At 43.7% G+C, this 72089-nt stretch overlaps 1 long non-coding RNA gene across 2 annotated transcripts; it reads left to right on the top strand.

Annotated features, from left to right (window-relative positions):
* The first annotated feature begins 17092 nt into the window (after positions 1-17092).
* Positions 17093-53655, top strand: LOC143442886 (uncharacterized). 2 transcript variants are annotated; one of them, XR_013111470.1, is made up of 2 exons: positions 17093-17289; positions 43041-53655. It is a non-coding gene; the product is annotated as an uncharacterized LOC143442886 (long non-coding RNA). The 2 variants fall into 2 exon arrangements; XR_013111469.1 differs by lacking the exon at positions 17093-17289 and adding an exon at positions 18089-18206.
* The last annotated feature ends 18434 nt before the right edge of the window (positions 53656-72089 follow it).

Genomic DNA, 72089 nt, shown 5'->3' with positions numbered 1-72089 from the left:
ACTAATTGAGAAAATGCCTTACAGTTGGATTTCATGAAGGCCTTTCCTCATCTGAGGCTCCTTCCTCGCTGATTATTCTAACTTGTGTCAGGTTGACACAGAAAACCAGCCAGTACAACTGACTCTTTGTCACCTTGACACACAAACACATCACTATTAAGCCACAACCCTTCCTTTCTTATGCATTCCCAAGATCTTACATTAAAAACATAACTTTAAAAGTCCCACAGTCTTTACAAATTAAAACACATTACAATTTCAATCTCTTTAAAATAACCAATCTCTCTAAAAAACGTAAAATTTCTTTTAAAAGTCAGCTGTGGTCACCTATAAAAATCAAAATTATATTAAATACCTTCTTCAAGAGGAAAGAACCTGGACACAGTCACAATCTGAACCAAGCAAAACAAAACTCCAACAGTATAAATAACCCATGTCTGTTAGCATTCTGTCTAAGCTCTGCCCCACAGTTACCTGGCAACAACCAGATGTGCCTGACTTACTATAAAAGGGGCTGCTTTCCCCCTTCTCCATCTCTTGCTCTTTTGCTTTTTCTTTCCCTCCCCCCCACTCACCATGTGCTCATGGCTGGCCTCTACTTCTCTGTCTCTGTCTCTGTCTCTGTCTCTCTCTCTCTCTCTCTCTCTCTCTCTCTCTCTCTCTCGGCTGGCCTCTACTTCTCTGCCCCCCCCCCCCCCGCTTCTCTCTGCCTCTACTACCCTCTTGACTCCCCTCCCCATGCCTTGAATAAACTCTATTCTATATTATACTGTGGCTGGTCCCTCAGTGTTGAAGAGATGCCTCAGGATGGGTTCGCCAAGGCACCCCCTTCCCCCACACCTCCATAGAACATATTCCCCTTCTTTTTATCTTTTTTATAAACACATCAATGTCCAATGCTTGGGATTCACTCATGATCTCCTGGGCTCCTCCAAAGGGCTTGGGTCATTTTTCCAGCTCTGCCCCCTGTAGCACTCTAGATTTTGTCTGACTCCCTTCCACTGTTGGTGCTGTTCTTGGTGGTCATTCCATGGTACTGGCATCTCCAAAACAATGGGGTCTTCTGCAACTGGGATGCACTTCCATCACTAGCTTCTCATAGGCTTTCCTCATGGTGCCAAGCCTCAACTTCTCTGCATGACCCCTTCAGTCCTGAGGCTGCACCTTCACCAATGGCCTCTCCTGGCCTCTCAGGACCTCTCATAGTGCCAAGTCTCAGTTGCTCTCCATGACCCCTTTATGCCTTCAAATGTAGTACTACCTGGGTGACTCTTACACGTTACCAAGTCTGACTGCAGCACAAGGTATAACTTTGGCTACTTCTGGAACACAGTTTCTCCATGCTGTCAGAAAACACTTCCCAAAAGATTTCGCCTCAATGATGTCGGTCTCTGCTTGATTATTGCTAATTTCTTAGCTATAGCTAACTGACATCAATCATCCCAGTGATGTAAAAGTTTCACTTTAGTATTTTTGGTATCCGGTTAATCACAGCTGATTCTTAAGCCCAAGCTAATCAAAACCACAGAATCTTAAATCAAAATAGCAAAGTCCCTGATAGAGTCTTTAATCTTCCCTCTGAAGTTTCACAAGCCATTGTTTTAACTGTTTTCAACATTCTTATCTTCCAAGCTCCTACAAATCTCCCACTGAGGTTTCAATATTCAATGGCCTTTCTATCCTAAAGTTCTAAAGTCCTTCCATAATCCTTCCCAAAATATGGTTAGGTCTATCACAGTGATACCCTACTATAGTGGTACTAACTATCTTAGTTAGGGTTTCTATTGCTGTGACAAAACCACATGACCTAAAAGTAAGTTGGGGAGGAAAAAGTTTATTTGGCTTACATTTTCAGATCATAGTCCATCATTGGAGGAAGTCAGGACAGGAACTGAAACAGGGCTGGAACCTGAAGGCAGGAGCTAATGCAGAAGCATGGAGAGGCCCTGCTTATTGACTTGCTTCCCTTGGTTTGCTCAGCCTGTTTTCTAACAATACCCAGGATAACTAGCCCAGGAATGCACCCACTGTGATGGTTTGTATATGCTTGGCCCAGAGGGTGGCACTATTAGAAGGTGTGGCCCTGCTTGAGTAGGTGTGTCACTGTGGGTCTGGGCTATAAGACCCTCATCCTAGCTGCCTAGAAGTCAGTCTTCCACTAGCAGCCTTCAGATGAAGATGTAGAACCCTCGGCTCCTCCTGCACCATGCCTGCCTGGATGCTGCCATACTCCTGCCTTGACAATAATGGACTGAACTTCTGAACCTGTAAGCCAGCCCCAATTAAATGTTGTCCTTATAAGAGCTGCCTTGGTCATGGTGTCTGTTCACAGCAGTAAAACCCTGAGACACCTACCCTGGGGTGGGCTCCCACATTGATCACTAATTGAGATCCTTTTTCTGTCTTACAGCTGGAGCTCATGGAAGCATTTCTTCAACTGAAGCTCCTTCCTCTTCGATGACTCTAACGTGTGCCCTTCCTGCGTGTTTCCCAGTAAGTCTCTTGTATGAGGTCTGTTGTGCTCTGTGACTTTGTGGTATTTCTTGGCTCCCAACTTCCAGGAATGTTAGTATTCTGTCTAAACTCCACCTCCCCAGTTACCTGGCAACCGCCAGGTAGGCCTGATCCTCTATAAAAGGGGCTGCTTGCTCCCTCCTCACTCTCTTACTCTCTTCCTCTTACTCTCTTACTCTCTCACTCTCTCTCTTACCCTCTTGCCTCTCTGTCCCCTCCCCCACCTTCCTCTCTCCCCACGTGGTCATGGCCGGCCTCTACTTCACTTCTCTCTTATCTCTTCCACCTCCCTCTCCCCACCTTTGCCCTATCCCCTGAATAAACCTCCTCCCCCTTGGAACCGCGTGGTCTGGAGTGGTCTGTTCTGAGCTGCGGTTGGACTTCTTAAAACAACTAGCAAGGATACCTTTCCCTTCAGAGCTGTAACACACCTTTCACCTAGCTAGTACTGACATTTACATCACTAACAATGCAGAAGAAATTGACATGGAGGTGAAAATTTGGTCGTGAGAGAGAAGTCAGTGTCTCAGAAACTGTCTGTGTGTGACCTTGATTGGAAGCAGGCACCACTCACAAAGCTCCAATGCAGGCATAGATGGATGGATGCACTCAGAACACTGGGAAAAGAATTGTGTGAAAGGGAATCATAAGTAGGGGTAGATAGGTTGCACCTGACAAGGTTATGATAGTCACACATTTCATTTTAAAACATTAGGTAAGCAAGACTGCCTCTGTCAACTCTGCGGACTGTGGAGAGTTGATAAAAACAGGAGATGAAACAGTAAGAAAAGAGAGTCTTGGTCTTTGTGCAGTCATCCAGCTCCCTGCCCGTACTCAACCAGTCCAGCCTGCCTCACTTTTGTACTTCCTCTATAGAACTGCCTGCTTTGTGCATTATGGTTTCTGTGTAGCTGTTCAGTGTAGTGGGTTGAAGATTGTTGATCTAAGTACAGTACATATTTATGTGTTATTCCTCTTACATATATGTGTGCTTAAATAAAAACTAATATTTAGGGGCTGGAGAGAGGCCATGAAGAGTAATTGTTGCTCTTGCAGAGGACCCAGAATTGATTCCCAGCACCCACATGGCTGCTACCCACCATTTATAACTCCAGTTCAAGGGCGAATCTTATGTTCCTTATTGACCTGCTGTAAAACCCAAATGAAAAGGACCTCACCGATCCGTGGAGAACTGCAGACGCACCCCAAATCACTCACAAGAAACACAACTTGATGCAAATTGCAAGAGGTTTACTGGCTAGCCAGGGCTGTCTTTCCTTCAAGCCTGCGCAGGGGCAGCGGAATTCAGCCAAGAACAAAAGAAGTTTACAGCTTTTAAGGGGGAATCTACAAACCAGGTGGGGGTGGAGTTAGGGAAGGGGGAAGGCTGAGAGTGGAGTTAGGGAAGGGGGAAGGAGGGGGAACAGGTCACTAGGTCATCGATACATTTGATCTCAAATTTCTAAGATGGATGGTGTGTCACTTTATAATTGGCTATTTCGAACTAGTTTCACACTATATATCATGAGCTCCAGTTCAAGGGGGTCAGGCTTATCTCAAACTTTTAGCATCCTGGCACCAACTGTCTCAGGGCTGTTAGTTCAAAGCCCGGCCAGGCTAATCTCGGGCCCATAGCATCCTGACATCATGAATCTTAAGGTTTGTTTAGTTAGGGCCATCTGTTCAAATGGTCAGCTAATTTCCAGGGACTGAGGCAACACAGTGTTTGACTTACAGGTTTTTATGTCTTTGCTTTTAAGAGTAGGGTTCAGGGGATCAACTTATGATTTTTCTATCTTTCACTGCTAGGCCACTACATGCACATGGTGTACATACATGCAGACAAAATACTCACACACATAAAATACAAACAAACAAAATCTTGGGCTGGGTAGGGTCGTACACTTGGGAGGCAGAAATAGCTTGAGTTCAAGACCAAACTATGTAGGGAATTACAGGCCTGCCAGGGTTACACAATGAGACCTTGCCAATAAAATAAAATAAAATAAAGTAAAATAAAATCTTTTCATCTCAGCACCTGGGAGACAGAAGCAGTTGGATTTCTGAATTCGAGGCCAGCCTGGTCTACAGAGTGAGTTCCAGGACAGCCAGGGCTACACAGAGAAACCCTGTCTCAAAAAAACCGGAAAAAAAAAAAAAAAAACCAAAAAAGAAAATAAAATGAAAAGAACAGGTTCAGAGAGATGGCTCAGCAGCTAAAGTTACTTTCTGCCAAGCCTAATGACCTGATTGTTCTCTTACCTGAGTTCAATTCCCCAGACCTGCAAAGTAGGAGGAGAGAATTGACTCCAGGAAGTTGTCCTTTGACACTCATACAGAGTCCATGGCGAGTGTGACCACATGCACATATGCACATAAGCACATATGCTCATACAATAAATGAATGTTTAAAAAAATAGAGTTAAAGAAAGAGCATGTATCTCAGAGCTGAGTGCTTTAAACACAGGACACCTGTGGTGGTTTGAATGCTAATGGCCTCTATAGGTGCCTTGAATGCTTGGTCCCCAGTTGGTGGAATTGTTTGTTAAGGATTAGGAGGAGTGGCCTTGTTGAAATATGTCACTAGGGTGAGCTTTAAGATCACAACGAACTCAGCATTCCCAGTGTGCTCTCTGCCTTCTGCTTGAGGATCCTAATATGAGCTCTCAGCTGTTCCTGTCACCATTCTTTTGTTCCACCACCAAGGACTCTAACCCTCTGACACAGTAAGTCCAAATTAAACACTTTATTTTAGAAGTTGCCTTAGACAGGGTGTCTTATAATAGCAATGAAAAAGGTAATGAAGACAATACAATGAAGTTCAGTGCCCAGAAAGGTAAAAGGATTAAAAAGAAAAGACAGACTATTTAGGTGGGCATGGTGGTACACACCTATTATCCCAGCACTTGGGAGGTGGAGGCAGGAGGATCCAGAGTTCAAGGCCAGCCTTGGCTGCATAGCCAGCTGGAGGACTGCCTGGGTTGCATGAGATTTTGTTTAAAAAAAAAAAAAAAATCAAAGAATGGAGACAAAAGGCCAGAGTAAAGGCAAAATTCCTCACAATTTAACCTGCAGCCCTGCTGCTTATAGCTCTTCTCAGTGACTCGTGTAGACTTCAGTGACCCAAATGATCCAATGACCCACGGAGCCTCACCCCAAATGACCAGGCTCAAGAGAGACAACTGCTGCTGGCTGATTAGCAATTAACTTTTAATTTTTTTTTTGCAAAGTCTTTTTTATTATGTGATGCTGGTTCTCCTGGAACTCCCTATGTAGTGTCAGAGAGAGGTGGGTCACATAACAAAGAGATACACAGCTGCTCTGATTGAAGGTCTTAGGAAGACCTGATCAGACGTGTAAGAGGGTGAGCATGCTTGGTCAAGGAAGCAGTCACCTCTTATTTCTGTACCAGGTTGGGCTGAGGCCAGGCGGAGACTTAGCTATTCCTCCTGGCTGAAGCTCAGCCTCAAAATCTGCAGCCAGTCAGCTGGTTTAAAATATTAAGAGTCAGGAAAGCAGAAAGGGGGCAAGTTAAGACTAGCAGTTAATCTTTGTAGGATGGTTACATAGCAGTTCATTACTCTAGGATGTTTACATCTGGCTGAATATACATTCTGTTTCTAACAAAGGAAACAGAAGCAAGAGGAAGAAAGACTGGAGAAGGCACATCTTTATTCTACAGAGAAGATTACAGCTTCTTTAAAGAAGGATCTGGGAAGCCGGGCGGTGGTGGCGCACACCTTTAATCCCAGCACTTGGGAGGCAGAGGCAGGCGGATTTCTGAGTTCGAGGCCAGCCTGGTCTACCGAGTGAGTTCCAGGACAGCCAAGGCTATACAGAAAAACCCTGTCTCGAAAAACCAAAAAAAAAAAAAAAAAAGGATCTGGGAGTTGAATAAACAGGCCTGGGGAAGTAGAAGTGCTCAGCAGAGAGGAAGGGTGAGTGGGCACAAAGTTCACTTTATCCAGTTTGATAGGAGAAATGATTATTTAACGTTTTACAGTCATCATAAATTTGAGGCCAGGCTTGTATATGTAGGGACCTCCAGACCAGTCTAGACTAAAACCGGAAGCCCATCTCAAAAGCCAAAATAAATAAACAAAATCCTAGGGCACAAGTGTTACATTTCTGGCTATAGAGAGACAAAGGGCAGGAAAAAGATCAGCGTCTGACAGTTTATTACCACACACAGCAAAAGGCAGCACTTTCCCCTCAGGATCTGATGGTTCTGCAGGGGAAAAACTGGTAGGGACTTGGGGCAGGTGAGGAGCTGGGACAGGAGGAAGTAGGTGCTATGGTGGAAGTCTTGGAACTACTTGGTCTAGCAAGGCAGCCTGTCTTGGGAAGCAGGCTGTCTCAGTGCACAGTCTTCTCTGGGTTGTAGCTGAACAATAACGGATGAGCAAGACCCACTGTAATCTTGTAGGACTCCTTTTATTTTTTGTTTTGTTTTTTTTTGGTTCTTTGGGTTTTTTTCCCCCCAATGGAAGTATTCTATCAATAAGAAAGGTCTTTCTCCCTCTCTCCCTTCTTCTCCTTGCTGAGGATCCTGGGCCTTCTGCATGTGAGACAGTCTCTTCTATGTGAGCAACACTGCCTTAGTTGCATGCATGTTGAAGCCAGCCCATTCTGGTTTTTTTTTTTTTTTTTTTTTTTTTTTGGTTTTTCGAGACAGGGTTTCTCTGTGTAGTCCTGGCTGTCTGGCTGTCCTGGAACTCACTCTGTAGACCAGGCTGGCCTCGAACTCAGAAATCCTCCAGCCTCTGCCTCCCAAGTGCTGGGATTAAAGGTTTGTGCCACCATTGCCAGCAGAAGCCAGCCCATTCTGGATTTCAACCCTGATTCTCCCATAGAACAGCTGAATGACTGTAGGACACAGGAACCTTGTCCTATGGCATTAACCACATCATTCTTGCAGATGCCTTGATGGTGATAAGAAGATGTGCTTCACAGAGATGTGGTGACTCATATGTGCAGAAGCAGGTTGATCTCTGAGCTCAAGGCCAGCCTGGTATATAGAGGGAGTTCCAGGACAGCCAGGGCTAGACAGAAAAACCCTATCTTGGGGGAAAATGGCAGAGGGTGGACTACAAAATCCAGAGTTATTATTTGTCCTCAGGCTTGGAGATGATGATGATGATGATTTTGGGGGTGTGTATGCATGTGTGTGCACACATTCGGACCAGAGGTCAATCTTGCTTGTTGTTTCTTAGGCACCATTGTCTTAGTTACTTCCTATTGCTGTGAGGAGACACCATGACCAATACAACTTCTAAATGAAAGCATTTAATTAGGTGTTTGCTTACAATTTAAAGGGTCCATGACTATCATTGCTAGGAGCAGAGAGCAGGAAGGCAGGCATGGCATTGGAGCAAAAGCTAAGAGTTTATATCCTGATCTGTAAGTTAGAGGTGTGTGTGTGTGTGTGGGGGGAGATGGGGGAGGGCCGGTATAAGCTTTTAAAACCTCAAAGCCCACCCCCAGTGACACACCTCCTTCAACAAGACCACACCTCCTAATTCTTCCCAAAGCAGTTCCACCAACTTGGGACCAAGCATTCAAATATGTGAGCCTGTGGGGGACATTCTCATTCAAACCACCTCAGCCATCTGCCCTTTTTCAGGAGATGTGTTTAGATTATTTTATGTGTATGTATGCTTTGCCTGCATGTATGTCTGTACACCGCACACACGTGCAGTGCTGTTAGAGGGTGTTAGATGCCTTTGAAGATGAGTGATTTTTGTCTGGACATTGAAAGGAAGACTAGTAAGGAAAAATGCAGGATTTATTTAACCCAAGATTCTAGGAGGTTAGGTTCCATTACTCCTAAAACTAGGACAGAAACTCCAGAAACCTGGTTAGCAATACAAAGTCTGGGCTTTGGGTGTTAGATCCTTTGTAATGAATTATAGATGTTATGAGCCTTCATGTTGGTGCCAAGAATCTAATGGTGGCTCTCTGGAAAAACAAACAGTGCTCCTAACCACTGAGCTATCTCTCTAGTCCCCATCTACCTTGTTTTCTTGAGACAGGGTCTCTCAATGACCTGGAGTGTCTAATTTGCATAGGCTGGCAGGCCAGTGAGTCCCAGGGGTCTGTGTCTGCCTGCCTAGCCCTGGGAAGACAAGTGAACACTACTCAGTTTTTCCATGGGGTTCAGGGGAATTCTGGTCCTCATGTGTACTTAGCAGCCACTTTCCTGACTGAGCCATCTCCCAGTCTCAGGGTTGACAATTCTTTTGTCTTAAATATAAAAGGTCTTTTTGGTATTTTTGAAGATGAAATGGAGATTTCCAGTACCAGGAAGTTTGGATTCCCTTCCTTCCTTCCTCCTTTCCTTCTTTTCTCCTTCCCTCCTTCCCTCCCTCTGTTCCTTCTATGAGTTAAGATCTCACATGCCTCAGATTGGCCACAAACTGACTAATGTTGAAATTAGTTTGTTATCTACTGTAGGTAACTCTACATTGTGTTAAACAGTGACTTTTCAGCCATGTCTTTCCCTAAGAGACTCCATTTTACAAGCAGCTTTGACTCTATTTGCAGATGGAGCACAGGGCTCTCTACACCCTTCACTGACCTGCAGGGAGATGATCCATGTGAGGTAAAAACAGAGTTTGGTCCAACATAGCTCAGCTAGGTAGCCTATCTTGGTTCAAAGTTTGAGAGTCTTACTCTGGGTGGTTTATTTTAGGTGTATGTAAGCACAGCACAATTTTGCAAAAATTATTCTGGTGATAATGAATCAGTTCTGTGTGTACAACGAAATATATATAAATCTCCTAGAAGAACAAAGTAAGCTAAACGCAGATCAGATGTGACTGCATTGAAACTCTTTGTTAAGTCTGTAAGGTTGGGTTCTATGACTGACAGAAAAACAAAATTACTGGAAATGCCTGATGGATCATATGGTGCCAGAAGAGTCTCTAGCCACACAGATAGAGCAGAGGTCACCAGGCTAGTCAACTACAACCATGTCAGCTACAGCCTTCTGGGTGGTTAACAGGTTCTGCATTCCTTCCCTTGAAGGGAACAACCCCAGGTGCTAACATTCAAGATTTCCTAATGTTTGTCTTTGTGCCCTCTACAGTGGAGGATGGCTGTGCACCCGAGTGAACACGAGATAGGCACCATATGTCCAGCATCACACTAGGAACACAAAAGATGCCTTCCTATAAAATTATCAATGTGAATTGAACCTGCAGGGACACAGTGAAATCATATCAGAAAAACCAGGCCTAGGAACTTACTGAACATGTCGAAGGAAAGATATATAAAAACTGAAGAAGAAGTGAAGCTCTCTTACTCGACCCCACATGGAGGCAGACACCGAGCACTGCGATAGTGACAGCTCCCAGCAGCTTGTCATCTGGCTGCCCAGCATGAGCAATAAGGACCCACAGGCCGAGAACTGACACCCAAAGGACTTCAGCCCAGCTGGGTAACTACCATTGACGCAGCTTACTCATGCCCTCCATGTCTTTCTGTTTGTCCATCTGGGTCTCCCATTCACCTTTCTGGATCCTTTCCCCATGTAGTTGGACTAGAAACCCACCCTGGGCAGTCCCAACTCTGCAGCTTTGCCTTCAGACCTGTGACTCACAGTGGCTTGACATGTGCTACCTGCAGCTTTCCAGTGTCTTCTCTGCAGCTTGGCTAGGCTCATTAGCACATCACTACACACTCAATGTATGCTTTTATTTACTTTCTGCTTGAGGACACCCTTAATATATAGCCTTGGCTCTCCTAGAATTCTCTATGTAGACCAGGCTGCCCTTGAATAACCAAAATCTGCTTGCCTCTTCTTTCACTTGATGGGATTAAAAGCATGTACCCCCATATCCAGCATTCTTAGGACTTTGACAACCTCTTGAATTCTGCTGTAGCATCTTAACTTTTTACCTGTAACCTACAGGTAAGCACACACGTACACACACTGATATATAATATATTCCTGTAAGTGATCCACAACACATTCTTCTAAGTAACCACAATAAATTTATTGGTTCACCAAGATGGAGATATCATTACCTTTATGTCAGTTTCCCATGTGGGGTGGGTGGCCATTTGCTCACATCTCCCCCAGGAATATTGTCACACAACAATTGGCAATGGGAACTAATTTCCTAATGAATAGTGAGAAATTAGTTTGAATGGGAATGGCCCCAGTAGACTTGTGTATTTGAATGTTTGGCCCATAGGGAGTGGCACTATTAGGAGGTATGGCCTTGCTGGAGGAAGTGTGTCATTGTAGGGTGGGATTTGAGGTCTCAGAAGCTTAAATCTCCACAGTGTGTCTCAGTCTCTTCCTGCTGCCTTCAGATCAAGGTGTAGAACTGTTAGCTGCTTCCCCAGCACCATGTCTGCCTGCACACTGCCACACTTCACATCATGACAATGGACTAAACCTCTAAACTGTAAATCAGCCTCAGTTAAATGTTTTGCTTTGTAAGAGTTGCTGTGGTCATGGTGTCTTTTTACAACAATAGAAACACAAAACTAAGACAAACTCTATTAAGTTAGTTTAATTCCATGATTAAACAGGGTTGATTAAATAATTCTCATTTTCTTTGAAATTTTTTTAAAAATAATTTTAATTTTCTGAAATTAGTGGTATAGAATCAATTGCTTTTATGACAGAGCAAGGCAGTGTAGAGGTTCCTCCATCTGGTATTTATTTATTTATTTATTTATTTATTGGTTTTTCGAGACAGGGTTTCTCTGTATAGCCTTGGCTGTTCTGGAACTCACTCTGTAGACCAGGCTGGCCTCGAACTCAGAAATCCGCCTGCCTCTGCCTCCCAAGTGCTGGGATTAAAGGCGTTCGCCACCACCGCCAGGCCCATCTGGTATTCTTGCTGAAGCCATTTTAGGTTTAACTAGAATTTGATCTCCTTGATGGGTTCCCCTACCCCTGCAGGACAGAGGTGGCACATGCCTTTATCCCAGCACTCAGGAGACAGAAGCCAGCAAATGTCTGTGAAGCCAAGCTTGTCAACAGATTGAGTTCCAAGAGAGCCTGTCTCCAAACACCAACCAGCCAGCCAACCAACCAACCAATGAACCAACCAACCAAGTAAACAAACCCTGACCCTAAATACTTAGAGTTACACTAGGGTCTAGAACACCTGAATGAAGCACCTGCCAGCTGGAGAATGTTGGGGTCCACACTAGCCCCACGTTGGGGCGGCCAAAATAAATGTTGCAGCCCAGGCAAAATGTTGAGGCCCGGGCCGACCCACGTTTGGGCGGCCACTGTATCCCGGCCCAAGCTGCTGCTCCGGTCTGCAGGTCCGGGTTCAGCAAGAGCGAGGGTGAGGGCAGATTCTACCTAATGTCTGATGTGTATGAATCTCTCTCTCTGGTCTGATGTCTGGTTCTGTCTTCTATATTCTCCCTAATGTCTGATTCTGATCTGTTCTGTCTCTGCCTTTTATATGTCTTACTTCTAAGTCACGCCTCTAAGTTACACCTTTAATCATGCCCTTAGGTCTTGTCTCTAACTCTGATCTCTATACTTCTAAATCATACTCTTAATCTCACACACCTTTAATCTCACACACCTTTAATCTCACGCACCTTTAATCTCAAGGTATCTAAACCAAGATAATTAGAGTGTTCTCAGCTGTTGTAGGCTATTGTAATCCAAGTCTCATGTCAGGGTATATGGCTCAAGATGGCTGCAAAGCTGATAGCCGCTTTCTGCTAAAAGTCGGCCCCCAACAGGAGAAAAGTGTTTAGATTTGGCCTACAATGTCTGAGTAATCTTCTCTGGTGGACTCTCTGTAGCACACTAAATTTTGTAAATGTTACAACCTATTATTTCCTGACTACTATATGTTAGATTATGATCTACTATTGATCTCATCTTGAGAGCACTGTTCCAGCCAAGTGCAATTTTTCTGGGATAAATTTAGCAAGGATGCCCATTTGTAGAGAAAAATTAGATTTTTGCCTAGAAGCAAATATAACCCTGTGTGATGTTTAGCTGTTCTCGGTGTTAATTTGCATTTATAACTTATAGCCATAATACTCACTATAATTTAGTGAGAACGTGATAGTTTGCACTCTTGCTTACACCATGAGAGACAGGTACGATGGTCTGTGAGTCAGAGAGCTTGGAACAGCTATGAACAGAGGGAGATGGGAGACGAATGGAGGGGCTGACCTATAAGTATAGATACTCGGGAGGCTGAGGCAGGAGATTCACAAACTTGGGGCAAGCCTGGGCAACTTAGCCCCTGTTTACATAGAAAAAGTAAAACAAGAGTGTGCAGCGTTAGAGACTTTCCTAGTGAGAGCTCCCCTATGTGTTCTGATGCTAGACTCTGCTCCTGTGAGGGCTACAGGTTACACACCGTGCTTCAAAGATCTACAAAACAAAACTGCCTTTAATGTGTAAGCCCTACTTGCCCAAGGACAAACAACTTCCTGGATGGTTGGAGGCTATTGTTCACATATGATAAGAAACCATTTGTTTTCACTTCTGTAAACAAGGTTTACAAAAGCCAACTGGACAGAATGTGCTTGGTCCCTTGTAGGTGGGAGGTTTGGGAAGCAGGCAGTAAGTATGTCAGGATGTATACTTGCCCCCAGTGAAGGAACCTCTAGCCCTGTGGAAGTTTGTCTTTATAACCACTGGGCTAACATTATCCCTGGCCATTCTCTGGGAGCCCCAGGGTTGAACCTGGCCAGTATCCATTGTCCTGGCCAGTATTTAATAAAGCTTGTTTAAATTTAACTCAAAAGTTATGGTAATGGTCTTATTCTCACCTGGTGGGGTTAACATTTTCTGGGGGCCCCAGTGAGGTCAGACCACCCACCCAAGTTCTAAAGCCGGGCCTTTACTCAGAACTCTAGGGCTGAAGGGCTACCTCGGGAGGTGCACACCTTGAGATGTTCTAAGGCTCTGGGGCATGCTTTTGGTTTTGTGGGCTGTAGGAGTGAATTGTCGTGCTGAGAGAAGCAGCAAGCATCCATGGAGGCTTCTCCTGATAAGTCATCTTGGTTTTGTTTTGTGGGATCCTGATCTGGGATGTGGAGATGTTTGGCAGGATCCAGACACTTCTTATTCAGGTCAAAAAGACAGATGTCACCCACCCGATTCTGGTTGTTTGGAAAGTTCTGTCTGTCTCTGTGTGTGGGTGTGTTTGTGTTTTCTTGTGTATCTGTAAGTCTTGTTGCAAACATGGCGGCTGAGATGGGAGACTGAGACTCAGCTGTGTGTATGAATGGTGGTGATCACTGCATGGTTTGTTTCTGACTGGTCTCTGAGTCCCAGCCACCATTACTAACATTGCTGCTTTGATGGCAGGGCTCAGAATTTGTATCTAAGCTTTCTGGAATCAGTTTAGCAGAGATTCAAATGTCTTTTTGGCTGTGAATAATATTAAGATTGTTATTTACTGTTCTACTTTGTTGGAAAGCTAGCTCTGGAGTTGGTTTATGGCTCTCCCTTCTCTAGACCCAAGCACGTATATTTAAACATTTCCTCTATGTCCTGTGTCAGACAATCCTCCTGACTCCGTGACAGAAAAAAAAAAAAAAAAAAAAAAAAAAAAAAAAAAAAAAAAAAAAAAAAAAAAAAAAAGAAAAGAAAGCAAAACTAAACAGGTAAAAAAAATTAATGGTTTAATTTCATTGCCTAAAACATTTGCTAAGATGTAAACCTGATCTCAATATTTGTAAGATTTGTATTATATGAACTTTCTTTCCCCCATGATATACTAGTTTATTGGATATGGCTAAAATCTATAAAATCTGTAAGAAAAAAGTTAATTTAAACTCACAATATAGGTATTTGATAGTTTAAAATCTATACATAGGTGGTCTTAAGGAACCATGTATCATGACTCCATCTTGGGATATAATCAACATGTGGCTTACTGCCATCTTAGCTGCTGTTCTTCAGGATGGAGGCAGCCATTTGGCTGGTAGCCATTTTTGATAGGGTTGGAGAGGAAAGATGTCATGTGACTTTACCACCATCTTGATTAAAGATGACCACATGGTATGGGCCAACCACGGAGGCACAACAGGTCTCCAAGACTCTTTGGATTAAGATAGATTCATGTATGAAAATTCCTGTCCTGGAGACAAAGCCATAAAAAGAAGGTTTGTGGAAGGTAGGGTTTAAAAACAATGCCCTGATTGATAAGATATTAAAGCTACATCTCTATACATTCATATACAAGAATGTACCTCATACTGGCAGCTGAACTTTGTAACTTAAGAATCCCTCAGGTATTGGTTTTAAAGGTGTGAAGGGGTTGTGGAGAGCAACTGAGGCTTGCCACTGTGTGGCGGGGATGGAGTTCCTAAAGAGAGACAAGATGCAATGGGTTCTCCAGAAATGGTGGAGATACTGGTGCTGTGACATAGTCACCAGAAACACCAGCCAACATAAAATAAGGCTGGCTGGGTCCTAGGAGACAGGCTGTGTATGTGGCTGCAAGTGGGGCCAGAGAGGAGACCTGCATCCCTTCGAGAAGCCTGGAGGAGAATGAATGAATCCCAGATACTGAGCATTGAGTTGTTTGCATTGTTGGTCTTGCCTTGTTGTGGTTATGCCTATTTCTTCCCTCTTGAAGTGAAAAGGGTACTTTAGTTTTTAATATTACAGGAACACACAGTTGAGAGGTTTTATTTTATTTTATTTTATTTTACTTTATTTTATTTTATTTTGAGACAGGATTTCTCTGTGTAGTCCTGGCTATCCTGGAACCAGGCTGGCCTTGAACTCAGAGATTTACCTGCCTCTGCCTTCCAAGTGCTAGGATAAAGGCATGCATCTCTACTACCTAGCTGAGAGATTTTAAATTTTTAAAAAGAAATTTTGAATTTAAAGAAAATTCAAATAAAATCTGGATATTTTCTTTAAATATTTAAATTTATAAGGCAATTGAACATTTTAAATTTATAAAATGTTTTATATTATTATGTCTTTATTAATATGTAACATAAATAAATTTATAAAAGGATAAATAAAGAGTTAGGGCTACAGCTATGAGCACCAAACACTAAGCATCAGAAACTGGCATATTCCTGTTTTATGACATAGCAAGACAATGTCCTAAGCTGTCTACCACAGAGCCTATAGAATATCTATCCCTACCTAAGGTCTATTCAGGCCAACAGAGGCTGATTTAAGAATGTATGTTTAATCTCTTCGTCTTGGTTAATTTGTCAAGCTTTAGCAATTTTGATAAACTTAGTCATACAAGAAAGTATAATATTCTGTAATGGTGCATTATTTAAGGACCAGGGAAGTAAAGTCACTAGTCTCCCTGTGAAATGTATTTATAATTTAAAATTTCATTTTGATACTAAAAGAGCTTCAATTTAAAAATTGTTATTTTTAAAAAGCTACTTAATTGTAAACTGTTAAAGATGATTAAGACATGCAAGATTGTAGGGAGCTGACAGAAGGCGACTATCATCCTTGCAGCCATCTTGAGCCTTATACCCTGACAAGAGGCTTGTTTACAATAGCCTACAACAGCTGAGCACACTCTGATAATATCTCGGTTTAGATACCCAGGATCTTTCCTTGGGTGTGTGAGATTAAAGGTGTGTGATTTAAGGGCATGACTTAGAGATCAGATTTTGAGACAAGACCTAAGGGCATGACTTAAAGGCGTGACCTAAAGGTGTGGCTTAGAAGTGAGACATATAAAAGGCAGAGGCAGACAGAAGAAATTATGAGTACAAGTTGGAACTAGGAATTAGGCATTGAGGAGGAAGACACTTGGACTAGAGAACTCAGAAGAAGGATTATTAGGTATTAGGCACTAGGCACTTGGAGAAAGAACTTGGAATTAGACATTAGGCACTTAGCACTTGGAAGAAGTAACCTGGAACTTGGAGGCACTAGGGACTAGTAACTAGGGACTAGCAACTCAAGACTTGGGACTTGGACTAAGAAGAGAGACTGAAGAATAAACGGGATTGAATCACACTCTGTCTGGTCTCCATTCCTCACCTCCGTCCTCACTCTCTCTCTCTTGCTGAACCCTGACCTTCGGACTGAAGATGCTTGGGGCAGTGTGGGCTCTAACAGTTTAGCCCCCCAAGGCCTTTAGCAGTGCGGGTCCCAATATTGACAGAGAGGTCCAGGACATTTTGGCCCTCAACCGTGGGGCAGCTCGGGCCGCAACACAAGATAATATTCACTATATAAATGATCAAATTCTGTAATGATCTTAGAGCTACGCTTGTAGCCATGCTAAGTTCAAACATAATTCATTTATAATGACAAGCTTTATTTAGTCTCCTGTATGTGTTTCCAAGGTTAAGCCTAAAGCTCACAGCTAAAAACAAAGTTTGTTTAAATCTTGTATACTTAACAGATTATGGTCCTCAGACTGTTCAGAAATCTGTCAAATACAGCATTTAAAATTGTTTAATGGAGAACGATTGATTCCCATAATAGAGAGAAATACCACATCTCAGCAGGAACTGGAAGATCTCCAAAGAAGACAATGGGCCACCAAGTTCTCCACCTGGATTGTGGTAACACTACCCACTGGGAAAAACACCCCCATGCCTTGTCTGCTGCCAGGACTCTGTCCGACCTGTGCACACTGTTGGGTTGACTGCTCTACTGTTCCTAGTCAAAGTAAGGCCAGTCCTGCAAGTTCCTCCTCTACAGAAAAATCTCTCAGACTTGGCTCTGGCAGCTGAAGGCCAGTGCTGCTGTGTGTGACAGATGAATACTGACCACTCTCCCTACAAAGCCAAGGAGACTGTGGGAACCTAGGGTAACCATCTAAGTTGCAGGTAAGCCTCTGTTTCAAGGTATGTAAGTGCAACTTATAAATACATAAGAAAGTGATTTAAGGTAAAGAAAAAAAATGTTTTTAGTTTTCTTTCCCCCTCTATGCTATTATTGTTACACTAAGATTTCGAAAGTTTAGAGTTTTAATGTTAATCAATGAAGTTCTGATAAGCTGGTAAAGCACTGACTACCATTATCACTCAAGATTTTAAATTTCCTTCGGCTATATTCTAAGTATAACTCAAAAGTGCTTCACAGCGTGCTAAAACAACTTAGTGCAATCTGTGTGTATCCAGCCCTCTGGCAGAGAAACAAATGTTCATGCTTTTTAACCTAAAGCCGTAAACATAATTCTATTCCAGGTGTTTTATAGACACCTGTTAGCTGCTTTTTTTTTTTTTAAATGTGGATTTTAGTACAGATTGAAAACAATGGCAATGCTAATATATTTAGAATATTTATTTTCTTTTTGGTAACTAAAAATTCATTAAGTTTCAGGGAGTCAAAGAAGTCAAAAGTCTTGGATCTACCTCTCATAGGTCATATAGGACTCCAGATAAATATAATCTAAGTTTCTCTACTTGTCTATTCCTGAAGATGTGATCTCTCTCTTTCTCTCCCTCCCTGCACCCCCACCCCAACTATGATAGACCATCATAGATTCATGTGTTTGACTGGTTGGCCACAGGGAATGGCAGTATTAGAAGGTATGTCCTTACTGGAGGAGGTGTGGCCTTGTTAAACGAAGTGTGTCCCTGTGGGGTGGGCTTTGAGACACTCCTCCTAACTTCCTGGAAGCCAGTATTCTCCTGTTTGCCTTCTGAACAAGATGTAGAACTCTCAGCTCCTCCAGCACCATGTTTGTATTCATGCTGCCATGCTTCCTGCCATGATGATAATGGACAGAATCTCTGAAACCGTAAGCCAGCCCCATTAAATGTTGTCCTTTATAAGAGTTGCCTTAGTTATAGAATCTCTTCACAGCAGTAAAATACCTAAGACAGGCCTCAAAGTTCCAAATGTAAGATTTTCCATTAAGATCCTAAACCTTAATTTCTGTCCCTAATCTGTCTCAGGAAAATTCTGCTTGGCTAACAGAAATCATCTAGGAATATGCTGTGGGCTACAAACTGTTCTGAATGGCTGTGAGTCCTGGACTTGCTGAAAGCTGATGTGAACCAGTCCAGCTGATGTGATTGCTCCCTGACTCTTTAGCTGGGTCCACAAACCAGATGCTTCTGATGAATGCCCCAATTGCTGAATCCCCTCCCAGCATTCCACTAGCATTCCATCTTGCCCGGGACCAGCCTGAGCAGTTGAGATGTCCCAGAGAGGAGGTGAGGAGTTGGCAAAGGAGGAATGAGTAGGTATGATGGTTAGGGGAATCTGCTGGGGGTCAGCCCCGGCTTGGTGTCAGAGGGGGAGAGAAAATGCAGCTTCTTCTTCTTTCTTCTCCTCCTTCATCCGGTTCTTCTTGAGGCAGCCCCTATGCTACTGTAGCTGACCTGCAGTCAGTGATCCTGTGACCAGAAACTGGCACTTGCACCCCAGCCCTAAGACCAGCAAGGAGTTAAGTAAATAGCCTTGTGCTATCCTAAAAACTTCTGAGGATAAGAGACTGCAGGCTAGGGTGATTAACACCTGTAGCGTAACAGCAGAGGATTAGGCAACGTGGCCTTTGTTCTATCTCAGCAGGAACTGCTGGGCTCTAACTTGCGGCTTGGTCGCTGGAAGAAAAGACACTTAGAAAAGTTGCTATAGAGTTTATTAAGTGTAAAAAGTATCCTATGAAGGCTATCTGAGGGGAAAAGCAGAAAGGTCCTAAGTGGGAAAAAGGAAAACTTCTTTTCTATTTGGGAAAAGAAAATTTTCTTATTCTATCTCTATTTCTATCTTCTATTCTCTCTATTCTAACTGACTATTCTAACTCTATTCTAAGTCACTAACTCACTAACTGACTAACTCTATTCTATTTAACTCCTTTGTCTTCAGTATATATACACCATTCAGCATACATGATCACATGTTACAAAGTTCATCACAAGTTCACACCAAAATTCAAATTATAAATTGAAATAGAAGTTTACAACACAGAATGTTTATATGAATATCCATTAGGAGTAATTATCTAGCTAGACATTCATCACCTGTCTAACTCCACAGGTTCGCAGAAAGTTTGAAACTATAACTTAAGAAATTAGTGAAGTTTTGTATAGATAAACCCAGGCAATATTTTGTCTTCTGTCCTGGTACTTATAATAAATTATGGATTTCCTTGGTTAATTGTTTTACAACCTCTTGGAATGTGCTCTGAGCAGGAGAAGGTCCAGTTACTATCTCTCTTGGGGCAATTAACTGATAACACTCGGGAGACTGGCAGAGTTCTGATTGCAGTTTGACTATGCCTGAGGGACTTAATAGCAGTCCTGTTATAAAAGAGCTTAGTAATCATTGATATAATTTTAAGAATTCTTATAGGATCATCATTAAGACTTAAGAGGTCATCTATTTGCCTATATAGCATCACTACAAGACAGTACATCTTCGTGGATCTGCAGAGATCTGCTACAAAGGGGTGTGCTATTGCTTAGTGATAATTGCATATGTCTAATAATAATAATAGTGGGAAAAGCATATTAATAGCAGGAATCTTTCCTAAAATCACGTCTACCACAGCCTTGCTAATGGGGCACACTTGTCGCAGATTATATAATAATCCGAGGCAAGCATTTCAGGATGATCATCTGCTCATGATTAGCTTGTCCCATTATGGCTCCTGACAGAATCTTATAGCCTTGACTGACTAACAATGAGGTCATTCTTTACTTATACAGATTTCATAAAACAAAGACAGACTCATGATTTTCCAAGAAGTATAGATCATATCATTTTGTCTCCAGACATGTGTTTGATTTTTCATTGCATGTGTGGGGTTGCAGGTTTAATTACAATTAGCAACTACAGATAGAACAGATTTTATTTTTTATTATGAGCCTTATAACTCCATTTCAAAGAATCAATAAAATATCTCTAGCAAGGCAAGCATACTTAATATATGACAGCCTCTTTTAGGCTGGCAGCCTTTGTGGTTTCAAAGAGCTAGACAAAGAAAATATCTGAGCCAGGCTTTTCATGAATGGCAAATTTTGAGGCCTAACTCCTTTCTTCATCTACACAAGCTATTATGTAGGAAAATGGTTATTTGAACCAATCTAACTTTTATTATAAACCCAGTCTGGTCCCCTATCTGTAAGCTACATTTTCAGGAAGTTCTGAGTGTATTATAGAAGGAGACCTCTGATCTGTTGCCAAATCTCAGTTGGAGCTTGTCAGCTACTTCTAAGTTTATTCTGTTCTGATTATTTTGTTTCTGAGTTGGCTTAGTGGCAAATACATCAAGAAAATCCTGGAATCATGGCCTCCCAAAAAATGTCTAGCATCTTTGTGCTCATCACAATTTCCAGGGCAAAAGAAAGACTTCCAAATAGGGCAGAATAAGATTATATTTTTCTGAAAGCAGAAGAGATTGTATGTTTAGGACTATCCTAAAGAGACTCAGACATAATTTCCTCTTGAAAAGACATAAAATGGGCTGGGCAGTGGTGGCGCATGCCTTTAATCCCAGCACTTGGGAGGCAGAGGCAGGCAGATTTCTGAGTTCGAGGCCAGCCTGGTCTACAGAGTGAGTTCCAGGACAGCCAGGGATACACAGAGAAACCCTGTCTCGAAAAAAAAAAAAAAAAAAAAAGAAAAGAAAAGACATAAAATGAATCAGAATCCAGAAAGCCCCACAAGAATACAGCCAGAGACCAAAACTAAAAGTGAGAGGTAGTAAGACAGCAATCGCATCGCAGCATTAAGTTCAGCTTTGCTGGAACCGTGTCAGACAGCTGTGCTGGCTTTATGACTCTCACCATCTTCAGTGGATATGGCTGTGCCACCATCCATCCTGGATTCTGACAACAATGTCCTAATTTCATCATGAAGTATTTACAGAAGAGAATAAATACATCATCCCTTATTGTCTACAAAAGGCTGCAATGTTAAGTTAAAAGGAAACTCACTTCCATAGGGGACAAATTGGCTACCTATAGTGCCTATTGGCATACCAGGAAAGGAACCTGTTAAAATCAAATAGACCCAGATTTATCAACAGGTATATTCATTAGCTGAAATGGTTCTGCATTGTAACAGGACACTTGACATGCTCTATGTAGAACAAGGAAGCTATTGTATGGCTTTAAGAGAAAATTATTCTTTCTTTCTTATTTTTTAAATTAGAGTTTGATGTGTTTTTCTTTTATTGAAAATAGGTTCTTCTCTCATACAATACATGCCTACCAGTCTCCCAGCTGTGATGGTTTATCTATGCTCAGCCCAGGGAGTGGCACTGTTAGAAGGTGTGGCCCTGTCTGAGTAGGTGTGGCCTTTTTGGAATAGGCACGAAACTCTTGGAGTAGGTGTGTCACTGTGGGCATGGGTTTTAAGACCCTCATCCTAGTTGCCTAGAAGCCAATATTCTACTAGCAACCTTCAGATCAAGATGTAGAACTCTCAGCTTCTCCTTCTCCATGTCCGCTTGGTTGCTGCCATGTTTCTGCACTGATGATAATGGACTGAACCTCTGAACCTGTAAGCCAGCCCAATTAAATGTTGTCTCTATAAGAGTTGCCTTGGTCATGGTATGCTGGTATGCTCACAGCAGTAAAGCCATAACTAAGATATCTTCCCTTTTATTCCTCCTAGCTTCCCCTTACCTCTCCTTACCCCAGATCCAGTCCCCTTGGGCCCATGCTGAAGCATTTCTTTCCTCTCTGAGGTATAAGCCACAGGACAGTATAGTATAGAATAGAGTTTATTCAGAGCATGGGAGGGGAGTTGAGAGAAAAGTAGAGCTAGAGATATATAGAGAGGAATAGAGGATAGCCATAAGCACCTGGAGAGAGGGGGTGGGGTAACGGGGAGGGAGGGGGAGCAGAAGCAAGAGGACATTGCTCAAGAAAGCAAGAGATTGAGGAGGGGGAAAGCAACCCCTTTTATAGTGAGTCAGGCACACCTGGCTGTTTCTAGGTAATTGTGGAGCAGAGCTTAGATTAAATGCCAACACCAGTTATATATGACCTTGAGGCTTTCTGGGAATGTAAGACTCTGTGATAATGTGAGCCTTATCTTACCGGGGACCCACCAAGTGAGCCACAAGGAGCTGAGAATCGATGCAAAATGGAAGAGGAATATATTGTTCCAACATGTTGGGGTTGTACTGCACCCGAAGGAGAGGCAGTGACCCTGGGCAACCCATTTGGTCAGTTTTTATACAGTTTTTAGGGCAGCAGCCATTAGGCACAATGTGATTGGCAGAACAGTGTGTCTTTTTAAATCGATTGGTCTTTAGGGAGGTGGCAAGGACTTCCCTTGTCTGTAGGAGGCAAGGGTTGGACCATGCTTCGGAATGTATCTACATGCTTTGGGCCTTCCCCACCTGTCAGGATCCATAATGGAACAAGCTAATAACTAGCAGGTGATCATCCTGAAAAGGCCTGCCCTGGATTATTATATAATTTGTGACAAGTGTGCTGTAAGGGACTCATTTTAAGAAAGATTCCTGCTATTAATAGTTTTTTCCTATTATTATTAAGCAGATATAACAATCACTAAGCAATAGCATACCCCTTTGGAGCAGATCTCTGCAGATCCACAAAGATGTACTGTCTTGTAGTGATGTTATATAGACAATTAGATGACTTCTTAAGTTTTAATGATGATCCTATAAGAATTCTTAAAATTATACCAGTGATTATTAAGCTCTTTTATAATGGGACTGCTATTAGGTCCTTTTCTAATAGTCAAAACTGCAATGAGAACTCTGCCAGTCTCCCAAGTGTCACCAGTTAATTGCTCTTAGATAGTAACCAGACTTTCTCCTACTTAGAGCACATTCCAAGAGGTTGTAAAACAATTAACCAAAGGTCTCTCTCTCTCTCTCTCTCTCTCTCTCTCTCTCTCTCTCTCTCTCTCTCTCTCTCTCTTCCTCCCTCCCTCCCTCTCTCTCTCTCTCTCTCTCTCTCTCTCTCTCTCTCTCTCACACACACACACACACACAATGTAATTACAGATTTTCACTCTCTAAACCACTCTGCTTCTTGTTTCTTGTTTATGAAAATGTTCCCTCCTTCAAGGTAATGAACGGTATCTTTAAAGCTCTTGCTGAAATGTAAACTTTTTTTCTCTCAGGATTTGTAAGACCATTTGGGGTTTGGTTTGCAAAGGCTGTAAAATTCAGGTACTATTTATTACTTTGGTATAACATGCAATGTATAAATAAATTCCTAAGTTCTGCTTACAGAGTTTACTTTTTGGGCCCCCAAGAAAGATGCCCAAATATCTGTAGGAAGTAATCATTAACAACCACATTGCCTCTTATTCATTTATTTTCAACAAAAGGCTGGGATGTTAAATTTTAAACCGAGGACAAATGGTACCTATTTAACACATCAAAGCAGCCGGGGCCTCCAGGTTCTCCCAGCATCCCTCAGTCCCCACGTATTAAAGGGCACGGCTGGCATACTCCACCCTCTACCCTGAACTTTCTAGCCCAGGGGCTGTGCTACCCTTCCTTGTATAATTCAGTCATTTTGGTTACCTACTCCCTCTGACTTTTCTTTTGGCCTCTGGGCTGCTGTACTTGGTTCTCCTCTCTCCCTTCCCTTCCCTGTCTCCCCACATGGTTCAGGGTCATGACTGTTATAAAATATAATGTGGTAAGGGTACCTGGTGGGCCCATGGCAAGTTGTGCACCTGAGTAATTACACCATGCCACAGATCTGGTATAAAGAGGATTTATCAGGGGAAGGGGGAGGTGTGAGGGCCTGGAGAAGGGGTAGAGGCAGATGAGCTGACTTGCAGACAGATGGGCAGGACAGAGAAGGGGAAGAATACTGGAAACAGAGAGCTGTGGTGGCAAGCAGTCTTTTTATAAGCAGCCTCACCTGGCACACCTGGCAGTGGCAGCTGATGACATAAGCAGATGCTGGGTCCCTTCGAGGAGCTTAATGGAATTGCCTATATTCTAATAATGACCACTCTGGACTCTAACAGATGTGTCTGCCTCTGGCTATGCTCTCCCACATGTCTATGATAAACTTTTCCTCCCCTATACTTAGGAACAATCATGTCCCTTTCCCGTCTTTTTTCTTTCTTTCTTTATTTTCATTCGAAGACATATGTCTAATCACTCATGTCTTTGCTAACTTTGTTTAGTTTTAACTATTTGGAGAAACTGAGTCACATAAAAACTATAATATTTTGTAAAAGCACACTGTCAAAAGATTGAGAAAATGAGGTTCCCAATCTCTATCTATAGTTTTAAGCTTATTTTGATTCTAAAAGAGCTTTAATTCAAAACTGTAACTTTTAGGGCTTAAAATCTTAACAGAAATAAAATTATAAAATACTACTCTTATGAGAATTCCTAACTTATTGAAAATTAAGACATACAAGTGACTGGTCAGTCATTGAATAAACAATCAAGCAGTACATAGAAATAATATTTATTTTATTCAGTGATATTTTCAAGTAAGAATGTTAAAAGATTATGAAAGTGTAGAGTGAAAAATTATAAAGGCCATTTTATGAAATATGTGTAGATTTTTTCGACTTACAGAACTCGGAACTGAAAATAAGATTTCAGGCCTTCACATTCCAGGTGAAGGACACTTGCTGGATTACATTCCCCAAGCCTCACCCAAGGCAGGAAGGCATTCCTGATTACAGATAAAGATGCTACCACCTAGGTGGGGCCATAGCCCTATAGCCGGAAAAAGTAAAGATAATAATCTGAAATGGCAGAATAGGACACAATAGCATGGTGAAAACCACATTTTTGAGAAGAATGAGTGTGCAGAGTGATCTCACATGACTCTAGATCATTTGGGCTAGATTCTCTGAAATGTTCCACTGTTCTTGGTTACCCCTCCCTTGGTCTTCCCAGTGCTATGTTCAAAATTTGTAAACAACCAATCATGTGTAAGCGTGCGAAAATGCCTTCCTCCCCCCACCCCATGCTATAAAAGACCCTTTATCCCACCACACGGGGCCAAAAACCCTGCTCTTGGAGCTAAAGAGCTTGTCGTTTTTGACCGCCGGCTCCTCCCCTAATAAACCTCTGCTGATTGCATCCAGGTATGGTTTCTTGTGATTTTTGGGTGGTCGCCATTCCGGAGGCTTGAGGAAGGGTCTCCCGAGTATGGGGGTCTTCAAAAGAAAATTCTCCAAAGAAAGCTTAAACTAAGCCTTCTTCAAAGCTGATGACCTTATTAGAACTTCAGTGATTATGGAGTTTGGAATTTGCAAGTTCAGAGCAAAATTACCTTGGGCCATCTTTGGTAGATACTTCTGTCTCTCCTCTGTGTGTGAATCAACAGCTTGTGACCATTAGGTAAAACAGAATGTCCAGCCATTAGTCTCCTTTGGAATATGTTAAGCCAGATGAGGTGAAAGAGTCTTGGTTTGTGATTTCAGAAATACCTTATAAAACTAGGTGATCTGAATGCATGTTCCCAGGCCGTGGACTGGCTCCGAGTAAACTATCTCTTAGTCCTCTTGAATAAGAGATAGTTTTTGCTGTGTTTCTGCATTGCAGGACCAACAGTCATGCTTAAGGCATATCTGACCTTTCTCCTTTCCCAACCAGTAAACCTTCATATTCCAAGTAGTTCACTAGAAACCTCATTTACACGCAAAGCCTCATCTCAACAGCTTTATCTTATCAGATGTTAATCCCATCCAAGGCATCTCCAGCACCTTCCTACTACCTTATTTATCCTAAGGAGGGGCAGGGAAGTTTCTTTGCATCACTTTGAGATGTATGTTTTTTTTCTTTCTCCCCCCACCCCACCCTCCCAGACAGGGTTTCGCTGTACAGCTCTGGCTGTCCTGGAACTCACTCTGTAGACCAGGCTGGCCTCAAACTCAGAAATCCACCACCTGCCTCTGCCTTCCAAGTTCAGAGGACTAAAGGTGTGCACCACCATTGCCTGGCAAGAAATGTGTATATATATATTGTAGTTGTCTTCAGACACACCAGAAGAGGCCATTGGATCCCATTACAGATGGTTGTAAGCCACCATGTGGTTGCTGGGAATTGAACTCAGGACCTCTGGAAGAGCAGTCAATGCTCTTAAGGGCTGAGCCAAGTCTAGCCCCACTTTGAGATGTAAATTGAAGCCATTAACTTCCAGGATCTGGCTACTGCTGAGGTACTTCAGCATGACTGATAGCCACACTGGGGTGAGCCAAATTTCCTATGCATGACTAGGTGTAGTTACCAGTCAGATGGATGTGAGCCTTCAGCTCTGCCCACAGAGAGAGTATGAATAGGTAAGAAGCCTTCTTGTGTAGACAGCCAAAAACCCTGGAGTGGTGCAAACCCAGAACCTACGCCTGGAAGAGCTTAGGCTCTGAGGGCACCAGGCCTATTGCTCCAGGCTCAGAAGAAATGTACAGCTTGAGTCACTGAGTTCTTGGATGTGATCAGCACTGGTCCTATCACTCAGCAGCTGCTACACACAGACAGCAGCAAGGAGCAACAGTGGGAGCTGTCAGTCAGCGTTACAACCCTCATCACAGGCCTTGGTATTTCAGTAAATGTTATTTGTAGGTTTCTGTCCTGCCTTAGATCATTTAGTCCCCAAGTAAAAACCACAAAAGCTTTCTATTTACAATAAGCCTCAAAGCATTACAGCCAGTTTGGCTACTTCCCTGTCAATAATCCTGAGATCTTGTTGGACCCAAAGATCCAAACCAGGGGACACGCTACCCCAGAAGTTTGGGTCTTGGGCCTAGTGTGTCTCAGATCCTTGGTTCTTTGATTTCTCTCTGATAAACTTCCAGTGATTCGGGGCCACACTTTCATCTCTTCAGCTCTTTATAACTTACCTACCTTATCATCTCTGCTTTACGTCTCCGCCCTGACCATTCTCTGGAATTCCTCAGCTGCGTTCTCAGTGTTCCTGCTACTCTGGCAGCCCCTGGAATCTCTTCTCCTGCAGGCTTTCTTCCTGTTACCTGCTGTGTGAAAGCTAACAGGTCAAAAGTAAGCAAGAAAGACCATTCCTAAGAAGCCTTTATTGGCCTCAGTGTTGCAATGTCAGGTGGGCAGCCTGAGTCAGGGGTAACAGGCTCCCAAAGTGCATGAACAGTCTGCTCATATAGCCAGCAACAGGAGTGTAGCAAAGATGTGTGCACCAATTGTGGGGTAGTCACCAGAGAAGACTGCTCAGACATAGGTTTAAGCCAATAAAAAAGTCTTTATTAGCTGGCTATCGACTATACTGGGTCTCAGAATCCCAGTGTAGCACTGAGCCTTTCTTAGGATGAGCTTATATAAGCACAAAAACCATGTTCTGAGTTGACATAGTTCAGTTAACAAGAACAGTTAGCCAGAAGCAGAACTACAGAAGCCAAAGAGTAAGGTTAGTACATTTTGAGACTTTCCCAGAACTATGGACTTTGATGGATTAGGTCTTTGTTGTCATTTTGTCAGGTGGTACTGTCTCCTCGATGAGCTTTACAGCCTGAATGGCATTTCCAGCATGAAGTCACTTGTGCTAAGTTCTGGGGCCCTGTTACACTCTACACTAATCTTATTGAGTGAGTCAAATCATGGACTCACCCTGTCTTTAGTTTAAAATGCAGGGCCCTGCTGTTAATTCAATCAGAATGAGAATTAAAGGCCCAGCCAGTATTGGTAGCAGAGTAGTTAACCAGGGTGACCAAAAGAACAGAGTGGTATCAATTACTTTCCTACCCATTGCAATTTTCTTTTAAATTACTCATGATCAGTTAGCATAGAAACGACAGGTTGCTCCCAAAACCATACTTAGGTTTTTGTTGTTGTTTTGCTTTAATCACATGAGAAGTAAGTCTAAGCTTTTCCAATTTTGTAGTATCATTTCTGCAAGGGAACTTAAGTATTGTTTTAATACCTCTACTGTTTTAATACTTGAAAATATTTAATATTTTCAAATATTTAATCTCAATCTGGGGTTTCTACCCTGCCTTTGATCATTCGGTTCCTGAGTAAAAGTCACACACAACCTTTATATTTATAACAAGCTTTAATCAGCACCAGAGCTGGGCAGATACCTACCCTCTCTGCTATTAAAATCATTTTCCTATTGATAACCCCGGGTTATTACTTACCATATTTCATTTGGGCTGCTCTTAACTCCAATTGGCCAGCCCTTGTGGCCATGCTTTCTTGACTCCTAACCCATGGCTTTTCTCCTCTGTCTACCTTCTTTTCCTTCCTAATGATCCCTATAGCCCCCAAGCCCAGGAACCCAAGACCCCACCTATCTCTCTTCTTCTTAGCTATTGGCAGTAGGCCAATCAGGGATAACTTGGGGGGCAAGGGTACATAGTGTCACTTGAGTACATTAAGACTCTATCATCCCTGGGAGCAACCAGGCCTCAGGGGCCAGTGAAAGGCATAGAAAACTTGTGAAAAATATAGAAAGTTTTTATGACCCCTAGACCTGAGCAAAAGAATGCAGGTTCACTAGTTCCACCAAGAAAGCAGAACTAAATGTAAGATTTTAGGCCTTCACTGCCCCCAGATACATTCTACATTCCAGGAGGGGTACATTATCCCTGAGTCAGGGGATACTTGCTGGATTAACATTCAAGAGAGGAAGGGGGAGCTGACTAACATTCCTCAGACCTCAGGGAAGAGAACCCACTTGCTGGTGGGGAAGGCCCAAAGCAGGAAGATAAAAAGAAAGATTCAAGTCATCTGGGTGGTCCCAGGAACTGGCTGACCACAAGATAAATGGTTAGACAAGGTTACATTCTTACAAAAGATAAGTGTATAAGATGTTTTCCACATGACCTGGACTAATTTATGGGTTGGGACTTCTTGAGACTTTCCACTGTTTTTATGTTATGTTTCCTTGGTTTCCCCCTCACCCCCCCCCCCCTAGTTTGTGGTTTTTCCCTTTATATATCCTGTACTCCCCTGCCTTGGAGTTGACACTCCTCTGTCCCTGCCTGGGTTACGAGTCTCAGCCTCAGTCGACTGATCCAGAAATATACCTCTTGCTGTTGCATCAAGAATGGTGTCTTGTGAGTTATTAGGTGGCCTCGAATTCCTGAGGTTTCAGGGAGGTCCTCCCTTCGTGGGGGGTCTTACACTAGTACTTATCATAACAGTACATATCAAAAGATTAAACCTCAACAAATATCTGGTCAACCTGTATACTTAGTTTGTAAAGTATCAGAAGAGACACATTTAGTCAAACCATTGGCACATGCCCACCAAGTAGTCTCAGGGGCCCAGTAATACTGCTGTCATCCAGATGAATAAAAGCATAAAGCAGAGTAACTGGCATCAGGATAAGAGGAAGTGCGTAGTCTAAAGATTTTGAATATTAGACAAATTTTAGCTCCTCGTAAGTCTTCTAACATTAATTTGTGCTGCCCTCAGTCACAATGAGTTTTGTCAATCAATGGTCTGATAGTCTGATTAGTTCCTATCCCTATGTAGTGAAAGAGCTGAGACTCTAAGACACCATCAAGAATGGTGTCTTGTGAGTTATTAGGTAATGATTGACTCGATCCCCGATCCCCAGGGACCCTTCCTGTGGCATTAGAGTCTGATTCCCTAGGCTTTCCCTGTTTTCCAAATGTAAGGAGCAGGCCCTTAACAGGACCAACTCCATATTTGTAATAGGAAAGAAAACAAGTTTGAAGTGAAATTGTTTTGAAGTGCTGTGATAACCAGAAGTTGTTTTGAAACCTTATGAATCAAAATATTTGTGCACGAAAACAAGTCGTTTTGAATAAGTGTGATAACCAGCTGTAATGAAGTCATAGCCCCACAGATAGCCAGACACATCTGGTTATCTGCTGTGTATGTCAGAAGTAACAGAAGTAACCCTAATTCAAGCATAAAAAAGGAACCCTTGGCAGGAGCACTTTATCACACTGGTAGCAATGGTTACCTAGCGTGATCCCATCACACTGGTAGCCATGACTGGCTAGCGTGATCCTCTAGCCAGGCCTCCTCTGTAGCTGAGAGACTGAGCACTCTGCTGCACCCGATCATCAAAGCAGCAGCTGAGAGACCAACACTCCTATCTTTGTGGTCAGACACTCTCTGGACCTGAGCTGCTGGAAACTGCAGTCATAAGGACTCAGGTCGTATAACTCATGAATAATGATGTACTTATTGCTATGCTTATTTCTTTGGTAATTAACAATTTATTATTTGTTAACTGTACTGACATTGATAGAGTCAATGCATAGGAAATATGGCAATACCTCGTTGTTACAATAGCTTTAGCATTGGTGATAATATATTGTTTGCTGTGCATTATTAAAGAGCATTTAAATATCAAACCTCTGTCTCTGGCATACTCTCTCCTCTCTCAGGGAACCGACCATCTCACAGTCAATTCTGTTTAAGATTCCTGAGTGGAGAGGACCTGTCGCTCCTCTCCCCACGGGGACCCTAAACGCTTATCGCAACCTGCTCACAACAGATAACATACTGGGCTCTTGACACCAAAGAACAAAATCTTTTAAAGAAAAATTTTTTCCAGGAAGCCTCAGTTTTACATAACCAATTTTTGCAAAGGAAACTCCCCTGTTTCTGGCATCTAGGGGGCCCAGCCACAGGGCATGCATAAAATTGCAAACTCTGCATTCCTATTTCAAAGATAAAACTTCACATCTTTTCTTTCTCTGACACAAGCAGACACTTAAAGTGGGTATCATTGGGCAAGGGTCAAGATGAATATGTGTTGCTGGTTTGTAGTCACATTAGCTAATACTTTCCCTGTATCTATTTGTCTTTCTTAGTCTCCAGGTCCAGGCCTGAGGTCAATGTGGGTTGGACCATAACCCTGTATTCATATAAAAACACAAGGCTCAGGAGGTGGCAGAGGAGCAGGAAGTGGAAGGGCCCAGAGTCCAGTAAAACCTTTGTTTCCATGGGTCCATAGTGCAGAGATAGTCCATTTGGCAGCAATATCTGCGCCTTTCACTTTCTTAACATGGGTGTGGAGGATCCATGGTGTAAGCCATGGAGTGTTGGCGCCACAGAGTAGGAGTGGGGAGAATCAAAATGTCGGGTCCTTTCCAGGCTAGACCCAGCACCCCTTTGGCTACCCACTTGACCTAGATGGACTCAAATAAGCTGGGTTTCTCAGATAGTCCAATGAATAGCCTGTGTGGAGAACTGGAGGGCCTGTGGTAATTTGAGAAAGGAATGGTTACAGAATTCTATCAGCTGCTGGTCTCTGAGCCTGGGAAGCAGTGGGGGAGGTCTTCCTAACATAGTCTCACAGGTGGTAAATCCCTCCCAATATGGAGTACAGTAGGCCAAAGCAAAGGAAGGAGGCCTATCCACCCTTTGGTAGAATCTAATGAGAGTTTTCTTAGAGTTTCTTTTAGTACACTATTTATTCTTTTTACCTGGTCAGAACTCTGAGGTCTATATAAACAACAAAGTTGTCAATCTGTGTGTAAAGCCTTTTCTATTAATTGAGGGGTTTTAGCTATGAAAGCCAGGTCATTGTCAGACCCCATTGCTAGCCGGAGGCTAAATGAGAGGACCAGTTCCTAGAAGAGTTGTTTTTTGTTTTTTTGTTATTTTTTTTTGTTTTTGTTTTGTTTTTGTTACTATTTAAGCAGTTTCAGTTTAGGTGGAGGACACTTCTTACCATCCAGAAAAGGTATCTATAAAGACTTGCAAGTACTTTTATCTTCTCCCAGTGAAAGATAAAAAAATTTAAGTTGACCCCCTGAACCCTGTCCATAAAGCAAAAGACATAAAAATCAGTAAGTCAAACACTGTGACGCCTCAGTACCAGGAAGTTAGCTGACCACTCGAACAGATGGCCCTAACTAACAGCCCTGAGACAAATGGTGTCAGGATGCTATAGGCTTGAGATAAGCCTGACCTGCTTTGAACCGGAGCTCATCAAAGATATAGTCAGAAATAGCCAATTATAAAGTGACTCACCATCCATCTTAAGAGTTTGGGATCAAACGCATCTGCACCCCCTCCTTCCCCCTCTTCCCTAACTCCCCCTGGTTTGTAGATTCTTCCTTTATAAGCTGTAAGAACTCATTGCTGGGCTGCTGATTTCTTCTACCCCTGCGTGGGATAGGAAGGGTGCCCTAGCATGCTAGTTTTTGAGTAAACCTCTTGCTGTTGGATCAAGCTGTGTTTCTCATGAGTGATTTGGGGGTGCGTCTGCAGTTCTTCACAGAGTTGTGAGGTCCCCTCCATTTGGGCTTTACACCAGCAGGCAGGATCTCAGTGAAGTCTGTTTTCCCAGAGTTTACTGGGGTATTGGTCTCTTATTCCAAACCTTCCCTGAGTTAGGGCTCTCTGCTTTGGATTTACTTGAGCACAAACCTGGCCTCTGGCTGAGACATCCCATGTTAGGCTGCTCAGTCCATTTCCTTTTTACCATTGAGTCTCAGGTAGTGCTGGGTCATGGTACATCATCAGAATATCAACAGGCCCTGCTGGTCTTAAGGTCATTTCCTGGACGGCCAGGTATAAGCCTGGCAGTGGAGGACAGCAATTTGTATTGGAAGTCAAATAGCATGTAGGAGGGTCAAATATTTTTAACATCCTTTCTCCCAGTGGTGAGAAGCCTTCGTTCTCTATAGGTCGATCATACCATGGACATGCCCAGTAGTAAAAGCATACTTACTGATGGCCCATGTATATGGTAGTGACTCCCCCACCCCCACCCCCCATCTGAGGGTCTGAGTCAGATCAGTCAGTTCTGTTCTCTAGGCTCAGCCACCTGGCTTGGACCCAAATCCTTTCATTTAAAGTAACTACTGTCATTCCCATGTACCTGGTTTTATCTTTCATCACCCCAGTCATGGAGAGCACCTGTGTCAGCAGACAAGAGGGAAGCAGGATTGATGGCTGTGGATTCTCAAACCAGACTTGAGGGTGAGCCAGGAGTGGGACTGGTATGGGTCACACAATCATTAGACAGCCAGGGTTCTGGTTCTCCTCAGAGGAGCCCCTCAATTGTGTCATGGGTCCTGAGTGTAGGATCTTGATCCAGAGTTGTTTTTGTCATTTTGTTTTTGTGTTCTTACTATTCTGGCAGCAGCCACCACAAGTCTTAGCCAGGTGGGCCCTTCTGTGGCTACAGGGTCCAATTGTCACAGGGCATTTTCATGCCCCAAAGTTTGGGTTAAAACCCCCTTTGTTGGAAATTCTAGCACTGGAGTGGAAGTCAGAGACTCAAATGCCTTTTGTTAATCTCAGCCCACATTAGGGGCTTAGTGAGCTCTTAGTTATGGTCTGCAGATGCCTTGCTATTTCCACAAACTGTGGCATCCAGAGGCAGCAATTCAACTGTATCTAGGAACTCTTGAACCTGTCATTTAGTCTTTGGAGTTGGGATCTGAAGAACGGCAGCAATCCTACTCTGAGACAGGCTTCTTTTGCCTCCCCTCAGCTGGTAGCCAAGATAGGTAGCCTCTGATGCACTAAATTGGGCTTTCTTAGTAGACACTCTGTTGCACAAGGTCTATAACTCTTGCAGCAGTCCCTCAGTGGTCCTTTTATAATCCATTTTCCGCCAAGAAACCTCTAATGGAAGGGCAGGAAGTCTGAATTTAGTGATTTAAATGCTGGGGCAACCTGGTCCAGGTAGTTACCTGCTGTAGCCTCCCACTGTGTCTGTCCATTTAAAAGCAAAGATGGGTTTATTCACTTTTACCAATGGGGGGCTGAAGAACACATCTTTCCTGTCCAAGACACTACACCTGTTTTTCTGGAAGAATCAGATGCTTGAGAATCAGAGGTCCCAGGTGTTTTCACAGGCAGCAGAGGCATATTCCAGGGTGACCAGCAGGGTACCAGGATGCCTGTCTTTTCAAGCCAGGCAATATGGATTGCAATTTCCTCTTTTCTTACTAGGACCATTTGGGTATTGCTTAATCTGAAGTTGAACAATTATAGGTGGTTGGTGTTGGGCCAGTCCGGGGCAGGTGTAGGGGTTGACGGTTGGGTTAGTTTCTTCTGAAAGAGGGTGAGACAGAAAATTGTACAGGGTATCCATAAGTTTAACCCTGTGTCATCATCAGAGAATGTGACAGAGGCTTTCAGTTTATGTAATTGTCCCAATCAGTTCTCTGGTGTTAAACACCCTTTTAGCTACCTCCAGCAATTGGGACCTACTTATACCTTTGAACATTTTTTTAAATTTTATAACTTAAAGAGAAAATATCTGGGGCTGAGTGGGTAAAAAAGGAAATCTTTTTAGCAGTTGTCTTTAATCTTTCTAAAATGTACCTAGTGAAATTGCTTAAAGTCTCTTTGGTCAGTGTTGGACAGAAGGGAGAATCTGTTCTGTCCAGGCTGCTTTGTCTGGCAGTGATCCCCCTGCTAGCCCAGGGGCTTTTTCTTTTTTTCCTTTAGAGAATGAATTGTATGAATCATTGGTTTAAAATGAGACATAAGTCATAGAAGAGAAAGGAATATAACTTTCTTTTTTCCTTCAGGTTCAGCCCTGGGGAACTTTTCCCCTTTCCTGGGGCTGCTGATAGCAGGCATAGAGCAGAGAAATACTCTCCTTGGTGAACTATTTTCCCTCTCTGTGTATATTCCATTTAGATAGCAGAGGGCCCTGGAAGAGAGGCCTGGCTCCTCCTTACCTCCACACTGTGATCAACCTTGAGTTAAGCAACAAAACAAGCAAGTGTGCCTGTTCCTGGAGTAGCAGAATTGAAGGTTGTTTGTTTGTTTTGAAAGAGTTAAAAATTTTTAAACCTTCCACAGATGGAGTCAAGAGTGCAGATCAGCTTGTTCTGCACTCTGGACCCTAGAAAGCTAGCTATCCACAAGACAAAATAAATATGATAAGAGCTCAGAGCTGGGAGTTAAGGACAGCGTGACCAAGAGCTATGGGTACCAGGAACTAAAAACTGACCATAAGATAGATTGAATAGGGTTTGAGCTGGGAGTTCAAGTTAGCGTGCCTGTGCACCCTGGATACCAGGAACTTGGCTGACCACAAGATAGATGGCTGATTACGTATAGGCTCTTAGAGAATAGCCTGTTCCTTGTACCCTGTCACAAACTGAATAATGGGCTGGGACTTTCCACAGGTGCTCTCCAATAGCCCTCCCTTACTCCCCCTGGGTTGTGGTTCCCCCCCTGAGTTGTGGTTTTGGGCTTTAAATTCTCTCTGTCTCCAAAGCCCCGGGGTCAGACCCCATTGTCCCTGCATGGGCTACAGGTCTTGACCTCAGTATACTGATTAAAATATGCCTCTTGCTGATTACATCAAGTTTGGTGTCTTGCAGTTAATGGGTGGCCACAAAATCCCCAGGCTTGGGTGAGGTCCTCCATTCATGGGGGCCTTACAGTTTGTTTTTTCTTTTCCTCTGGGTGACCTAGCAGAGCCAAAAGAATTTGGGTCTCTAATGGGTTGGGGTACAGGTTTTAAGCCAAGGGGTTTTCACACCAGAGAAAGCCACTGGTCAGTACAGGAAAACAGATCTGACAGAAAGACATAGAAAGACACACAGAGACACATATACACAGATAGTAAAGTCAGCTAGGGGTGGCCACCACACTGATATGCCACATTTATATAGCTGAACAGAGGGGACCTTTCTGTTTCACATGGACCACAGACAGCAGATCAGCAGCCATGGCCAGCCTCTCCTATGTGTCCAAACAGAAGACACCTTAACCAGACTTCCTTCTGCAGGTGACAGACTAGGTGACTTTCTAATTTGTTTCCTTTTGAGGTCAAGGTGTCAGACCCCTCAGAGAAAATAGGCAGCAATTGATCAGAGGGAGCCCTGGTGACTTGGAACACTCAGGTTGCACACCTCCCAGGAGTCCCCTGACCACTGCATTCTTCCTGGCTCCAAGGGGCTCTGGGGCTCTCAGTGCCTCGAGATCTGGTCTCTGGGATCCTGGTGGGACCTCCAGAAATGTGGGTATTCACCAGAGAAGACTGTGTGGGCATGGATGGATTTAAGCCAATAGAAAGTCTTTATTAGCCGGCTGGTGATGTGAGAATAAATTATAAAAATAAAATTTTAGGTCTCAACATAAAAGATTGGAGACTGGGAAGGAAACCAAGCTTGAGAATGTAGAGTGAAAAATTATAAAGGCCATTTTATGAAATATGTGTAGATTTTTTGCCTTACAGAACTGAAAATAAGATTTCAGGCCTTCACATTCCAGGTGAAGGACACTTGCTGGATTACATTCCTCAAGCCTCGCCCAAGGCAGGAAGGCATTCCTGATTACAGATAAAGATGCTACCACCTAGGTGGGGCCCTAGCCCTATAGCCGGAAAAAGTAAAGATAGCAATCTGAAATGGCTGGATAGGGCACAATGGCATGGTAAAAACCACATTTTTGAGAAGAATGCAGGGCGATTTCCACATGACACTAATCATTTAGAGTGAATACCTCTGAATTGTTCCACTGTTTTCGTGTTTTGTATCTTTAACAACCCCATCCCACTCCCCTGGTTTGTGGTTTTTCCCTTTAAAACCCTCCAAGGACTGGCCGAGGGGGTCGGACCTTGACTCCAGCGTGAGTACCTGGTCAGACCGCTGGCTGCCAGCTCTTTCCCTAATAAACCTCTGCTGATTGCATCCAGGTATGGTTTCTTGTGATCTTTGGGTGGTCGCGATTCCGGAGGCTTGAGGAAGGGTCTCCCGAGTATGGGGCTCTTCATTTGGGGGCTCGTCCTGGATATGCGACCACCTTAATCCAAGAACCACGCTGGGAGGTAAAGGGACACCGCGGTTTTTTCTGTCTGGTTGTTGTGTGACCTTTTGTATAAATTGCCTGGTTTTTCATGTACTGATTTCTGGTTTTTCATGTGCGGGTTTGCCTAAATCGTCTGATTTCTCGTGTGCTAGGGTTGCCTAAATCGTGTGCTGTTTTGTCTAGGTTTGTTTAAGTTATTTGGTTTCTAAGTTGTTTGTGCCCGTCTGTCTGAATTATTTGGTTTCTGAAAAGTGCACTTCGGTTTAGACTGGCAGCTGTTTCTGTCTCGTGAGGGGCAGTAAACCATTTGTTTCGAGAGGGGACAAATGAGTGATTAGCAGACGTGCTAGAGAGTCACTAGCTGCTGCACCTCCAGAGACGTTTGGGGGTTCATCTAGGTGCCGGGGAGGACGTGGAATCCCTCTAGGCTGGCACAGGTTTGCATCTAGGTGCCGGAGAGGATGTGGAATCCCTCTTGGCTGGCACTGGAGATTGAGACAGGTTTTTTGTTAGTCTTTTTGTGTGTTAACAATGAAACTAGAGAGAAAAGGTCAGAAATGGCCACCGTGGTTGTTATGCTCTCATGGCAGTGTGTCTATTTTTGGTTTGTTCATTGCTGGCGTGTTAGAAATCTGGTAGACTTGGTCCAGCATAGGCTGACCAAGTTGTCTGAATCTGTTAAATCTGAATCTGTGAAGACTGACAGCGTTGTCTGGTTATTGGAGTCTTACTTGGAAGGCGAGAGGACTTCCAGAAGGTCAGGGGATCTGACTGTCAGGTTTCAAGAGACTGAGCGCTCCTACTTGGGAGAAGATGTGGAATCCTTCTCCATCTGGGGTCGTGACCAAATGTAGTTAAGTGTTATTTGTGCCACCCGTGGCAGGGGTGAGCTATCTGTGTTTTATGTACTACCCGTGAGAGGGGTGAGTTATTTGTGTTGTTTTTTTATATGTGTGTGTCTTTTCTTGGCAAATCATCTGTGTGTTAGCTGTTAATCTACTGTGTTAAACATCTTGAGTTAAAAATAGGTAACATGATTGCCGGCAGAGAGAGAAATGAAGCCGCCGGTACAAGAATACAACTGCAGAAAGGCGGGCAGGTCCTTTAATAAGGGGCAGCTACCTCGGTTCGTGCTCGCGGTTCGTGTTCCTACAGCCCGCCTACCGCATGTAGGGTGTGCTTCAGGTAACAGCACATGGAGGGTGCCCTCACCCAGCCCGCTCACCCAGCCCCCACTTGGCGGGCTACAACTCGTGGTTCCCCAGCACAGCAACAGCGTGCAACAGCTACCTAGTTTGGTATTCCTGGCTGTACTGGGTACCTTGAGGTCACTAGTGCAACAAATGGCGGTTTTCCACCTGCCGCCTATGAAGATAGATGAGAACCCAGGTGATAAAAGAAAAAAGAAAAAAAACCTGGCAGTGGAGCCAGGACAGCTAGACAAACAGCCGCAGCAAGATTGTTCACCTGAGAGTTAATTATTTTTTTTTTTTTAAAAAAAAAGAGAGACAAGAACTGGTTAAAACTGCTTATTTAATTTAGTTTAAAACTTACTTGTGAGGCAGTCTTGATTTACACAAGAAAAACTGATAATTCGCCCTGCTCTGTGGCTAGGAGAAGGACACCAGCAGAAAGCAAAAAAAAAGGGGGCCAGCAGTTTTTTTAGCTTCTGTAATAAGGAAGTTGATAATGATTTTTCCCAGTTTTATAAGTAAAGGAGTGCTTTTTTTTCTAAAATTACAGCTTAAAAGTTATAGGCTGCCCTGAGTCAGAAATATATATATATCCTTCAGTTTTGATAAATTTTTTAGCCATTACTGTTTGAGACAATTTCATTATTTGTATGAGATTTTCATTAAGATTTGGTTCAAAGATGAGAGTTCTGACAAGATAAAATTAAAGAAGTGGTGAAGACTTGTGCTCTTATGTTAGACATAAGAATGTTTACTTTATTGTTCTTGTTGCAATCAGAAATAACTCTTCAAAAGGTTTTTATAGAACTATGACCAAAGTTTCTATTTTGTTAAAAGTTAAATTCAAATAAGTGTCAAATGTAACTCAAGTTGCCTTTTAAAAATTGTTAATAACTGTATGAACCTTCAACATCTTAATAATCCTTGCTGTGAAATGCTACAGATAAGGTAAAAGCCTTGCTTTCACAAGACCTTTGCAGGTTCTGGTCTTCAGATTGGGGACCCCGTCAATTGATCAGGCCGTGGTCAGCAGCAGGTCAATTTGGAGCAGATTTGACTGAGACCTCCATGTGACAGAAGGTAAGGGACACCCAGAGGCCCACGCCAGATTCCGCTGATAGGTCTTGAGAGAGAAGATTATATGAGACCCCACTAAGTTTGATCAGGACACATGAGGTTAAGCAGAGATCAGATAAGTTACCCACAGCCTTTCTAGACTAGCTCATAGAGACATTCTGTCAGTGTAGACAAGGCTCCAGAGGCTACAGAGACTACAAGATAAGTCATTGAAAGATTTAGGAAGTATACTACATATTAAAATGATTGATGGTAATAGCAAGTGAGAGAAGATTTAAAAGAAAGGAATAGAGAAGAGGAATAGAGAAGGTTTAGTGCAAGTCTAGAAGAAAAGAGTAGAGAAGAAGAATAGAGATCAGTTGCTGTGAGTCCACAGGAATAGAGAGGAATAGAGGAGACTAGAGAGAGGTGAAGAAAGAGAAAGGTGACAGGAAAGAATTTACAGAAAGCAGAAAAAAGGGATTCCAATCAAAGAGAGATAAAACTCTTTGAAAAAGACCAGTGTGTGCATTGCAAGTAAAGGAGCCAGCTTCAGGGTCCAAGAGGGCCCTAACAAATAGAAGCCAGGGCCAGAAAATCCCAGGCCTCGAAAAACACCCCAAGTGGTGAAGATAACAGCTCTGTGTGAAGACGGCTATTGAGATAGACGGGGCAGCTTGGAGCCACCCAACCTTTGATAGACACAGGGGCTTCCTCCAGGCCAATGGGTCAAAAGGTATTCATGGACTACCCGAAAATGGTGGACTAAGAGATGGGCTGGGTATCCCATTCATTTATGGTCATCCTAGACTGTTCCTACCCTCTGTCGGGTTGAGACTTACTCCCCAGGATTGGGGCCCAGACAGGCTGCAACTAACTGACAAGAACTCAGGGGTAGAGGAAAGGCTCCTCCTACTGACTCCAGCCGGGAGCCGAGGTAACGTGCTTTACAGACAGGAGCAGTTTTCTCCATGCTGGTCAGAGACAAGCCAGCGCTACTGTGGTGGACACATGCCATCTGGACTGACTCCCCATCCCTGAGATCATCGGTGCAGAGAACAACCTTGGAACTTGGGGCTGACAAGAAAGCCAACATCTGCATGGACAACAGGTATGCTTTTGCCACAGTCCATGCCTGCAAGGCTATATGCCAAGAGAGGAAACCCTGATGAAACCGGAAGCTGTAAATATTTGTTGCCCAGGATACCAAAAAGGGAGGAGACTCCAGCCTGAGGCAACAACCGGACAGATCAAGTGGCTTGATACAGGAGCCCTCCCAGGTTTGGGGCCTAAAATAGACAATGGCGCACACAAGAAGGGAGAACTATACTCCCCAGAAAGCAAAGGATTTACCAGGCTAAATACACAGATGGACTCTTAAGATATGAGTGCAACCAAGCAGCTAAGAGACTTAAAGCGTATAAGGGACCTTAGGTTCTAAGCCAGAGAAATAATAAGACTTAGAGTAGATAAGAAATACCTAGGAGAAAACAGCCTAGAATAGGGACCTTCCCGAGGTTTCAAGTGTCCTAGGTAATTAGATCAGAGAGCAGTTTTAAGGTAAGTCAGGAATTGAAGATCCACTGTTTATATTGTCTCCGAAGCTCAGGACAGGTAGAGAGAATATACAGGACCCTAAAATTAAACTACCCTTGGGAACTGGCGCTGGCTAGAGTGTCCCTTGTTCTTGCTCCATACCCAGAATGCCCATTTTGTGTGAGAAATGATTTTTCAGGCTACTAAAAGACTGTTCCTGGTGCTGTGGACCATCCGACCTCCTTGAAGTTCACCATCACCACCTGTGACTGATGCCAACTGGAGAAGATCCAGATGCCTGAACAACCCCCTACTCTTTGGCTCCAGGTCTTCTGCTATTCTACAAGGCTAAAGAAGCAGCAGGCCTTGACTCCTGAGACCACCCCAGAGGCACAGGGAAAATGCTGCCTTGGAGGGTGGGACTTAGTGTGTGTACACCCAAGGTTAAATGACAGCTTGTGATTACAAGATTGAAGTTGAAATGTGAATCTAGAGTTATATAGATTTGTTCCTTTTGCAATTTCTCTTTATTATATATGTGATTTTATGTATATGTAGACAGCTATGTGCCACAAAATGTGGAAAAGTCAGAAGACAACTTTGAAAGTGTGCTACAAAGAAAAGGAAATGTTTTGAAACCCCTAGTCAATAGAATAGAGCCCAAGAACCCCTGCTAACAGATACCTAGTGCCTAAAATTGATAAATGGTAGACTTACAGCTCCGGGTTAACACCATGTGTTTCCACTGCTATCTTTGATGAAAACAAAGATTATTGTGTACTTGTCCAGCTAGATCCCGCAGGTACTCTTGAACTGAGTTTGAGATACACCCTAGATGATACTGCAGACAGCCTATTTTCCTTGACTCTAGCTGTTACATTGTGACTAGGAGTGGCCATAGGTATAGAGACAGGTGTAACTACATTGATACAGACACCTCATTACTTTCATCAGCTGAGGGCTGCCACTGATGTGGATTTGAGAGCCCTAGAACAGTCAGTAACAAAGTTAAGTTGTTACTAGACTTGCTGTTTCTTAAAGGAGAAAGTCTGTGTGCTGCTCTAAGAAAAAATGTTACTATTATGTAGACCATTCAAGAGTGACCAGAGAGTAAATTCAGAAAAAAAGTTAGACCAGAGACAAGATAGAGATGCACAGCAACGTTGATTCGAGAGTTGGTTCAATCCTCCCTTGCTGGACCCCTTGTGATTTTACTTTTGCTTTTAACCATAGGCCCCTACATTTTAAATAGATTAGTAACTTTTGTTAGAGAAAGGATAAATGCTGTTCAGCTTTTTGTGTTGCGCCACCAATATAAGACTTTGGGTCAAGAAAATGGTAATTATGATGACACTGGAGTTTAAACTTTTCTAAAGATCCTAATCGGAAAAAGTGGGGTGAGAATAGACTTATTAATAATTGAGTTTTTATGATTAAAAACATAGCCAAATCGGAAAAAGTGAGGAATGTAGAGTGAAAAATTATAAAGGCCATTTTATGAAATATGTGTAGATTTTTTGCCTTACAGAACTGAAAATAAGATTTCAGGCCTTCACATTCCAGGTGAAGGACACTTGCTGGATTACATTCCTCAAGCCTCGCCCAAGGCAGGAAGGCATTCCTGATTACAGATAAAGATGCTACCACCTAGGTGGGGCCCTAGCCCTATAGCTGGAAAAAGTAAAGATAGCAATCTGAAATGGCCGGATAGGGCACAATGGCATGGTAAAAACCACATTTTTGAGAAGAATGCAGGGCGATTTCCACATGACACTAATCATTTAGAGTGAATACCTCTGAATTGTTCCACTGTTTTCATGTTTTGTATCTTTAACAACCCCATCCCACTCCCCTGGTTTGTGGTTTTTCCCTTTAAAACCCTCCAAGGACTGGCCGAGGGGGTCGGACCTTGACTCCAGCGTGAGTACCTGGTCAGACCGCTGGCTGCCAGCTCTTTCCCTAATAAACCTCTGCTGATTGCATCCAGGTATGGTTTCTTGTGATCTTTGGGTGGTCGCGATTCCGGAGGCTTGAGGAAGGGTCTCCCGAGTATGGGGCTCTTCAAGAACAGATGTTAAAAGTCAGCCTTTGTAGTTATTAAGAGGTAAAACTGCCTTTATGAGCCTTGTAAATATTGGTATAAAAAAACGGCCACAACTCTAATTCAAGATTCTCTTTTGTCTGTATACAGGAGAGTCCTGGTGCACCAGTCTCAATAAACCTCATGTTATTACAACGAATCCTGCTGGGTGAGTTCTCTGGGGGAGCGTGTCCCTTGGTTTTGGATACATAGAGTCCAACAGTGACAACACTGGGCCTCAAGATTCCAGCACAGCATTGAGCCTTTCTCAGACTGAGCTTGAGACTTTCCCAGAAATGTATGGACTTTGATGATGCCTTTGTTTTGGCAGGTGGTAGTGTCATGGAGTGAGTTGTGCTAGGTGTGGGCCCTGTTAACCAATGACAGCAGTTCTTTATGCAAGTGAAGCACCCTGCTTACATCAGTCATATGAGTCCCCATGCAAATAATGAGCTGGGCCCTTCAGACCCAGGTAGAGTTGACTGAAGTCTGGGGATAAGAGATAAAATAAGACAAGAGGTTTGAATCTGCTGTGTCTGGAGCTCTGTCTTCTGGAGCCAGAGTGATCCCTCTCTTCTGTCCTGTCCTGTTCTCCTGTCCCCTCCTGTCCTCTCCTGTCCCCTCCCTTCCCTTCCTCTCTTCTCCCTTCCTGTCCTCTCTTCTCCCTCATCCTTTTCCCTCCTCTTTCCTCCTCCCTTATTGTCCTTTTTCCTCTTTTCTATTTTTTTTTTAAAGTCAGAGTCCCATTCTAGTCCAGATTGACCTGGAGCTCACCCCACAGTCTAGGCTGTCCTTGAACTAAAGACAGTCCTCCCATCTTAGTCTCCTAAGCACCGGGATGGCAGCATGAGCCACCACATCCACTTTTATGTCTTTTTTTTTTTTTTTTTTTTTTTTTTTTTGAGGAAGGGTCTTCTGCAGGTGGCTACGAACTTGCTGTGTACCAGTAATAGCCTTGAACTTCAAGTTCTTCTGTCTCTACCTCCAGACTAGGACTACTAACTCTGCACCACTATAGTACACCAGAGTTGTGTTTTAACAGTCAGCTGTTGATGTCCTGAAGCTTCCTCAGGCTATCCAGGGCGGGTATTCAAAACAGATAGTATCAGAACAATGACAGTTGGGCTAGCTGCTTGACTGATATCCTTCACTAAAGACAGCCAGAGTACCTGGGAGGTGTCTAACAGTGGGTCATCACCCCAGCTCCCAGATGTTGGGTTTCAGACTGGGGACAAGGGGCTGAGAACAAAGCAAACCTGGCCTCCAGGTTCTCCCAGCATGCTTCAGTCCCCACCTGTTACAGTAGATGGCTGGTGCACCTTGCCCTCTGGCCTGAACTTTCCAGCCTAGGGGTTGGGCTTCCCCCCCACCCCCCAAGCAGCTCTATATAAGCCAGACATTTTAGTCTCTACTCTCTTCCTATCTCTGCATTTTCTCTCTCCCTGCATATGCATGCTCTTTCTCCCTCCCTATGGCAACTTCCCTATCCTAATACCTTGGGACCAGTAAACCCATCCAAGAACAACTTCCCAATAAACCTGCCTTTATATCCTTTAATTCAGCTTGACTTGGCTCATTTTGCCAGCAGAGAATAACTTATCACCAAGGTCTTAGTGTGTGTAAAGGAAAAATAAACATTAAAAGAAATGTTTGTGACAAAGGCCTGGCACAGTTTTCTCCAGATAGAGGGTAGTCCCTTTCCTCTGTCTGACAGCAGCTGCCGCCCTTTAGAAGAATATTAGTGCACCTGCAAAGATGTTCTTTTTGTTTCAGCTAAAACTCTTTGGAGAAACTTCAGCCAGCCCAGGTCACCAGGTCACTTCGACTTGTTCGTTTAGGTGACCTAGTGCACTTGGACCATTACAACACAGAAATGAGCATGACCTGAGGCATCATTGTCTGCCATCACTCTACTTAGTTATCGCTTTGTTTATTTCTGTATTATTTAATTCTTTGTGGTGCTGGGTCAAATTTACATGTCTCCCATATGTTCAGCAAGTGCTCTCCCATTGGGCTACATCCTCAGGCCATCTGCTCTGATTTGAATATGAAACGCCCCTCATGTTTGGTATGCAGTTGTTGGTGGTGTTTTGGGGAGTTGTGGAACTTTTTTTGGTTTTTCGAGACAGGGTTTCTCTGTGTAGCCCTGGCTGTCCTGGAACTAACTCTGTAGACCAGGCTGGCCTCGAACTCAGAAATCGGCCTGCCTCTGCCTCCCAAGTGCTGGGATTAAAGGCGTGCGCCACCACCGCCCGGCAGTTGAGTTGTGGAACTTTTAAGGGGTGAGTGAACCTAGAGGATGAAAGACATTAAAGGCCGGTGGCAGGGGCTCTAGCTTCACTCTGGACCGATTTCTCTGCTTCCTGACTGGCAGGATATAACCAGCCATCTCTTGGCCCATCTCTTTGCTTCTGTGACCAGCCATCTCTTGGTCTCACTGCACCAGGTATTGTCAAAGCAACAGGGAACATCTGTATTAATTACCCATGCCATTGTTACAAAACACTTGACAAAAGCAACCCAAGAAAGGAAGTGTCTATTTTAGCTCCCAGTTCCGGGAGATGGACACTTACCACGAGGGCAAAAGGGCATGGCAGCAGGACACGAGGTATCTGGCCCCATGGCATCCGCAGTCAGAAAACAGAGAGTAATTGACCTCGCTGGTTTTATGTCAACTTGACACCAGCTGGAGTCAGCTGAAAGGAGGGAATCTCAATTGAGAAAATGCCTCCGGAAGATCCAGCTATAGGGCATTTTCTTAACTAATGATTGATGGAAGAGCTTGCCTGTAGGGGGATATTTGGAAACTGATGCCCAGTTCCGCTTGTTCCCAGGCAGCCACCATGTTCCCGCTGCTCCTCGCCTCTGACCGGGGTTCTGCTGATGCACAGGCCTTGGCGCCCACGATAAGCCAGCATGGGGGATGGCTCTGCCAATCCATCATGCTGCATCCACAAAGCTTGGCTGATTCCCAGACAATATCTGCCATCCTCACAGTACCTCCATTGGTGGCCTTCCCTGGCCTCTCACAGTGTCAAGCCTGCCTTCAAAACCAGTAAATACCACCTAGGTGATTCTTATGTGAGACCCTGACCTTCGGTCAGTGGTACTTACTTTGAGACGCCCCAAGTGAGACACTGAGATGCAGATTGATGCAAAAGCAAGGGGTTTTCTTTCTAGCATGCCAGGGTCAACCCTCGATCAGTCCCTCAAAGTGAGTGATGAGAAGGCGACCTCAAATGGCAATTATAAACAGTTTTTATACTTTTTAGGGGCACAGGTTACATCAGCAAGGTTACAGTTCAAACTTATTGGCTAAGCACATTTACCTTTAAATCTATTGGCTATCAAGCATGAAACTCATTTGAACTCTACTTGGGACTTTCCAAAGAGTCAGGTGACTGTCAGTACATTTAAATTTTACTCAATAATGTCCCTGTGGGTGGAGAATGGAACTTGGCCTAGCCTTGGCCCCAGGCAGGAGGGGGAAGCTGTAAGGAGGGTGTGGGACTGGAAAAGACCTGAGGGTTCCTCACTTACATATTACAAAGCCCAGCTGTGACTTGAGTTACATACAACCTTGGCTATCTCTGGAACACAGCTTCTTTGTGCTCTCAGGGTCCCAGATTTTACCTCAGTGACAATGGTCTCTTCCCAATCATCGCTGATCTCTGAGCTCCAGCTAACCAGCATCAATTGTCCCAGTAGTCCCTTCTATTTTTCACTTAAAGCCAGAGACACATGGCCGAAGCTGCCATGTTCTGCTGCTTGTTGGAGCTGGAACATGGCCCCTTGTTCTAGTACATCATCACCAGCTTTCTACTTCCTAACTCCTTCGGTGCCTAACTTGGCTGTCCTGGAAATTGCTCTGTAGATTGACCTTGAACTCAGAGATCTGTATGACTGTGTCTTAAGTACTAGGATTAAAGGTTTGGTCCACCTTGCCTGGACTTAAGCTTTTCTCTTTTACTTTTAACTTGCTCTGTCCCAGGCTGGCCATGAACTTAGAGATCTTTTTGCCTCTGTCTCCAGGAATTAAATGTGTGTACAGCCTTGTTTGGACCTAAATTTACCTGGGCGGGATCTTGCTCCAAGGTCATCACTCACTGAATCTGATTATCTTCTTGAAAATATGATTCAGCTCCAATTCACTTCCTGGTCCCCCTTTAATACTTGAACCATACATATTATATTTTTCCCTTCTCAGGTTGCTCCTTTTTTATCAAAACACTCTTTATAAGAATGAACTTTAGTAACCACACAACATAATTTATACCAAGCTGTTTTGAGACTCTCTTTTTTAAAGCAATTAATCTAAATCTCTTCACCTTAGCCTCAGGCAGAGTCTTTGGACAATGATACTTCATGAAACTTATACAAAAATAGTCTCTAGGACACATAGTAACAGTCTTCTCCATTGAAAAGTCTCAGGCCAGGAGTCCTACACAGCTCAAATCACCCTCAGGACCACTGTGTTTCAAATTCCTACTAGGGTGGCCCATTAAGCCATACTTAAAGCATTCCATGGATTTCCAAATAGTACCAAAATCCACATTCTTCCCAACAAAAGCATGGTCAGGCCTATCACAGCAATACCCCAGTCCCTGGTACCAACTTCTGTCTTAGGGTTTTACTGCTGTGACAGATACCTTGACCAAGGCAACTAATATAAAAACAACATTTAATTGGGTTTGACTTACAGGTTCAGAGGTTCAATCTGTTATCATCAAGGCAGGAGTGTGGCAGTGAAGTGGAAACTTCTAGTTTCTTTGGAAAGTTACTTATGTCAGATGATGTTTTGCAGGGGCACACTGTTAGTATTCTGTCTAAACTCCACCTCCCCAGTTACCTGGCAACAGCCAGGTAGGCTGATCCACTATAAAAGGGGCTGCTTGCCCCCTCCTCTCTCTCTTACTCTCGTATTCTCTTACTCTCTCTCTACCCTCTTGCCTCTCTGTCCCCTCCCCCACCTTCCTCTCTCTCCATGTGGTCATGGCTGGCCTCTACTTCTCTCTCTCTTATCTCTTCCACCTTCCTCTCCCCACCTTTGCCCTTTCCCCTGAATAAACCTCCTCTCCCTTGGAACCACGTGGTCCCGAGTGGTCTATTCTGAACTGCGGTCGGATTTCTTACATTGGTGCCGAGACTCGGATACGAAAACTCGGGGAATTGCTGTGCTGCGTGGGCTACCACAGCCTCTAGATGCGGTGGCCAGGCGGGACCGATGCCGTGTGACCTGCCTCCACCGCTGCTGCCTCCTCGCACCTGCCGGACCTCCCACATGCCGCCGCCACCACCTCTACGCCATGTGGACTCCATCGCTGCTATCTGCCATCACCAACCGTGTTAATTTCCACCGCTGCTGTGGACTAACTATGCCTGTGGCCCACCACGTGGTACTCCACCACGTGGGTTAGGCCGCCAGATAGGCCCACACAGACCTTGCAGTTCCACTTTCCTGATACCAGACTGCATAAGCCTGCAAACACACACCGGCGTATTAATTGGTAAGGAAATTTCAATCGGCTCGAGGGACCCTAGACATCCAGATAAGGCCTGGCCAGCCTTCCCTGGGCTGAGAGGTATTGGCATTTGTCTGCCCTAGTCCCTATGACTAGCCTCCTAGCTGAACTACTACTTAGGACATTGGCCGCTGGGTGACCCCCTCCCCCTCGAAAGCAGTTTACAGCTTCCCTCCCCACTCTGAGCTCTTGCAGCTGCCGGAAATCCTGGTACCAGGTTAAACTGCTTCCCGAGAATTCCGGGAATTCACGGGGCCCCTAGTTAATCTCATGACGACCTGATTATCTAGGCAGTGCCTGATTTTCTTGTCGTCTTTCTATCGGGACGTTGATACGTTAGCTCAGTAAGCCCTCCCTGTCACCCAATAGGTGCTACATTGTCTTCGGCCGCACCCTCAGACACCCCACTGGGTTGTCTCCTTAAAAACCTCAGATCTCTAAAATTAACGCCTGCTTTGAGGCCTTCCAAATTGATACATCACTGCAATAAAGTTTGGATTCGGGTAGATAATGGTTTAAAATGGCCACCTAATGGCATACTAGGCCCAGTCATTTAAAAGGGTCTTCATACATACATACAGCAGTCTGGTAAATGGAAAAGTTCCCTATATCCAATCATTCATCTACTTTCGCTCTAATCTCTCCATGTGTTCTGCCTGTTTCCCACCCCAGGTTTTTTTAGCCATCCGCCACTGATCAGAGTAACCATCCACATGGTCCCAGGAAAGATTTCTTGAGCTCAGAGATAACCCTTTTCTTCCCTGACCCTCCTTCTAGAACTCCTCTTGGGTGAGACACATCCCCTCTCCTCTTGAGACAGTTTCTTTCTCGCAGCTGAGTATCCCAGGCCGGGCCTGGACAGACTGTTCTCTCTCTCAGGAGCACTGGCTCCAAGCTCTAGTCCCTAGTGTGTCTCCCCCAAGGGTCAGTCCGCCGCCTGCTGATGCAGGCCTCTTCCCCATTTTGCCTTCTTCATTTGCGGCTGGCTGTGACCATTTGGCTCAGCTGGTTTGCCTGAAAACCGGCGGGTCCAGGACCCTGCTTGCTCCCTTTCCCTCTGTTCCTTAGCTCTGCTCTGATTCTACTCCTTACATTCTGTAAAGTAAGTGAAGACCTTAGCCGCCAAAGGCACTGGGCAGTGACTTCCGGCTGCTAACAGGAAGTCCCGCCCTACTGCCACAGCGGACCCGACCTGTAACAACTATGCCCTCAGCTGCAGGCCCATAGCCCCAACCTGCCAGCCATTTGATCATATGCCAGTATTGTCAGCTTTCTTATCCTGTTCCTAGCCAAATATTTTCTTGCTAATACTAAAATGTGCTTTTCTCTACCTACAGAACCCACCAAAGGTACTTAAAACTCTTTCCTATCCTGTCTTAATAGGTTTTTACTACTGCTATTAAATTCTATTCAGTTACAACCAAACCTTATGGCTCTCAATCTTGTCAAAAGTCTGCTAATAGTATATTTAAGTTTATGGCCAACAGAACTCCCAAAGCCTGTCACAGTTGACCCAAGATGGTTTCAGAAGACTTGGACACCTAGAAGATACAGCCTGGATTGCATGCGATGATACGGTCACTAACAAATGCAGTGGGCTAAACTGGATGAGTCAAATGACTTGGCTAAACCAAGGTAAGTCATTTCTCATGTCATGCGTATCCATTCCACAGAGAAAAAGCCCTGCATCTTCTGCACTTGGAAGCCAAACTGACTTCACCCAAGAGACTATGGAGACCATGGGAACTGTTGGCTAGTGGACTCTGTCATTTTTTAAAAATAATATATAACTGGTAGATTATTGTGTGCTCTTTCAGACTTCTGACTACATTGACAGCTAAGCTTTCACAGATATTATCTGTTACCTCATTAACTAAACTCAGTTGCCATCAATTAAATGCTTATTTCCTCTTCTTGCTATGCCACTGTCCTAATATCTGAGTTCCTATAAACTTGCCTACCTCTAATAAAACATGCCACTATACGATCCAACAAAGGTTCATCTTAAAGATTGCTTATGTTATTAACTCATGCTGCTATCTCTCTTGTAAACTTACAAGCTACAGGAAACCCACTCAGATCTACCTCTCACGGACCAAATAGACACCATCTGGATAAGTATATCTGCCTAAAGTTCCCACTTACCTATTCCAATGGGTGGGATCCCTCTGGGTTTCAAATGTATATCTTAGAAAAATTTTCTTTCCCCCAAATGTACTTAATCTTCCCTACATCTTGTCAAGTCCAGGCGCATCCAGAACAACTCCAGAGAAGCAACCTCTAGATGCTCCATCTCCTGGCACATACACAGCTGCTTCTACTGGACCTGCTCCTTCTGACCTGTCCTCAGATGGCTCCATAGACCCTGGACAGCAGGAAACAGCCAATTCTCCTATGACCGGACAAACACCCCCATACCCATTCTTCTATGTTCCCTCTAGAGACACGTCACCCCCAATGCCAGCAGGAAGTAGCCAGATATCACAACATCCCTATTCCTGCTTCACCATCACCTCTTTCCAATTTTTCTTTTTTAATTAAACCAAAAAGGGAGGAATGTTAGTATTCTGTCTAAACTCCACCTCCCCAGTTACCTGGCAACCGCCAGGTAGGCTGATCCACTATAAAAGGAGCTGATTGCCCCCTCCTCTCTCTCTTACTCTCTTATTCTCTTACCCTCTCTCTATCCTCTTGCCTCTCTGTCCCCTCCCCCACCTTCCTCTCTCTCCACGTGATCATGGCCGGCCTCTACTTCTCTCTTATCTCTTCCACCTTCCTCTCCCCACCTTTGCCCTTTCCCCTGAATAAACCTCCTCTCCCTTGGAACCCCGTGGTTCCGAGTGGTCTATTCTGAACTGCGGTCGGTCGGATTTCTTACACACACAAGTGAAAAGATGTCTTGCTAAAGCAGTCACATGAAATAATGTTTTCCTAAAGCAGACATAGGCAAAAGAATGTTTTGATATAGCGAACACTTGAAAGGACCTGTGATGAAGGAGTATTGTCGGACTCTGAGGAGCCTTAGGTTGCAGGGGCCCCCAGAGTGAACAACGTGGAGCGGGGGATGGATGCAAAAGCACAAGAAATTTTATTGTTCAAGCATGCTGGGGTCATCCTGCATCCAAAAGGAGAGGCGACCCCAGGCAGCTCCTTCTGTGAACTTTTATACAGTTTCCAGGGGGTACAATAGAGAAACAGCAACTAGACACAATATGATTGGCAGAACAGTGTGACTTTTAAACTGATTGGTCTTTAGGGAATGAGGTGGCAAGGACTTCCCTTGTCTGTGGGTGGCCAATGGTCCATCCTGTGGAATGTGTTCCCACCCTCAGGTAGGTCTCCCACCCCACCCCCATGGTCTGAGGAATGTTAATCAGCCTCTCCCTTCTGGAAGGGCAAGTGTCCCATGACCTTTCCAAAGTTCCTGAGCTGACCTCTTCAGTATAAATATGACCCCACAGACAGTGGGAGACAAGCACTGAGCATTGTTTTGGCTTGCTCAGCCTCGCTAGTCTTTGCTAATAATACGCGTATATTGGTTTGCCTTACATAGCATTCTTGAGCTCAACTTGTGGTAACACTGCCATTGAGAGGAACTCACCCAAAAACTGCTTGTGAGGTTCCTGAGGCAGCTTGCTGCTTCAGTGACCTCACTTCAGGCCAGTTGGCAAGCCTGATTGTTTCTTCAGGATTGAACTACAGCTGCTGGTTTGTACCTAGGGTCTGCTTTTGTAAGACTAGTGAGCAGAGCCTAAGTTTACCAGAGACCCCCTGAGAGAACCACATGGACACGAGAGATGGCTGCAAAGTGCAAGAGGAAATTTATTCCCACACGTCAGGGTCACTTCACTCTCACAGGAGAAAGGACCCTGAATTTCTGAAGCACACACCGTTTATACTTCAGCATAGGCAGACTTTAGCAACAGCAAAACTTGTCTAAACCTAATTGGACAATTTTCTTAGCCTTTAAATTTATTGGCCACACTCACTTGGGCAGTGGGCAGTTATTTCAGGTGGGCTATGTTTATCTAGGGCTGTAGAGGACACAGCTGGTTACTAATCAGTATATTAACCAAGCCAGCTCAGTCAGCCAACAGGTTCTCCAGTGCAGGAGTGAGGATTTAAATGAAAAACGATGATTAGACAATATTGCAGCCTGACCCCAGCCAGCCCAGAGGCTGAAGGCTGAGGCGGGTTTATTTTTTCTCAATTCTCTTTTAAACCATTTTAATTACATGCAAGTATTTAGGTCAGTTCTAGGTTGAGGAACTAGCAATACAATAGCTGCAAATAGTCAAAGGAACAAACAAGGCAATAAACAAAGTCCCATGATCACTCTCATGATCACTGTTTCTAAGGACTCATCAGAATGACAAAAATATCTGAGCCTGCTTCCCTGTCCTAGCCCAAGGTCATATTCATGCCTGAGGCCTACTTCTTTGTTCTAGCCTAAGACTTGGATTCCTGACTGAAATTACTTCTCTGTTTTAGCCTAAAATTAGATTCCTGCCTGAACTTACTTCCTTGTCATGGCCCAATGTCAGATTCCTGCCTAAAGCCCATTTCCTTGTCCTTGGCAGATTCCTGCTAAGCAGCCCCTAAAGCTCTCCAACGTACATACTGTAGTTTTTCTCTGTTTTTTTTTTTTTTTTTTTTTTTTTGTTGTTGTTGTTTTTAACTTTCTCCCTGTTATCAGGAGCAGCCTGACCAGCTGGGTGGTTGTGTCTTTAATTCCGTCTTTGGTCTTACACATTCTGAAAGGACTGGATTGTAGCTGTTACTTCATGTGTGGTATCTGCCTGCCTAGAGGACTGCTCTGAAGCTGCTGGGTCGTATTTGGTGTTTACTACTGGACTGAACTGCTGAGAAAGAAGATTGAGTTTGCCCACAAAGAACTATTGTTGAACAGGTCCACTTCCCCCATAGCCTTTTCTCTTCCACTACCTCTGCTGGGTGGTGGGCTAGAGGAGAGGTTGAACCCTTTTTAAAAGTAGGTTGCAAAAGATGTATGCCTACATGGCAGCATCCAGGCAGGCACAGTGCAGGAGGAGCTGAGAGTTCTACTCATTATCCTGTAGCTGCTTCTATTCTCATGCTAATTATGTTCCCCCTAAAAACCTGTTTGCTGTGTCCTGAGGGACCCTGCCCACAATTGGTTCTGATTGGTAAATAAAGATGTTGACAGCCAATGGCTGGGAAGAGCAGGCAGAGGTGGAACTTAAATTATTCCTGGGCAAGGGACCAAGTGTTGTGTGTGTGTGTATGTGTGTGTGTGTATGTATGTATATGTGTGTGTGTGTGTGTGTGTATATATATATATATATATATATATATATATATATATATATATATAGAGAGAGAGAGAGAGAGAGAGAGAGAGAGAGAGAGAGAGAAAGAAAGAGAGAGGATATGTTTTATAGAGGTTCAGCTCGGAGAGGTGGAAGGGGGTGCCTCTGTGCCTTTGCAGGCCTATGCTGAGGCATGCCTTCTCCTCCTTGAGGTAGCAGCCATACAATGGATATAGTATGGAATAGATATCCATAGCAATCTAAAATATTTGGGGCATGTTGCTTTCTTAGTCTAAAAGGAAATATAATAATGAACAGAATTAATATTGACTAAAAAGTTTTACAGTCATTGTTTTATGTCATGTGGCCATCATCTTAAGGTGATGAAGTCACTTGGCAGGTTGCAAGCTGCGTGGCAGTCATGACTGTTGAGGCCTGCTCCTTTTAACATAACTAAATCCATTTTGTATTCAGTCTCTATTTTGCTCATAAGGTAAAATTAAGTTCAGGTTCTCAGATTCTCTTCCCAGAAGTAATTATCCACAGCTGACAATGAAAAATTCTCCTAAAAGGTCATGACACTATTGTTGTGTTACTTATGCTCTGTTATCTCAATGTTCTGAACCTTCCCTCCCCCCTCCGTTCACCACCCATCCACAGACAACCCCTCTTACCTCACTCAGGACCAATCAGCTTAAAGGTTAGTTGATAATACATTGTCCAGTTAGTAAAAATGTAGTACCGCTTCCTCCCATACCATCTGAACTTCTTATTTATTTATTTTTAGTTGTTCATTTTACATTTTGCTCACTGTTCCCCTCCTGGTCACTCCCTCCCACAATCCTCTGCCTATCCTCCGTCTCCTTCTCCTCTGAGTAGGTGGGCAACCTCTGGGGATTCCCGCACCCTGGTACATCAGTCTCTTTGAGGCTTGGCACCCCACTTCCCCCCCCCCCCACTGAGGCAAGACAAGGCAAACCGACTAGAAGAATATATCCCATAGACAGGCAACAGGTTTGAGATAGCCCCCACTCCAGATGTTCAGGATCCACATGAAGACCAAGCTGCACATCTGCTACATGTGTGTGAGGAGACCTAGGTCTAGCCCATGTATGTTCTTTGGTTGGTTCAGTCTCTGAGAGCTCCCAGGGGTCCAGGTTCTTGGTCTTCCTGCAGAGTTCCAATCCCTTAGGGGCCTGCAGTCCTTCCTCCTATTCTTCCACAAGAGTCCTCAGGCTCCATCCACTATTTGGCTGTGAGTGTCTGCATCTGTCTGAGTCAGCTGCTTGGGTGGAACCTCTCAGAGGACAGCCATGCTTGACTCCTGTCTGCAAGCATAAGTGTATCATTAATAGCTTACCCCTGGGATGGGTCTCAAGTTGGGCAGGTTAAATTGGTTAACCATTCCCTCAGTCTCTGCTGTGTTCTTGCATTATTTATTTATTCATTTATTTATCTATTTAGGTATTTATTTATTTATTTATAGACAGGATAAATTTTGAGTTGAAAGTTTTGTGGGTGGGTTGGTGTCCTATCACTCCACTGTTGCGGTTACTGGAGCCTCACTTTGGGCGCCCAACTGTAACGGCCCGCTCTGTTCCGCAGGTCAGGGTCTAGCAAGAGAGAGAGTGTGGGGGGAAAGAATGGAAACAAACCAGAGGATCTGTAGTCAAGTCCCTTTACTGTCTCCAACAGACTATATCACACCTCCTACTGACCACCACACACACCCACTTCTACTTCTACTACACCCTATTACAAGGAAATCCTGGGTATTTATAAGCACAAGCAGGAGAACACAGGTGAAGACATTTTACCATGTGCACCATGCAGCTGGGGTCACTAAAGAGCAAAACAAGCTATGTGGGATAAACAAGATATTTATCAGAGTGTGCTTCAGCTGTTGTAGGCTATTGAAAAACAAGTCTCTATCAGGGTATATGGTTCCAGATGGCTGCAAAGTTGATAGCTGCTTTCTAGCTGCTTTCTGCTTAAAGTCAGCTCCCAACACTCCACTGGGGTTCCTGCCTGGCTACAGGAGGTGGCCTCTGGAGGTTCCACATCTCCAATGATTCTTGGGTACCTCCCTTGTCCCGAATCTCTGGCTCATCCTGGAGATGCCCCCCCCCCCATCCCTGTCAGTTGCAGATTTCTATTCATTCTCACGGCCATTTGGCCATCTTTCCTGTCCCTCCTGTACCTGATCCTGATCCCCTCTCCCAGCCAGTTCCCCCTTCCTCTGCCTCTTATGACTATTTTGTTCCTTATTCTAAGTAACATTCAAGCATCCTTGTTTGTGCTTTCCTTCTTGTTTAGCTTCTTTGGGGAGTGTAACATGGGTATTTTGTATTTTATGGCTAATATCCACTTGTAAGTGAGTATATACCAAGCATGTCCGTTTGGGACTGGGTTACCTCACTCAGGATGATATTCTCAAGTTCCATCCTTTTGCCTGCAAAATTCATGATGCCATTAACTGAATAGTATTTTATTGTGTAAACGTACCACATTTTCTTTATCCATTCTTCAGTTGAGGGTCATCAAGGTTGTTTCCAGTTTCTCAGTTTTATGAACAAAGCTGTTATGAACACAGTGGAGCACACATCTCTGTGGGAAAGCAGAGCATCTTTGGGGTATATGCCCAGGAGTGGTATAGCTGAGTCTTGAGGTCAATTTTCTGAGAAACCACCAAGTTGATTTCCAGAGTGGTTGTACAGGTTTGTACTCCACAGCAGTAGAGCGGTGATTCCCTTGCTCCATTCTCACCAGCTTGGGCCATTCCTTGAGTTTTTGATCTTAGCCATTCTGATGGGTGTAAGATGGAACCTCAGAGTTGTTTTGAATGGCACTTCCCTGGTGACTAAGGACTTTGAACATGTCTTTTAGTTCTTCTCAGCCATCAGGATTCCTATGTTGAAAATTCTCTGTTTAGCTCTGTGCTCCATTTTTAAATTGGCCTATGTGGGTTGTTCTTGAGTTCTTTATAAATTTTGTATATTAGCCGTCTGTCAGGTGTAGGGTGGGTGGAGAGCCTTTCCCAATCTGTAGGTTGCCGTTTTGTACTAATGATAGAGTCCTTTGCTGTGCAGAAGCTTTTTAGTTTTATGAGGTCCTTTTTTATCAATTGTTGATCTTAGAGCCTGAGCCATTGGTGTTCTGTTCAGGAAATTGTCACCTGTACCAATGTGTTCAAGGATATTTCCCACTTTCTCTTCTATTAGTTTCAGTGTATCTGGTTTCATGTGGAGGTCCTTAATCCACTTGGATTTGAGCTTTGTGCAAGGTGATAAATATGGATCTATTTGCATTCTTCTATATGCACACTGCCAGTTGGACCAGCTCCATTTGTTGAAGGTGCTTTTTGTTTTCTATTGTGTAGTTTGGGGTTCTTTATAAAAATGTTGGGGTCCAGCCTTGACACAGGATTGGAGTTCTCAACTGGAAGTAGGGGTATCTGGAAGGTGCATAATAAAAAAGACACAGACTACTTTTCACGTACAAACTGACAGGCAATTTTTCAAGGCTTAAAATTGCTCTCTCTCTCTCTCTCTCTCTCTCTCTCTCTCTCTCTCTCTCTCTCTCTCTCTCTCCACACACACACACACACACACTCTCTCTCTTTCTTCTCCTCACTCTCTCTTACATTCTCTCCACTTGCTGTCCCCTCGCCTCACACACACCTCACACACACCTCACTCCCTTCCTACTCACTCTCTCACCCTTTTCTTGCCCCAGTCTTTTATTTGATACTCCAAAGTAGGTAGAAAAAAAAAGACATTGTATAATCGTTGCCAAATTAAATTCAAAAGAATAACTACATTCCTCAAAGAATCAAGAATTACAATTGTTCTCCCAACGTTTCAAGCTTTCCTTATTCCCAGACCTGTGGCCAAAATAATAATTGCAAACTTAATCATTATTTAAACTTTAACTTTTGACTTATTATACTTCAGAGCTCAGAGCTCTGAGGTCAGCTACTTACATTTTCCTGTGAAGCTCTGATGATAAATGACGTGGGCAAAGCTGCCAGGCAGTGGCCAGAAGGAGTCAAGTTAACCCTTAACTCAGCAGTTCCGCTAGCTTTCTGCTTCTGCACATTGAACACAATGACTCTCCCAAGAGTCCCCGTGTTTGACTAAGTTTTACTAGTATATAATTTTATGCATTCTCTACTTGTTTATCAAGGAACTACTCTCAAATGTTGTGCAAAACTTTTTTCATACCTTCATTAACTTTTTCTTTTTCTCAGGGTTCCAATGTTGGCTCTTTCCATTCTCTAATAATTTCTCAAACTTTTTTTTTGCAAGTCAAACATTAATCTGGAACTACCATTGTGCAGTTATTGCATTGTTTTCGAGATGAGAACACACAGCATGCACCTGGGCCATTAGGACTGTGCTGTGCTGGGCCCTGTGCCTCAGTTTTTAATTGTTTCAGAATCATTACATCAAGGAACAACTAGTTTCACAGAATTCACCAGAGCAGAAGGAGAAAGAAGTAAGAAAGTCAGATATGATAGAATAATTATGCACACTGAGGCCAACTGAGAAACAGTCACACACAAATGAAATCTTTACAGCCGTTGTCCGGGGCTAAGGTTAGGAGAAATGGGAAAAACTATTTTTAACAAAGAGCCGTGGGGAATGGGGGAGGGCTACTGAGATGTCCCCATCCAGGCCTACTGCAAGTAGTCCCTTATTTCTGTTGGCAGGTCCCCTGGAGGGATGTGTCTCCTGTTTTTCAGGGTCCCGGATGCCATCCTTCTTAACAAGGAGCTGCTATGGGCTTCTGAGATGTCTCCATCCTGGCCTGCTGCAGCAGTCCCTGTCATGGTATGCTGTCCCCAGCAATAAAAAAAATCAAGTGTTCATAGGTGTGTGGGTTTATTTCTGGGTCTTTGATATGATTCCATTGATTAACTTGTCTGTACCAATACCCAGCAATTTTTATTACTATTGCTCTGTAGTACAACTTGAGGTTAGGAATGGTGATTCCTCCAGAAGTTCTTTCATTGTTCAGGATTCTTTTGACTATCCTGGGTTTTTTAGGTTTTGGTTTTTTGTTTTTTGTTTTTTTTTTTTTTTTCATATGAAGATGAGAATTGCTCTTTCAAGGTCTATGAAAAATTGTGTTGGAATTTTGATGGTAAATATATCAAATCTGTAGATTGCTTTTGATAAAATGGCCACTTTCACTATATTAATCTTACCTATCTATGAGTTTGGGAGATTTTTCTGTCTTCTCATATCTTCCCTTTTTTTTTTTTTTTTTTTTTTTTTTTTTTTGGTTTTTCGAGACAGGGTTTCTCTGTGTAGCCCTTGGCTGTCCTGGAACTCACTCTGTAGACCAGGCTGGCCTCGAATCTGCCTCCAAAGTGCTGGGATTAAAGGCATGTGCCACCACTGCCCGGCTTTCTGATATCTTCTTTAATTTCTTTCTTCAGGGACTTGAAGTTTTTGTCATATAGATCTTTCACTTGTTCGGTTAGAGTTACACCAAGACATTTTATATTATCTGTGGCTATTATGAAGGGTGTTGTTTACCTCACTTCTTTTTCAGTCTATCATTTGCATAAAGGAAGGCTACTGATTTATTTGAGTTAATTTTGTATCCGGCCACTTTGCTGAAGTTGTTAATCAGCTGGAGAAGTTCTCTGGTAAAATTTTTGGGGTCACTTAAGTATACTATCATATATTCCCAAATAACAATACCTTGACTTCTTCCTTTCCAGTTTGTATCCCCTGGATCTCCTTTTGTTGTCTAATTGCTCTAGCTAGAACTCCAAGTACTGTATTGAATAGATAGGGAGAGAGTGGGCAGCCTTGTCTTGTTCCTGATTTTAGTGGAATTGTTTTAAGTTTCTCTCCATTTAGTTGACGTTGGCTACTGGCTTGCTGTATATTGTTTTTATTATGTTTAGGTATGTACCTTGAATCCCTGATCTCTCTAATGCTTTTAACATGAAGGGGTATTTTGTTAAAGGTATTTTAGCACCTAATGAGATGATCCTGTGTTTTTTTTCCTTTGAGTTTGTTTATATAGTGGATTACGTTGATGGGTTTTTGTATATTGAATAATCCCTGCATCCCTGGGATGAAGCCTACTTGATCATGATGGATGATGTTTTTGATGTGTTCCTGGATTTGGTTTGGGAGTATTTTATTGAGTATTTTTGCATCAATGTTCATAAGAGAAATTGGTATGGAGTTCTCTTTCTTCCTTCAAAACTTTTGAACCTGTTTTTTTTTTTTTTTTTTTTTTTTCCTATAAAAAAACCTGCCCTGAGAACAGACTGCTGTCACAGTTTGGCTCCTGGGTCCTCTGTGATCCTGATTGATCAGTCTTGGGGCGTACATTCAATAATGTATTCTTGATTAACTGGAATCAATATTTGTACAGCTTGTGAGTCTATTCCCGAACCCCAACAATGAATGGTTACTATTTGAAAACATTTGTTTTCCTAGTAGATCTATCTATCTATCTATCTATCACCTATCTATCTATCTATCTATCAATCATCTATCTGTCTATTTTTAGTGAGTTTCGTCTATGGTACAGCACATATACCCTAAATAAGAGTTGAATCATATATACAGATATCCACTGATAGATTTTTAATGATAATCCTTTTGTTACAAGTGGAAAGCCAACTTTTGTTGCAGATTATATAGATCTTAAACTATATCCAATGAGCAACTTACAAATCCTTACCTAAGAGTTTACAGCACAGTCTAAAATACTTTTTATTTTTCTTTTAGAGAGCAGATTGAGAAGAAATCAGAGATAAAAGGGTTGGGAGTGGGGAAGCAAAATCTTCAGGGCAGAACAGATCGAGTTTAAATATAAAATATTTTGGAATCATTTGTCCATGGCAATGGGAATTTGGAAATCAGGTGTGCCAATTTCTGGCCTTCAAAGGCACCATTCAAAAGGCACCAAGCTGTTGTAATAAAATCTCAGTCCACAAAGGAAGAGGGATGGAGCATGCGTAGTTTAGAGCAGTCTGGCTGCAGAAAGCCGATCACAAGGTCCACGTGGGCAGACTGTGAGAGACAGTGCCACTTGTAAGATGCAGCAGGCTATAGAACTAGTCTCTAGAACTTGGAATCAAATTCACAGACAAACGATTCATACATATCTCAGGAGTGGTTAGATTAGCAGTTTGGTCTGAGCATCCATTAGTGGTGGGCACAAGCATGTGTGTTGAATGCAAGCAGATAGAAGGTTTGGGATCCAAGCCTTTGGAGACAAGGGAATCTGCTGGCCTGATCATCCCTGCTAACAGTACTTGCGCTATAGAATATTGGCTACTGAACTGGGGAATCACTAAGGATGCTGAAGTCTAGAGTGCCCTCTGGTGGCCATGTAGACTAACTATGGAGGCCAGGCTGCAGGAAAAAAAAAAAAAAAAAATCAGGTATTTTGGGCGCAAAGTCTGGGACAGCCACAATTTGGATACATTTTGCAGCAGGTACTCCAGGGGTCATCTGAGGATTGGGGTTTACCAATCCTCGGTGGTGCCATTTTCCCAGTATGTGCTAGAGACCCAAAGACTATGGAGTTCTAAGTGATAGCCTTGTGTCAGTTGCCTCTGGATCCAAAGGTTCCCCAGAACAAAGATTGTCTTTGTTCTGGAACTGGCATCCTCTGGCAGGGCTGGGCATTGGAAGGGGATCCTGGGGGGGGGGGTCTTAGACCCAGAAATTATCTGGTATTTCTAGGGGGGGTTGTCTTAGACCCAGAAATTATCTGGTATTTCTAGGCAATGGCTAGGAAAGAATTGGGGGGGGGGCATGTTTATCCAGTCGAAAGTCGATCACATCAGGCAGAGAGAAAGATGAGGGTGGGGGGGGTGAGGTGGGGAGGACGGAGTGCCGCATGGCTGGTTTGTCCTGGTCACTGGGCTAGGGGCTCAACTTCTCCCAGAGCTTCAACACCAAAATAATAGGTTTTCTCTGTTGAAAAAATAAGCCAATTCAAGCTGGGTTGAAAGTATACAAGCAGCTGTATTGAGGAACAGCTCTTGGGCAGGTTCACTCGACCCGGAAAAATAGGGTGGGGACAGAAAGAGAAAGCGCACCCAGGGTGTAGGGTGGGGACGAGGTCCAGCAGCACGCTCCCGGCACACCTGTTGGTGCTGGTGATAACTGTGAGGAGTCGCATTCGCCATTACAAGATGGCGCCGGCTTCTGCTTCCTGGTTCTTCACGGAAGCTTTACTTGAGAATGCGCCTGCGCATGGCGCGAAAACTGAGTATGACAATTGGATGAAAGATTTGAGCCAATGAGGGATCTGCACGTCTCCCAAAGCTCTATTTAAGCAGCGGGCTTTCTGAGCTCGGCGTCCTTCCCCTTTTCTCCATCTTGAAGAGCTGTTCAATAAATGCTGTCAGAAGAATCCTGAGTGTGGCGTTCTCCTTATCGGCGAGGTAGCGCGTCGCAGATAACATTAGCGCTTGCTAAGTTCCTGAGAGCAGGCCAGTGAAATTGCCTGTATATTAATAGGGTTAATATACAAGCAATTTAATAAAATTTAATTTAATAAAATCCAACATGAACCACCATCTCTGACTATGAAATTATGCTTGTTTGTTTGTTGAGACAGAGTTTCTCTGTGTAGCCCTGGGTGTCCTGGAACTTGCTGGCCTTGAAACTCCACCTGCCTTCAGAGTGCTCCTAACACTGAGGAGTTTAAAGAAAAAGTATTGCCTCACACTCAAGGCTATCCTAGGCTACAGAGTACGACACACTACTGAAGTAAAGAAAATTAGAAATAAACTCAGAACTATCCTTTGACATTCACGCTCGAAGGACTAAAGCTGAGACCCCTTGGCAGTTATGTAAATATTATGATATAGTTTATAAAGAACTCTTTTGTGTGCTGTAGGAAGCTGACCTGACAGACCTGACGGCTGGAAGGCACCGCAGGTCTGTCAGCTTGAAAAGCACCGCTGCTGCTTCAAAGCAGCTACCCGTTTTTTCTTACGGCGCAGCCACCGACTCAAGGCGGCTGCCCGTTTCTGCTCTCGGCGCCACTGACTAAAAGCGGCTGTGGCTGCCAGCTGAGAGAAGCAGCGCCCCAGCCTCAAAATCGGCTGACAGGCTGACATTCGCCCGTCAGCCGCTGAGGCAACGATCCAAGATGGCAGCTACTCAAGGCTTTCAGGTAGAACTATCAGTGCACTGCACATGCACTTAGGAATTTGACTCCAGCCCCTCCCAAACGGGGCATGCAAATGAGGTACAACTAGGGTACCACGAACCTGGCCAATCACCCTGCCCGGGCAGGGTATGCTAATGAGCATGCTAATGAGTCATTGCAAATTGACCAATCGGACACCTCCATGTGCTTTGCCACGCCCAGGGCTGGGGGTATATAAGTAGCCCGTTCTGGGCATTCGAGTCAGTCTCTCCCAGAAACCTAAAAGAGCGCTTCCAATAAAGGCTGTTGAGAAGAATCCAGTTTGTCGCGTCTTCCTTGCTGGACAAGTGGGGCGCAACAGTGTGCCCCACCCCCCATTATCAAAGCCAGTTCAGTATTATTGAATAAAATGTACAGTAAACAAAATATTCCATCTAGGCTAATTGCAAAAGAGAAGGAAGCGCTAATCATCATTGACTTGCTAATCAGGAGCACAGCAGGACTCCCTCAGTTCTCCGCCAAAAGTTGGAGCCAAGCTTGGAAGAGGCAGATCCCTGCAAAGACTCACCCTCACCCACCTGCAGCGATGCCCATTTAAGTGCATCTCAGCTGCTTATTCCCGACACTTATGGACCTCTGAATTAACCACTGCCCATCCCTAGGCTTCCCCAAAAGCTTTTAGGATGAAGGCTGAGAAACATTAATCTATAGGTCTCAACGTATAGATTTAGGAGGCAGTTTGACAGAATGAGCACTTAGTAAAACAGTGGCCATGGATGCCCCTGTAGGACCTATGTTCTTTACAGCCAAGGTTTATAGTGGCAAGCCAGAATTCCTTCCCATAGAGAAGGCCTCAAATCTAGTCAGAAAGCAGTTGGTGGCCCCTATAAAAAGCCATGGCACTGTTGCACCGAGGGTGTGCCTGGCAGGTCGTTGTTACCTACAACATTTGGGCTCCAGCCCTGGGTAAGACTTTTCTCCTTATTACACTAGCCCATGAATAAATTCTCTCTGTTGAAGCCACTTAACCAGAGCCTGGATGCTAGAGATAAAACAGAGGAATTTAAAAGTGCTTAGATTCTTTCCACTTTTAGATATATTGCCTCTCTTTGTTCAGGGTTAGTTAAGATCATCACATCAATATCAAAACAAATAAAACAGGAAGTGATATCTTGGGCCACCAGAGACAGCTTGAGTTTACAATGTCACAGAGACTCCTCAAGTTTGGTTCTCCCTCTTTGTGTAATACATTATTTAGATGACACCTACGTGTGTGCATTTATATCCTGAGTGTGAATTAAAACACAAAAAAACCGGGATGGTAGCAGGCAAACGAATCAGCTTCTCTTTCCTTCCCCTTCCATTTGTGATCTCAGCTTGGGTTATAAAGAACTTCCTTTAACTCCTTTCCAATTCTATTTTTTCCCTTTCTGACTCGAAACCGTATCCTCTGTATTATTTGAGTTCACTCACTGTGATAAGGGAAACACATCTATCTGATACTAAACAGAAGAGGGATGTCCATGCTTCAAGGTCTCCTTTCTCTTTACAGTATGGTGCATTCTCCAGGTGTGGTTTCAGGAATTAAACCTTCAGCGTCTTGTCCACTGTACAGACAGCTGTCACTGGACTGTTGTTAACTTTTGCAGCTGACTCTTTCTTCTATACTAGGAGGGAACTGGCTTCCTGCACACCCGGCAAGTTCTGCATCACTGAGCTGTAGACCCAGCCTTAAACATCTGATTTTTCCAGTATGTACATACATGTGTGTGCAGGTGTGAATACCTGAAGATGCTGAATGCCCTGTCGCCCTCCCCTTGAGGTAGGCTTCTTATTGAATGTTGAGCCGGCCAGTTTCTTGATAAATCTAACTTAGGTGGAAAAACCTTCTCTAAATGTGAGTGGCACCTTCAGTAACAGCCTGAATAAAAGAAGGACCAGGAAAGAAAAGCTTTTGCTTTCTGCCATTTGCCTTCATGTTGTGCGTGCAAGTTCATCTACTCTGCTGCTGCTGCTCCCGATGATGCCACTGTCATCCTGTGATGCCGTCAGAAACAGCTCCCAACATGGACTGAGGACTGGTGGCTACAGGAGTCCTTGAGGCCTGCAGCACGGGAGGCCTCAGAAATCACCAGGTTCTTAACTACTCCAACCAAGACAGCCACTGTTGGGCTGTCCAGACACTACTGTGTAAGCCAGTCTGATAACTCCCCTTTTAATACACATTCATTCTCTTCCTCTAGAGAACCCTGACCAATAAAGGCATGTTTATTGTCATGTGCTCCTTTCTAGGAAACATGAAAAGCCAGGGTGGCTTGTTGTTATGTACACATACTGCCAAATTGTTGGGTGTTTCTTGTTGTTGTTGTTGGTTTTTGAAACAGCACCTTACTGTGAGGCCCTGTATATTTATTTTAATGTACACTGGTGTTTGGCCTGTCAGATTCTGGAGTTATAGATAGTTGTGAACTGCCATGTGGGTGCTGGCATTTTAAGTATTGTAACATGTTATTTGAAGTATTTTGGGCCCTGGGCAGGGCTTTTAATGGATCCATTGAGAAGCTAGTAATTCCTGGAGTATAATGGGTGAACACACACATACACACATAGATGCACTTACACATGCACATATTCATATACACATAGTCATACTCACTCATAATAGATGCACACACATACATACATTTACACATAGACATAAATACACATATGTGCATAAATAGATGCACATATACACATACATATATACAGACACATACACATAGACTAGACACACATATACACATACATACATAGATGCATACTCACAGCCCCTGACCTCTGCTACACATTTGTGTGATTTGCACAAAGCACACTGAATAATTGCTGAGAGCTGATGGCCAAGCAGCCTGGAAAGACAACATTAATAATAAGTGGTCCCTGGAGACCACCGGAGAGGGCTTCAGGGATGGCATAGGAGACAGAGTTGTTGGGGGCTGACTTTTAGCAGAAAGCGGCTGTCAGCTTTGCAGCCATCTTGAGCCATATACCCTGACATGAGACTTGGATTACAATAGCCTACAACAGCTGAGAACACTCCAATAATCTTGGTTTAGATACCTTGAGATTAAAGGTGCGTGAGATTAAAGGTGTGTGAGATTAAAGGTGTGTGACTTAAGAGTATGACTTAGAAGTATAGAGATCAGAGTTAGAGACAAGACCTAAGGGCATGATTAAAGATGTGACCAAGAGGCGTGGCTTAGAAGTGAGACATATAAAAGGCAGAGACAGAACAGATCATCATCAGACTATAGAAGACAGAACCAGACATCAGACTGAGATCAGAGATTCATACACATCAGACATTAGGTAGAGTCTACCCTCACCCTCGCTCTTGCTGAACCCCGACCTGCAGACCGGAGCAGCAGCTTGGGCCGGGATACAGTGGCTGCCCAAACATGGGTCGGCCCGGACCTCAACATTTTGCCTGGGCCGAAACATTATTTTGGCGCCCGAACAGGGACTCGAGCTTGGGCCTCAACACAGAGTCATGACCAGCAAGGCTGACCCAGCAGCGCTTCACATTGCCAAAGAACAATAGACAAATCTTGCAATGTCGATCCTACACTGACACCAGCAATAAAGTCTCTCTTGGGGGTAGCTATCTCCTTCCCAAGAGGTTCTAAAGTCTGTCTGGTTATTCAGTGTTCTCCAGAAGTTGTCTGCACAGTTTCTGAGGAGAAAAAGAGATAGGGATAGATAGATAGATAGATAGATAGATAGATAGATAGATAGATGATAGATAGATAGAGAGATAGATAGAGAGCAGTACCCCATGTCAGCTTAATGTTACTGTAACAAATACCCAAGGGAAGAACTTACCACAAGAAGCTAACAACTGTGGCTCACAAGTGGTTGGCACTGTGACATCATAGCATGTCCAGGTGGGAGTCTGTGGTTGGGGGCGGGTTATTTGTTTCATTATAGCTAGAAAGCAAAGCAAAGTTTCATCAGTGGGTTTTCAAGAGCATGTCCCCATGACCTCTTCCTTCCATAGCCCCCACCTCTTTTTTATTAAGAGATTCCATGACCTCTTTTTTATGCTATTTTTATTTTATGTGTATGGGTGCTTTGTTTGCATATACATCTGTGTACCATGCATGGACCTGGTGCCTGAGTAGGCCAGAAGAGGGTGTTGGATCCCCTGGAACTGGGGTTACAGAGTTGTAAGTGCTAGGAATCAAACCCAGGTTCTCTGGGAGAACCGCCAGTGCTCTGCACCAGTGAGCCATCTCTCCAGCCCTTCACCACCTCTTTTTTTTTTCTTTAGTCTTCTCATACAATACATCTCAGCTGTAGCCTCCCCTCCCTACCCTCCCGCTAGCGCCCCCTCCCCCAGATCCACTGCTCCTCAATTTCCCTTCATAAAAGAGCAGGCCTCTCAGGGATATCAACAGAACATACACAACAAGATGCAATGAGATTAGGCATAAACCCTTATTATCAAGGCTGGACAAGGTGACTCAGTCAGGGGAAAACATTAACAGACAAAAGAGACAGAGACCCCCCAGTTAGGAGTCCCACAAAAATCCCAAGCTAAACAACCACAGCATGTATGCAGAGGACCTGGCCGCTCCTTGACTGCTGCTTCAGTCTCTGTGAGCTCCTATGAACCCCACGTAGCTGATTCTGTGGGCTGTGCTGAGGTCCTCTATCCCCCTGGTTCCTACAGTCCTTCCCTCTTCTTTTGTGGGGTTCCCTGAAACCCCACAAAATGTCTGGCTGTGGGTCTCTGCATCTGCTCCCATCAGCTGCTGGAGAAAGCTTCTCTGATGACTGAGCTAGGCACTGATCCTGTGAGTACAGCAGAATATCCGTCCTCCACCTCTTATAATGCCAGCACAGGACTTGTGAGCCTTTGGGAGACATGTACCTAAACACAGTATATATTCTTGAGGCAGTATCTTGTCTAACACACGGCAAATGCTCAAAAGGTATTTATTAGATAAAAAGCCTGAAATTTTGTCACTATGAGTTCACTTTCTAGGGCTAAGTATTCTCTCTGTCTCTCTCTCTCTCTCTGTGTGTATAGAAACTGAAGAACAACCTTGTGTATCATTCCTCAGGCATGGTCCACTTTTTGTTTTTGAAATAGCATCTCTCAGTGGCCTGAACTTATGAAATAGACTTCACTGCCTGGCCAGTGAGCCCCAGGGATCCATCTGTCTCTGCCTGTTTCTGCCTCCCAAATGCTGAGATTATAAGCATGAGCTCTCACTTCTGACTTCCCGTGATGGAACTCATGGATGCAGTGCAAGTAGTTTACCGACTGAGGTATCTTCCCAACCACTGGACTCAGTCCCCAGCTGTGTAAACTGTGTGTAATCCTGGAACTCAGGAGGAGCAGGCCAATGGGTCAAAAGTTCAAGGTCATCCTCAGCTATACAGTGAGTGAGGCCAACACGGTGTGCTAGAGATTGTCTGAAAAATAAAATAAAATAAAGTAAAATAAAATAAAATAAAATAAAATAAAATAAAATAAAATAAAGCTGGGGAAAGTTCTCATTCCCTGGGAAGTCATTGTGTGTCATGCCTGCCATCCAGTGTCAGAGGCAGCAGGGCTGGGGAGACGCACAGCTGTGTGCTGCTGCCTGCAGACACCTGAGGAATTCTTTCCAGAAATCTCTGCTCAGGTGAAACTGAGACCCTTGACTTTGCCACAGAAAAGCATTTCAGGATGAGCCGGTATGAAGCATCGCTGGGATTTATGAGGAAGAATTTTGAGTACAGGTTGTCAGAGCAGCACAGGGGAAAGACTTACTGGAAAGCCAGGCTTGGGTGTAAGCTTCTCCAGAGTCTTCTCAGCAGAAGACACTTTAGTAGTTCCAGAGGCTTTCCTTGATAAATTAGACCCTAGTCTGGTCCCAAGGAGCTTGCAGAGAGTGAGTTCAGGAGGCTCACAGTGGCTTTGACTGTCAGTGGGCCTTCTTGTGAGGTTCCTAGAAAGTTTAAGGTTTACAGCTGGGAAAGGACAAAGCTATGTTTGGTCCTGTACACTCATGCCTTTAGCATAGACGACTGCTATTTTAACATTGTATCTGAAACAACTCAGGTGAAAGAAATACTGTTTCTACATAGGGAACATCTGCTGCGAATGGTAGTTATGTTTGACGCCCTCAGTCTCAGCTGGCAAAAAGCCTCAACTAGACACCAGGATGAGGAACTTCTTTCTCTTCCTATGCCCCCTTTTTCTTTGTCTCTCTAGCTAGCTTCATTAAGATGACAAGAAGTTCAAGGTCATCCTCAGCTAATTAACAAATTCAAGAGCAGTCTGGGCTTCAGAAAATTCTGTCTTTGTTTGTTGTTGTTTTTGTTTTTTGTTTGTTTTGTTTTTTTTTTTTTTTTTTTTCAGACAGGGTTTCTCTGTGTAACCCTGGCTGTCTTAGAACTCTGTAGACCAGGCTGGCCTCAAACTCAGAAACTCACCTGCCTCTGCCTCCCAAGTGCTAAGATTAAAGGTGTGCACCACCAGTGCCCAGCCAAATTCTGTCTTTTAAAGAAAAAAACAGTTCTTGGGTCAGCAAGATGGCTTAATAAGTAACGAAGTTTGTTGCCAAACTTGATAAGCTGGGATCAATTACCAGGATACACATTGTGGAAGAGAAATGTGATTCAGGCAATATGTCTTCTGACCTCTACATATGTGCGGTAGCACAGATGTCTCCCTGCCCCTAATAAATGTAACTTAAAAAAAAAAGTTTTCTATCACTTTCAAAAAATTTCAAGTAAGCTTCATGGGGCATGTGTGTGTGTCTATGTGTGTGTGTGTGGTATTTCCTTCAAAAACTTTGTTGGCACGAAGAGTTGCTCGTCAAGTTCAACTTGTGAATCACAAATCTAATCCAACACTGAACTGAACCTACAGACAGACTTGAAAAGCATATGTAAGGCACAAACTTGCATCCTGTTATAGAAGAACCGGGTCTGTCAGATGGAGCTGCCTAATTGCTCGGAGTTAGTTTTGGATTGATCAACGAATCCCAAAGATGGGTGTGAGTCATAGCCTCCTGGGAGCAGTCAATTTGGGCTTGAATCTTCCCATTTTTATCCTCTAATTACACAGACTAAAACAAATGTCTCCATGATGACTTTCCCATTCCCCAAACGCTTTAGGTAGGCCAGGTATATTCTGTTGAATGCATTTTAGGTGCAGCATCCCTGGTGTCTCGCTGCTGGCTTTCAGGGGCTGGTGGAAACATTCACTTCCAGGTTTACTTTGGTTGAGAAGCAGTGAGTCATGGCTTTTATAACTTTTCTTCCCATAAGCCATCTGGAAAGAACAAAATGTAATATACAGGAGAGGGTGGGGATTACCATATTTTTTATAATGATTGTTCAAATGTAATTCTCAAAATGTTATGAAGCATACTTCTTATACAAAGGCACCATAATTGTGCCAGAATTCCATTTGACTTATTAATGAGGAAAGCGGGAAGATGCAAAAAGCTGGTCCAAAGGAACATACAAGAAACTGGACAGTCTGGGGATGAGCTTGGGGCTTTCAGAGCCTACAAGGCCCACAGGAGAGGCCAAGCAGGTGTGGGATACCCCAGCCTGAACCAGAGAGGAATGAGGGAGAGCCATGAATGAAGAATTCAGCCATATGTACATGGTGTTCAAAGCCCAGGAAGTGGGTGGGTCCTTCAGGATTCAACTTGGTTAAACTAATTATCCAATCTTTATGCTCTAGAACATTGAAAAAGGACCAGAGAGAAGTATTCCAGATTTATTGCAGATTGGAAAGTACTTGTGTTAAAGAATGCACTATAGACACAATTCTGCTTAGTTGCAAAACAGGGAGGTGCATGCAGCATGGGGTATGGTATTTATCTACCTATACCATGGTTTGAATATACTTGGCCCAGGGAGTGGCACTATTAGGAAGTGTGGCCTTGTCAGAATAGGTGTGTCACTGTGGTGTGAGCTCTGAAATCCTCATCCTAGCTGCCTGGAAGTCAGTCTTCTGCTAGCAGCCTTCAGATGAAGATGTAGAACCCTCATCTCCTGCATCACCGTGTCTACCTGGATGCTGCCATGTTCCTGCCTTAATGATAATGGAGTGAACTTCTGAATCTGTAAGCCAGCCCCAATTAAATGGTGTCTTTCATAAGACTTGACTTGGTCATGGTGTCTGTTCCCAGCAGTAAAACCCTATCTAAGACAGAAGTTGCTACCAGGGACTCTAGGGTATTGCTGTGAAGGACCTGACCATATTTGTTTGGAAGAATGTGGGTTTTGGGACTTTGGATTTGGAAAGCAGTGGAATGCTTTAAGTGGGGCTTAATGGGCTATCCTAGTAGGAATATGGAAAACTTTGTTACTGAGAGTGATTTGAACTGTGTGGACCTGGCCCAAGACGTTTCAGTGGAGAATTTCAATATGTGGCCTAGAGACTGTTTTTGTGGTATTTTGGTGAAGAATGTGGGTACTTTTTGTCCTTGTCTGAAGAGTCTGCCTGAGGCTAAGGTGAAGAGACTCGGATTAATTGCATTGACAAAGGACGGCTCAGAAAAGCCCATCAGAGACTTTGTTCTCTGGTTAAATCTCACGAAGAGCATTTTAAACAAGTGTAGCAAGCTGAGAAAGAAAAATAAAAATATATGGTTCTAATATTAAAGGGGCACCAGGAAGTGAAATGGAGCTGAATCCTATGTTCTAGGAGATAACAGATTAAGGGGTTTGTGAGCAAGATCCCATCCACCTAAGTTTAGATCCAGGCATGGTGGTACACACTTTTAATCCCAGGAGACAAAGCCAAAGAGATCTCTGAGTTCAAGACCAGCCTTGGACAAAGCAGGTTCTAGAAGAAGAAAAGCTTAAATCCAGGCGTGGTGGTCCACGCCTTTAATCCCAGCATTCCAGAGACAGAGCCATGCAGAGTTCAAGGTCAGTCTACAGAATGAGTTCAAGAACAGCCAAACCTATGAAAAAGTAATAAAATAGCAGGGCCCTGTAGATTCCTTCTCCCAAACCCAAGTACCTGAAAATGCCACCTGCAGGGTGTTATGGGCTTGGTGTAATGCTGCTTGTATTATGTTAATTTGGGTCCCCAAAATTACACAAGAATTCACATGTTCACATGTAAGACACTGAGAGACCATGCCTCCAATTGGTTTTGATTAATAAGTTGCCAGTGGCCAATGGTTGGGTAGTGGGACAGAGGTGGGATT

The sequence above is a fragment of the Arvicanthis niloticus genome, chromosome 6, assembly GCF_011762505.2.
Source record: "Arvicanthis niloticus isolate mArvNil1 chromosome 6, mArvNil1.pat.X, whole genome shotgun sequence".
NCBI classification, from domain to species: Eukaryota; Metazoa; Chordata; class Mammalia; order Rodentia; family Muridae; genus Arvicanthis; species Arvicanthis niloticus.
The sequence above is the reverse complement of the archived record's forward strand: the minus strand, read 5'-3'. Positions and strand labels throughout refer to the sequence as shown.